General features: G+C 38.9%; 1 protein-coding gene across 3 annotated transcripts; it reads left to right on the top strand.

Annotated features, from left to right (window-relative positions):
* The first annotated feature begins 14,441 nt into the window (after positions 1-14,441).
* LOC148025629 (SH2 domain-containing protein B-like) lies at positions 14,442-59,722 on the top strand. 3 transcript variants are annotated; one of them, XM_087692843.1, is made up of 12 exons: positions 14,443-14,889; positions 15,262-15,450; positions 15,688-15,888; positions 16,042-16,143; positions 26,343-26,420; positions 26,550-26,717; positions 26,795-27,540; positions 47,207-47,369; positions 47,904-48,241; positions 48,375-48,408; positions 54,657-54,714; positions 59,533-59,569. In XM_087692843.1, the coding sequence occupies exons 1-11, from the start codon at positions 14,719-14,721 to the stop codon at positions 54,711-54,713; spliced, it is 2,247 nt and encodes a 748-aa protein (XP_087548969.1). In that variant the 5' UTR covers positions 14,443-14,718; the 3' UTR covers position 54,714; positions 59,533-59,569. The 3 variants fall into 3 exon arrangements, with proteins under 3 accessions (XP_087548968.1, XP_087548969.1, XP_087548970.1); XM_087692842.1 differs by lacking the exon at positions 54,657-54,714 and having other exon boundaries at positions 14,442-14,889; positions 59,533-59,722; XM_087692844.1 differs by lacking the exons at positions 54,657-54,714; positions 59,533-59,569 and having other exon boundaries at positions 14,445-14,889; positions 48,375-49,842.
* The last annotated feature ends 12,367 nt before the right edge of the window (positions 59,723-72,089 follow it).

The raw sequence follows: 72,089 nt of genomic DNA on the forward strand, positions 1-72,089 counted from the left end.
TTTCATAGCATGCAATATTTCTAGCATCTCTTCATCATAAACATATAGTTGGTGCTCCTTGTCATCAAGCTTTTGGCTCTCATAAGCTATGACTCTATGATATTGATATAAGACAGCCCCTACTCCTCTTCCATAAGCATTTGCACATATGATAAACTCCTTATCCGGGCATGCAAGGATAGGTGCCAAAATTAAAATAGATTTTAGCTCATTGAAGCTTTTGTCAGTTGTGGAGTCCCAAAAGAAAGCTTCTTTTTTAAGCCCTATGTCACAATGGAGCCACCACATGAGCATAATTCTTGATGAACCTCCTATAAAAAGAAGATAAATCCAAGTAATCCTCTCAAAGATATCGAATTTGTAGGGGTAGACCATTCTTTGACACATTTCACCTTGTTTGGATCCACTCTAATTCCTTGCTCTCCCACAATATGACACGAGGATTCCACTTCATCTTCCATGAAAGAAAACTTCATCATCTTGGCAAAGAATATGTGTCTTCTTAGGCTATCAAAGACCTCCCATACATACCTCAAATGATGTTCCTTGGACTTGCTATAAATAAGAATATCATCAAAGAATATGAGGATTGTTTTGAATAAGAAAGGTTACAATATTTAGTTCATAAGGGCTTGAAAAGTAGCAGGTGCATTGGAAAGCCCAAATGGTATAAGAAAGAAGTGATATAATCCTCTTTTAGTCGAAAAGGTTGTTTTGAACTCATCTCCTTCCTTCGTTCTAATTTGATGGTAACTAGAATGAAGATATATTTTGGTGAAGACCTTGACATCCTTAAGTTCATTAGATTATGAATGTAGGGAATAGGATACCTACTCTTAACCATTGACTCGTTTGATTCCCTATAATCAATGCACATGCAAAATTATCCATCCTTCTTCTTAACCAAGAGCATGGGAGAGGCAAATAATAATTGACTTGGCTAAATTAAGACCATTTGCAATAACTCCTCGACTTGTCGATCGACCTCTTCCCTCTTAAACCTAGATAAGTGATAGGGAGGTTTGTTGATGGGCTTTGTATTGGGCAACAAGTCAATAGGATGGTCAACCTCTCGTTTAAGAGGCAAAGATGATGGTGGTTGAAACAAATCCTTATATTCCTCCAATAACTCTTTCAATCTTGGGTTCCTTTTCTTTGGAGAAGAAGATGGTTGATTTGGTGGTGGCTGACTTTCATCTACTTTTTCAAGCAAAAGAGTGAAGATGTGTGACTTGGCATTGATTTCCTTCTACAATTTCTTCATGGAGATGAGCTCTATGTGTTTATGGACAATGCCCTTTAATTCTATGTGTTGTCCTTGCCAAGTAAATTTCATTCGCATTTATTCCAAATCCAAAGTAAATTTGCTAAGATGTTTCAACCAAATATAGCCAATAACAATGTCAATTGGCCCTATATCCAAATTGATTAAATCCACTTGTATTGTACAAGTAAGTGACAATTCAATAGACATACATGGACATACTTCTTTACTTGACTCATAGGCACCATTTGCAACTTGTATCCACAAGGACGATTCCATATCAATGGGTAGCAACTTCAGCCCACTCAAGGATTTGGTATTGACGAAGCTGTGAGTACTACCCGTATCCACAAGAATATCTGCAACCTTGTCATTGATGATACCTTTGAGTTTAAGTATATATTCTCCATTGCATCCCATCCATGCAATTCCTGATTGGTGATATGCTCTTCTTCATGCATTTCTTCCACGATCGGATAAGCATCAACATGTAGTAAATTTTTCATAGCTTGAGTAATCACCATGTTGATTTTAGAGTTTTTGGCCTTGCACTTCAACTTGTGATCTTGGGACCACTTTCTGCCACATTTAAATCACAATCCTTTGGCATGCATTTCCCTAAGCTTATAGTGAGAAAGAAAGTTGTTGTTGGAACTATTTTGGGTGAGTTTTGGAGCACTTTTAACCCTTGAAAATTTCACTTTTACCTCAGCCATATTTTCAAAAATTTGTCCCTATTTTGGAGCATAATTTCTAGCTTGTTTTGAGGCATAAATAAAGGAAAAGTTGGCACTTTGCTGTAATTACTATTATGACTAATGAAACCCTTATTTTCTTGCTTGAAACCCTAGCTCAATTGGCTAAAAACTTGTCCACATCTTGAGGCTGATTGGAGGAATTACTTCCCAAACTTCTTTGCTAAGAATTCCCTGTATCTCTCTTATATTTTTGAGAATATCTTTCAACCAACTAAATTTCTTCATACAAAGTTTGGGTTGCTGAGCTCCCATCTATGATGATAAGGCGGGGTCAAGACCAAAGATATACTTGTTTAACTTTGCAAAATTTGAAATGTCCTCAACATTCGTAGAGAGATTCAAATAGGTATTTGAATAATCTCTAACAAACATCCCTCTTTGGGCCCATGCATACTATCTTCTTTTAAGTCTTTCCTTTTCCAAAGGGGAAACAAAAACATCAAGCACGACTTGTTTGAACTCTTTCCATCATGTGGAAAAATGTTAGCTAACCTTGCACATGTATCGCCACTAAGTGTGAGCATAGCCTTCAAGGTGAAGAGCCGCAAAATAAATTTTTGCTTCATCCCTTCAAGGATAGAGAGTGAAATACATCTCAAGTTTTTTTTATCTACTCTCCTACTTTGAAGAAGGTGAAGATTTTTCCCCCTTGAAGTTGGTGATATTTGATCTTTTCTTTATACTCCTCATTGTAAGATGGTTATAAATTGTTATTTGGCTATCCATAAGAGTATTGTCTCCATGAATCCTTATTTCGAGAATGTTGCCTAAAGGAGGGTTGTCCAAAACCAAGTGATGGGGGTTGACCATTTGAGATGTGCTCCTTACTTGAATGATCTTGGGTTGATCTTCTTCCATCAACATGAGCTTGGTTATTGACTGCATTTCCTTTAGCTACACTAGTGGGTTGATGGTAGAAAGATTTATAAAAGGTATCACATGCATGATTATCTTCATCCAACATAATGTCATCTTGTTCATCTACATATCTATGATTATCTATAGGGTTTAAAACTGAGGTCTTGAAGTATAATTGCCATGAGCTTGGGATGAAAAGAAGTTACCCCTCACTTTTGATGGTCCACCTCTTTCAAAGGTAGGTATAATAGGTTGAGTACTTTCCTTGTTAAGATGGGCTAGATTGGCATCATGAGAAACCCTATGAAGGTCACCAATAGGTTGGGATTCTCTTTGTGATTTGTTATCCATGTTTCTTATAATTGAAATAAGCACTTCAAATAGAGATTTATTGATTTACTATAGCTCAATAATCTCCTTATTCATTTGTACCACTCCTTGCATCAACCCTTTATTCATTTGTGTTAGAACTTCATTCAATTTCTTCAAATCCTTGGAAATCCCTTCATTCATGTGGTTTAGCTCTTGGATAATAACAAGTAGTCATTGACTACATGTGGTTCATGAGTATCTTCAATCCTTTTATGCATGCGGTAAGCAACTCCTACACCAATGTCTTCATCTCCTTACTCATGATTTTGAGCCTCATTTAGTGTAATTTGACCCTTGTTAAACTCTCTGACATCATCATTCATTGCTTCTAAAATAAGGTCTTTATTCTTATTTGTGGCCGTTGAAAGAAAAGTGTTGTAATAATGGACTACTTATCACTAAATCCTTTGTTTCTCCCCAAACATAGCTCCAATCCAAGTGCTCTACAACTCAATGGGAATCTTATGAGGTGGGAATATACAAGATTCAATTAGGTTTCAACTTAGAGTGAAGGCTTTAGGTGAGATAATGGCAAACATTGTACGTCTATTATGTTGTCCAGGTGCTGTCCCACTGTACCCAATATCAGTAAAACTGAAATATATTGAGCTTTCGATATCGGATCGATGAGATTTTTGATTCAGAATGGATATCAATATCCCCTTTACATATGAAGCTATCAATCTCCAATTGTGGATCAATGTAGGATTTTCTATAATAATATCTTTACTTTTGTGGATAGAAGTTCCATGCACCCTATCTACTACATGTAAATGCCCTATTTAGACCTGTAGGAGTTCCTTGTGTACAACAAACCCAAAAAACACCTATAGGGACTTGAAAAGGGTTATTGGGCACATGTGGGGATGAAGATAGACCTATAAAATAGTGGGTATTGCCGTAAAAACTTGTAAGACTTGTAGCAACCTATAGGTATCAAGAGGGCAAGAAATACCCTACACATCTTCCATTGTGTGTTCTAATGAAACTTCAAACACTTGTAACTCTCTAAATGGGCTAAGGTATTGTTGTACCACTATTAACCACTACCAAAGAGGATGTACCTACACCTAAACTTAAAATTTACAAGGGTTTCAAGACTTGAGGGGTGTGCCAAGTCCCTCCTCAAGCTAGTTGATGCACCCTTTCAGGGTCATAATAAAAAAGGGAGGGTTACCTCTCTATTGTCTTTCTAACTCACCTAGCCTCCACAATCATGTCTTGCAAAGTGGATCCTTAGTGACACACAAAATGCTTTGCGTATCTATGCACATCACAAGGATAGATCTTCTCCTCACATTATTGGAATGGCACTGTCAAGTTCTAAGATTATAGATGTCCACATCATTGTCTTGTTGTTGCAAATCAATCCTCAACTTCCAATGTGTATGGTAATGGGAAGAATTCTTTTGCTATGCTTACTTCTTGGATGAGTATGTTCTTGCTACCTTGGGAAGTAAGGTCAAAGGGAGGTAGTTTTAGCCTCAAACTACATTTCCTTACCATTCTTCATGAATTTGGCCACATAAAATGTCCATAGTATTTACCGTTGTAGTAAATAGCATGCTATGTAGCAAAATCTATATTTTCAGGAGATTTTTGTGTTGTAAAGCATGTCAGAAAGAAGGGGGGAGAATCATTGACTTTCACGGTTTCAAGTTTTTTTACACCAGTATTCTTGTTAAAACTCAGTCATATGTGTTGTTAATTGTCCATAACAAGTTTGAACTAGTGTTGATGAAGAGTGACATGTCGGGTACTCCTTGCTATTGAGATTACATGTGATGGGAAGGTACTATAACTAGTTGGTATGTATGCTTCTAATGATTTCTCTAGCCATTGCGAATTATGGAAGTAACTGCGATCATGTCTTTCTCTTGGAAGGCCTCATCTTATGATTAAGGACTTTAATATGTGTGTGGATCCATCTTATTCTACCTCCAAACATGGATTGATGGATAGGGTTGAATGCCATGATTGAAATGCTTTTGCATTAGTGGTGTTGTAACAAAATCTATAGTCTTGGTCTTGTCCATGGTTATATACATTTCATTTAGCACAACACTTGGAAACATGGAGTGGTTTGGATAACATGTATGCCATGCATAATGATTCTTTTTTGGTAGAGGCTTTGGAAATTTAGGTTTTGCAATGCTATGCACTCTCTCATCATTGGTGTTTAAGATGCTTATGCACCCTATTCACCCTTTTTAATGCTTTTTGAATTTAAAGCTATCATTGTGCTTTACTTACTTATTCCTCTAGTGCATGAAATATTTGATTGCCATATGAGACATTTATTACATCAATTCTTACTAGATCTTCCATCTAAAGGGGCTAGCTCTCTTGATTTGTTGGTATATAATGTGCAAATAGTTGCTAGACAATATGGAATACATCATGCTACACTTCCTAGACAAAGGTTGTAGGTTGCATATTAGCTTCTAGGCTTAGAACTTTCTGCACAAGCATCTCTTGCTTTTTGCCTCTATGAGACTGTCATATTTCATTGATACAAATGTGATTTTACTAAAGGGAGTGAGCCTGAAGAAGTGGAAGCACAGAGCCGAAGCAAGAGCTATGGTGGAAGGAGCAAGAGGAAGAGAGAGAGACACACAATGTGGGAGCTCCAACAGTCACAATATGTGACCAACCTTCTCTTTATTCAAATGGCAATGAAAGAATAAAGAATAAAGTGACAATGATGGGTGCCTGTCATGTGCAGTGTATAGGTGAGTGGGTATGTGGGTACTCTCACTGTAACTAATGCACGAGTGACTAGGCACATGCGTCTTTACCCCCAATAACCTCCCATCTAAATGTGAATGTGTCCCTAGTGAGGAGAGAACAAGAAAAAAGTGACAAAGTACAAATGTATATAAGTACAACAGGATGAGGAAAGACGTGATCTCATCCAATGCACGTCAACTTCCTAAGGAAGGCAAAACGCTCCACTTAGAGACTTTTAGTGAGTAGATCTACAAGATTTTGGTCAGTTGGGATCTTGACAAGGTCAACTAATCTATCCTCACAATGACCTCTCTGATGAAGTGGTAATGCACCTCAATGGTTCATCATCACATGGAAGCCCAAATTCTTGGCAACTCAATAGCACTCATAGAATCTGAATGCAATCTACGGACCACGTTAGTAATACCAAGGTTTGCCATCAAATAGCCAAACCAGAGAGCCTCCTTGTTGCAAGCCTCAGTGATTGCAACATACTCTACCTCTGAAGTAGATAGAGCCGTTCATTTCTACACCCTAGACATCCAAGAAATAACACCTCTAGCAAAGGTGAAGACATAGCTAGAGGTGGATTTCCTACTATCTGAATGCCTTGCATAATTAGAGTCAGTATATCCCACCATTCCTGTATCATGGCCACCATAACAAATGCACATAGATGTTATGCCCTTCAGGTACCTCATGATACCCTTGATGGCATTCCAATGTCATCTGCCAGGTGCAACCATATAGCATGCCACAACTCCCATTACGAATGCTATGTCACGACGAGTCGCTATCATAGCATACATCAAGCCACCCACTATGGATTCATAAGGGATCTTGGCCATCTCAGCCTTTTGCTCATCAGACTATAGACAATTAGCCCGACTAACCTTCATGTGAGAAGGTAAAGGACAACCAATAGGCTTATCATCCTATAGATGAAATTGCTTAAGGACCTTCTAGATGTACTCCTTCTATGATAAGTAGAAAAGCCCCTTAGAGTGATCATGCACGTAATGTGTATCCCAAGAATATGTGAGGCCTATCCCATGTCCTTCATCCCAATAATATAGGAGACATCCAACTCATCATGAGCACTCCCAACAATTAACATATTATCCACAGAGAGGATCAAAATCATAAGGCTGCCATCATGAGCCTTCTTTGTGTATAAACATGGATCCATATCACTACGAGAATATCCTTGTGATGAATGCATAAAGGCATCAAACTTGTGATGCCATTCCCTAGGTGTTTAACGCCGTAAAGGCTCTTCCTCAATTTGCACACTAGGTGATCCCTACCAGGTTGTGCAAAGCCCTTATGCTGCTCCATATATATCTCATTATGCAAGTCCCCATGAAGAAAAGCCATTTTGACATCCATTTGATAAAGATCTAAGTTAAGTTGAGCAACCAAAACTAGTACCAAGTGGAGGGGAGTTATATTCACAATAAGAGAAAAGACTTCATTAAAGTCCACACTATGTTCTTACTTGAAGCCTTAGCAACCAATGTGGCCTCGTATCTCAACTTGGGGCATCTAGGGGTACTTTTCAACTTGTACACCTACTTGCATGGTAAAGCACGCTTAGGCAAAAGAGCCAAATCCCGAGTATGATTTTTTTTGTAGTGAGTCATAATCTAACTACATGGCCCTCTCCCAAGAGTGGCTATCACCTCTGCATATGGCCTCATCATAAGTAAGAGGCTCATCAGCATATGTCACCATAACATAATCCATAAAGGGCTCAAACTATGCAAGCTGTTGTCTATCTCTAGTAGGCTACCTCAAGGCTCGCTATGGGGCCTATACATGTAGTGGAGCATCAGGGACTTGGGCTACAAGGACATCAGCCTATTGCTGCTATTGCAGGACTATCTAGCTAGTTGTACAATAGCAAGAGGATCCTCCTGAAATATCACCCTGGATACCTCAGCAACAAGCTCAGGTTGCTTATGCATTTTCTCCTCATCATGAGAAAAAACATCATAGCTACGGATAGCTTTCGAGCCCACAGATCCCATAGGCGATACCCCATCTCATTTGCATCTCCATAACTAAGAAAGATGCATTTCCTAGACTTAGGATCCCTCTTATTGCACTTGTCCTTGGAAACACAAAAGAATGCCTCACAACCAAAGACACGTAAATGAACATATAAGGGAGGTTTTCTAGACTATACCTCCTTTGTAACCTGATAGTTAAGAGCAATTAATGAAGACTAATTTATCAAGTGTATGGTAGTAGTAACTTCCTCAATCCAAAAATGCTATGGCAAGCCTGCTTGGCTAAGCATACTATGACACTCTTGAATTATCCTATTTATGTGCTCAGCCATACCATTATGGGGTGGGGAACTCACGCTTAATACCCCTCAGAAAACTGCTCAAAGGTTTTAGAGACATACTCACCCCCATTATCTGACCTTAAGGCATTTCAGCCTATACCTAGACCAGTTCTCAATGTAGCCAACGCTGAAATGTAGCCAAGACATCCAATTTTTGCTTTATGAAAAATGCCTAGGCCTTATGCATATAGTCATCAATGAAAGCAAGGAAATACTTTGTACCACCTAACGACTTGCAAGTCATGGGACCACATACATCCAAACGACTTGCAGGGCATATGACCACATACATCCAAATGAACAAGAGCCAAAGGCTCACCCATGCATGTCATACTAGACTTATTATGCATATTACGTGTCTATTTGCCATATAAACAATGATCACAAGACTAAAAGTACTTACAAAATGAATGAGTTACTAAGCATTTTCATTCCTTTCAAGGACATGCGCCTTGAGGCGAAAATGCCAAAGAGATACATGTGGAATTGCATCCATTGCCAAACTATGGTCAATTGAACCATATACAAGCAAGGGATAGAGAGTGTTGGAATTAGCACCATTGGCAATGATAAGATTCCCACATGTAGTCTTCCACATGAGGAATCACCAAAAGAAGCCACATAGCCTATATCATCCAAAGTGTCAGCAAAGATAAGGCTCTTCGTAAGAGCCACTACATGATGTGCATCATGAAGAGTAAACATGAAACTTGAACCAAACTGCAGCTAGACATCAGTCTCTACACAACATTAATATCTTCAATCTTAATACTAGACTTGCTAGGGACAATGCTGCAATCATTATTTTTGTATTGTACTTTATCCTTGCCCTTTTCTTTGTGCTTGTCCTTGTGCATCTTATAACACTGTGGCCGAATATGCCCTGCTTTCCCACAATAATGACAAGTCAATGAGGACTTACGACCACATGACTTATTGCGAGATTGTTGAGAGTCCCACTGCAATCATTACCACTCCTACCATTATTGCCTCTAACTATCAAAGCATGAGAGGTGCAGGAAGGATCGACATTCTTTTTGTTAACCTCTTCAGTCGAGTGCATCCTCTAAATCCTACAACTGTAAGCCATCAGTAGGTATGTTGGCACACATAGCAATATGAAAGGTATTCCGTGATTTAGGATGTGTAACCAAGATGAACAAGGGGAAAAGAGTACCCTTGAATTCAATCCCCTGTGTAAACAAATGATTGATAATGGAATGAAAATCATTTAAGTGAGCTAACATAGAAGTGCCCTTCTTCATGCCAATGTCCATGAGTTGCTTCAGCCAATAATCTTCTTGGCACCCCCTCATGATTGTGAGAGCAAACAAACTCCTTAAAAGCCAAATCATGATCATAAATTGCTAGTTGTTTTGAAGCTTCTTTTGCGGGAAGGCAAACCACAACACAAGCTAATGTTGAATAGACAGTACGATAAAGCCTGACCACTATTGCTAGTGCGCTCCTACCTACAAGTACTGTGTTGTCAAGTCTTTAAAATCAATTCAACTTTTTTTGCATGTTTGTATAATTTATCATTTATGGGATATCATTTTAGTTTCCTTATGTGCATTGCAATCTTTTCCTCCTTTGAACTAGGACACCCTTGGCAAGATTGGATGATTAATGGTCAACTATGTTTGGGCAATGCATTAGCAAATCAAATATATCACTTGCTTATACTAGCTCTGTGACGGGAAACCACAATTGGGGTCTTCACAAAGGCCACAATTGGTGGAAATTTGTGGTAATGGTGGGTTGGGTTAATAAAACTTTATTTAAATACAAACTCTTTTAAAGCGAATGTTGGTTGGTGCTCCTTCCCTTTCTTTTGTGCTCTTGAGATATCATATCTCGAATGGCTAAATGTTTCCTCATCAGTTTCTTTCTTATCGGTGGGTGGAAACAAGGAGTGTTTGCTCTTGAGTAGTAGGGCTATTGATGCTTCCAAAGGATTGGCTCTTTGGACAACCCAAATTCTTGGATCTTGTGTGTAGCCACATATGAAAGTTCTCTTCCACTTTTTGTGCCTTTGGGATTGTTGGAAAATATGGGCTATGTGGTATGCATTCATTTTGGATGTCACTTTTGTAGCGTAGAGTTATATCGTGTGTTTGAGGGACCTCCATTGGCAACTTCACATAACTGAGCTAACATATATTCTTTCTTGACTAGATTTGCTTCCTTGGCGTGTAGTTTCTTTGGTACCCTTATCGATTATATAGATCATTTGTTTTTGTAGTCATGTTGTACTTCTAAATTTTATGTTTTGGCAATTCATACAATTACCAGAGAGCGAGAGAGAGAGAGAGAGAGAGAGAGAGAGAGAGAGAGAGAGAGAGAGAGAGAGAGAGAGAGAGAGAGAGAGAGAGAGAGAGAGAGAGAGAGAGAGAGAGAGAGAGAGAGAGAGAGAGAGAGAGAGAGAGAGAGAGGTATTTATGTATCCAAAAAGGTAGAATGGCTTATGAGACAAAGAAATGAGAACATTTGACCATGTTGTCTTGACTTAAGAACAAGAATGAAAATGAAAAGTGAAAAACAACTAAATATGCTCATGCTTACAACCCTAAGGACTACAAGTGTGGGCTACCATCAAAATGATATCTTGATGAACCTTTAGGGACTTTTAGTATCCCACTTGGATCAATACGACTATCTAGAAGCAATATACTCTCCTCACAAGAATAATGTTTGTCATGGGTTGGGTCCATGATAGCGAGTCCATTGAGAGGAGGTACTTGTTTCTTTTATGGCAAGTGATGATGGATCAAATCTATTGAAGGGCTCTATTAAGTGTGGTTTCCTAGTCTATTGTGACCTCTCTAACTTGTGGATGGTGTTGCTATAGTGGTCTTGCTTAGTATGCTAGCTCTAGAGCTAGTGTTGAAGAAATTAGTAAGAACCCATTGGCTCATTATCTCTACCTTTGCCTTTGTCTTGCTTCTCAAAAGTTTCTCATTATGTGTTTGGAGCTCCAATAAGAATAGTCCTAGGTGTTTTTTGATCCTCGTACTTCATGAACCTACAGAAAGGCCCAAACCCCTCCTAAAAAAGGCAATTAAAATATTTTTAAAGTGTTTCCCCATTAAGTTGCAAACATCTAGGAGTACTATTGTGTGTCACCATGTGGAATTGGTCCTTGATTTGGGAGATTATAATATAATATAGATTGTGCCCCTTCTTCGAACATAGTCCCCCCTCTCCCATGCAATCTATAATTATATACTATATGAGAGAAAGAGAGAGACAAAAAAAAAAGAGATACCATACCTACATATAGAAGCATATATAATCTATTTTATATATTATTTATAGCTTCATCTTGGGAATCTTGAACTAGTGAGAAGGTTCATGAGCATAAAGAGGGGTTTCTTTTGAAGGGTGATTTGCTTATGAAAAGGGAAAAGGTGAGTCTTTGAAAGTTCTCTCTGTGTGTGTGTGTGTGTGTGTGTGTGTGTGTGTGTGTGATGAATTTCTTTTCTAATTGGACATATGAGATGAAATGGGATGATATATTTTGATGGTTGAATATATACATGCAATGTGTACATACTCTAAAAACACTCACAAATGCACATACAATATAAACATAAAGATTAATTTTCTTTTAGAGAAATTAGATGATATTTTAATGGTTGAATATGTGCATGCGATGTGTACATATTCTTAAAACACCCATAAAAACACACACAGAAAACATATATGCACACATATGTGCAAACACATACACATGTATACAAATATGCACACATGCTCCTACACATGTAAACATATGAGTGAGAGAATGGAGAGAGGGGGGAGGCAGACTAGAAAATTTGGAGAGAGAGAGAGAGAGAGAGAGAGAGAGAGAGAGAGAGAGAGAGAGAGAGAGAGAGAGAGAGAGAGAGAGCTATGAAGGAGAGAAGAGAGCAAATAAAGGAGAGGAGAGAGATGGATACAACATTATAAAACATGCATTTACATACATGTATACATAGACACACAAACACATACACCGACACAAAAACACAAACACATACTTGCATGCATGCACATGCACATACATGTGTACACAACATGCACACATATGAAGTGAAAAAAGATGAGAGACAATAGACTCGGGAGAAAAAAAAAAAAGGACATGAGAGAAAAATGATAAGAGGGAGAGAGAGGACACACACTTAATGAGACTATAAAAGTGGAAACACACGTATTACACACACACACACACACACACACATACACACACACACACACATGTATACACATATATATGCATATGTAGAGGGAGGATAGATAGAGAGAACAAGATGAGGAAAAAAGGAATGTGATGTTTTATTATAACATTCATTATGATGCACAGTTTTATATTAAAAATTTGAATTTATTTAAAACCTAGTACCTAAAGTTGCTTATTAAATCTAATATAATAAATGACATAAATAGTATTAAAGTGTTAATACTAATACTTTATTTTAGAATAATTTTTACTTTCTTTAAACAACACTTCAGAATAAAAGCATTTTAGCATATTTGATAGAAAATAATAAATTTAATTTTCTTACAATATGTATTATTATTAGAAGCTATATAATAAAATTTATTATGTATAACAAATTAAGTATTATATATACATTTAATATAGTATTGATTATTGCATTAATGATACATATTATATAATAAGTATTATTATATTATTAACACATTCTATCATATGATATTTTTATACATACATTTTAAATATATTAATATTATTCTTTTGATCTCACTACATAGTAATTAACTTATTGTTGTAATAATATTATAATATTCAAATATCATATACATATATAATGCGTTTTTATATACATAGTATAAAATAACATTTTATTACATATTGTATGTAATATATTATAATATACATATTAACATATGATACATATATAACATGTATTATCGTATATTATAATGTATAATATAATATATAGTATATATTATTGTATACATATTATAACATTATTGTGATATGTATTACTAATATGTATTATAAACTAAGTGTTATTATATTAGTAAATTACTGCCATATATGTTCTATATTATTTTATATGTATTGCCCACAAGTCATTATAGGTCACACACACATAGTGAGTGAGTGTGTGCATGTGTATAATGTGTGTGTTGCCACATGAAGCATACCTTAAGACTTGAAGTGCCCTAATTTATACTAACACTAGCATCAATGATTCTCTCAAATCTTCACATGTAGAAGGGGGGTGAAAATAAGTGTATATGATTGGAAAAAAGCATAGATGAGAGATCGATTAAGTGCTAACAAATGAGTATCACACACACACACACACAAAATATATGAAACATGTGATATAGTGAAATTATTGTAGAAGTTCTATATTACCTTAGTTTTAACACACACACACACACACACACACACAGAGTATGTATGTATGTATGTATGTATGCATGCATGGATGTACATATGTATGTATGTATATATATATATATATCATATTTATAATATATTTAATCACATGTAGAGAGAAACATAAACACCACATATGCGTGCACACACACACACACACACACACACACACACACATGTGATATATGTGCATGCGCATGTGTAATCATAGGCACACATACATGCACATTATATATATTTGTGTGTTATCTTTTTCTTTTTTCTATTTTAAAATACGTTAACTTCAAAAGGTAATATAAGGGACATATCTTACACACACACACACGCTCAAATCACTTAAACTACAACTGCATTGGTGTTGTTTCATTTTTTTTTTCTCTCTCTCTCTCTCTCACGTACACATACACATTTTACATATGTTTTCAAGAGGCGACAGAGCCTTTGCAAACCTCCTTATATTTCTTCTACTTTAGTCTTCTTACAAAGAATTTGAGCTCTTAGGTGGGCAAACAAAAAGGATAAAGAAGGCGCATGTCAAATAAAGATCCTTTGGGTTTAAAAAAAAAAAAAAAAAAAAAACTGGGGGGAGAGGGGGCGGGGCTGTTAGGACGCGTTTTCCATTTCCAAGTCATGGGAAAATTGGTTAGTCAACCGCCCAAAGCGCCCGCCCAATACATGTAACATCCCTCCCCCCCTCCTCACCATAGAGTATATACCCACACACATACACACACACAAGGGTATTCTGCGCGCCCGCATAAGCATACAACAATAACTAACACACAGCCTCCTTCTAGTCCTTTTCCGCCACACGTTCCCAGAGCGTTTCTGTGTTTCCTGTCCCTCTTCAGAATGAACAGAGCCTCCCCATGTTTCCTGTCACCCGCTAAAAGCGCTGCCTGAGATTGACAGAAGCAGCTCCTCTGCTATTTGTCGCAGAGTGCCGCCATATCTCTGTATAAGAGGTGGACAATTCTAAGGCTAGATGTCAAGCAAAGGGAAAAACAGTACTATCCTCGAAGACGACGATTACCTCACATTGGACAAGCTCTCCCTGCCTCTTTCCGAAGAAGTCATCCAGAAGGATGGTAGCTTCACTCTATGCCTATGGATCTACTTCTTGAAGAGCTGCAAGTCTGGCATTGCTATCCGTCAGGTTCGTGGCATCTGCCATTTACTTCATCACATATTCAAGTGAACGATGCTTATCAAGTCTGGCATGGGTATCTGTCAGGTTTTGCATAATAACCCATAACAAGGTTTGTGTCTGAGTAAGGAAGCCATCAAATGATTTCCACAAATTAAAAATTGCCTGTGGCATTATCAAATCATATCCAAAAGATTGAAAAATACAGAAAACTCATCAAAATGTGTATAATACTCCATCACTGCAACCACACGTATCGCATATTAGCATTTCAGACTGATAGCTGTGCTGCCTTGTCAGGAGTCAAGGTGTTCTTTCTCATTTGTGCTCTTTTTTTGTAAAACAATTAACTGATCTCAGTAGTGATGCATGTACCATCAGGTTAATACCCAAACCAAGGAAGAAAGGCCCTTTTTGACCTTGGATATTGACAAGAAACTGAGCCTTCTTTTCTGGAGTATCCGGACAGAAGAAACAAGTGTGGAAGGTGATGCTATTGAGGAAGCAAATTGCTTGGTCTCAGCAGAACAGCCATGCCTAACAGAGAAATGGGTTCACATTGGCTGTGAGGTTAGTCTTACGTGCATGCTCTATTCCTCTTAACAGCTTGGTTGAACAGTCATGCTCTATTCCTCTTAACAGTCATGCTTGAAAGACATGGTTCTCTTTAATGTGCATAAATGATCTGAAAATATCAAAATTTTGTTTTTTTCAGTAAATTATTTTGAGCTTTCTTATATTAATGGCCACCTCACTGTTGATATGATTAATGAGCAGTCTGCGATTGTCATCTCCCTGGAACTGCAGATTAATGTTGATGTTATTCGACTGCATATGGATGGTGTCGTGATTGGTGAAAAGAATCTAAAAGGGTTTGTAGAGAACAGTGAACGAAAATCAATCATTCTTCTCGGTGGCAGTGGTCGAAGTACTGTGGAGGATGTGCAAGGGTACGTGCATTATGTTCACTTGCTGCCTCAACCAACTGTAACAAATCACTATGTTAAGGTACACTTCACACCAAAAATGATGCTTGTTGACATTAGCTCTCAAGCATTTGTATCAGGCTTGCAAATATGTATATCCTATGTTTTACTCATGCAAACTAGTCATTAGCTGTTAAATTTAAGCCTGTGGTATGTTTGATTGTTCATTCGACAGCACCCACCCTTGGAGCTGTCTCTTGATGGGTCAAGTGGGGCATCCGATGACAATGAGGTTGAAGAAGGTGGAGATGGAATTTGGAGTGTGGTAGGAGGAAAGGTTAGTTCTACTAATTGGTCACTATGGGTGCATTTTAGGGGGTCATTTACTAATGATGCAGACTTTTGTAGTGAAATAACTTGAAATTTTGTATGCATAAGTTTTTTTTTGGCACTGAAAAAGTAGTCTTTCTGCATCAAACCATTAATATTAGTAGCTCAACATGTCTTCAAAGTATTCCTTGACCTTGTGCGTACAATTTGATTTAATAATCTCCTTCCAGCATGGCTCCAAGGCATTCCTTGGTCTTGTTTATACAATATGATTGAAGAATCTCGTGTAGAGTTCTTTGTGATATGGTGTCTTGTGGTGTTTTACCAAGTTCCATTTGCAGCAAAAATCATGCTTGATCCGTGAATAACATAAATTTTTTCTCTCAAAAGACCACACAAATTTTCTATACTTTGTCTTGAATTAATTCAATTGATGATATGAATTTGCAACAAAAATAGGGCAAGTTGTATATTGCAAATAGTTCAAGATTCACATTAGGTAACTTTCCCTAGGGCTAAAAATCCCCTGCATGGCCATAATAGGAAACATAACAAGGGTGACTTGGTGCTCCCAAGCTGGGTGCTTTAATGGTTAACTATCTTATACAATGATGGAAGGTTGGCCTAGTGCAAGGTAGATGGATGGAACAAAGAGCCACAAAGGTAGCAGTCACCTTTTGCAAAGTGAAGGAGAAATCATGGCTCCCAAGCATGATGGAAAGCAGGTTCCATCCTCTCATAATCATATTGTAGCTTTTTCCGATAGTTTCATATGTAATGTTGAGTCACTTGGCTTAAATATGTCAGAAGTGGTGCAGCAATGGAAGCATAAACAACATGCTGAAATAAACTATTGAAACACAAGACGAGAAAAAAATAAACACAAATACAGATGAGAACTCAGATGTATGCCCGGGAAACAGAATCCATATCGAACACGAGATAGCAACATACAACAGTGAGTCATTGGCTGTGTGGGCACCCTGGCACCGGCTCCTCTCTCTCTCCTCAGAAGAATCCACAAATGATGGCTGAAGTACACAAGAGGAGGAGGAGCCCTAGAAATATATATGCATAAAATGGGGGGAGAATTAAATGGATTCGACCAGCATTAAATGCTCCCTAGCCCTAAAAAGGGCACCAAAAAATGCTAGAAAAAAAATATTGTCACAGCCCCTACAGCACAGACTCACCCTGAGTTGACTAATCTGCTAACACCCTCTCTCAGATCAGGGATGAGCTGATACAATACAATAGTACAATGATGGGGAATCAGAAACTATACAACATAGAACCACCAAAAGAACCATGGATATCCAAGCAGTGAGTGGCCAGCCCACCACCAAGATGCCTCAGAGAATATCTGACATCGATGTTGATCATAACAGCACCACCTGGAAATAGAGAAGAATCATAGCAGCTCTCCGTGTTATGTCACCTATGTCACGTAGGACATACAAGACCAATCTGCCAAACATGTCTCTGAACATGTGACCATGGAATCCTTGCCTTCGGCCAAAACTGCCAAAGTGTCCCCTCATGTGAGCTCCAGACAAAAGCCTCCCGCTCTCTGTCAAGTAACCAGCCCATCATGAACATGGATGTCAATCCTAGCTCCAAGATTTGTACCTGCCAAACTTCGGTCGATGCGTCAGGGAAGTCCCTCTCTGGATCCTGTGCATCTGTATAGACATATAGATGAGGCACAGTTGCCCCATCTCGCCACCCTCTCACACTCCCTCTCTGGCATTGGAGAGTCATGAGGGATGTCCGCATCACCACCACTAGAAAGTAGCTGAGGAAGGGGCTGTAGCTGAGGAAGGGGCTGCTAAGCCCTTTTCACGATCCAAAGAAGAGGATCCCTTCCGCGCCTTGGTCTTCGCCTTGGTTGGAGAATCGGAATGGGAATCTGAGGCAAATGATGACTTGTCGGAGGAGTCCGCATCCCGCTTGGTCTTCTGCTCCTTTTTCTTCTTGGAAGCTGCCAACTCTTTGCAGTCCTTCCTTAAATGACATTACTTGCCACAGTGATAACACCGGGCCTTCGACTTCTTCAACTTTGAACCCCTCTCTAAAGCTGCAAGAGCCTCACCTGAAGCTCCATAATGTGATGGAAGCCTCTCCTGTAGTCGCAAAGTAGCCTCATGCTCAAGTAGCATAGAGGACATGTGAATAAAACTGACAGGAGTCGTAAATGTGTGCGCTCGTAAAGCATTCGCCACTCCATCAAATTCTCGAGGAAGCTTGTAGAGTACCGTACCAACAAGATGTGCCTCTGATAGGGCAGACGCAATGGTGCGAAGCTGGTCCTGGAGTTGGGTAACATGAAGTAGGAAGGATTGAATTGTATCTTTGGATTCAAACTTCAGTTGTTGGAGCTGGCCATAGAGAGTAACGGCCCGCATGGTGGAAGAAGCCTCGTACATCAACTGTAACTTCGACCATGTTGAGATATTTGCAGTCACACCTACTTTACTCCCTTTGTGAGAAGCAGTGAAGGCTCAGGACTAGAATCCCATATGCACAGTAGGAGAAAGTACCACCACTCAATTCCTATAAAGCATTGTACTTGCACTCTTTTTCTAAGGGCAATGATAGTACTCTTTTTTTTCTAGTAAAGTGTCAATGTCACTGTCCATACACAAGATTGTGTTTATGAGTCTAAGTCTTAATCTTGGAACCTAATTCACTTGTGTGACAATTTGTCTTTGTTAAGGTCAATGTATTCATGAGTTTCTTCTTTCTCTTTCAACCTCCATAGCTTCTGCATGTGCCATGCTCTAGATCCCGCACATCTTGACATGGTATCAGAGCCCAGTTGGGCATGGCATAACTCCCTTCTCTGCTCTCTCAGTTCCTCTTAACCTCAAGTCAGCTCAAGTCCAGCTCATGGTTCCATTTCTCACCTCCATCTCTACTTAACCTTCTTGGCAGCCATAGCTAGCAGTACCTTGTCAACTTGAAGCTCCTGGATCTCTCTCCACAGGTCATATCTGAACGTGCTCTCTTCTGGACATTTGTTCCTTGACTCCCAAGGCTTCTCCGTATCACTTAAGAGCTTGACATTGGCCACTCCATAGCTCAGCATTGCTCAAATTGTCAGTCACTTCCATAGCCTAAATCTGTGACCTGCAGGATATACCTTGATTGGAGTCCTTGGATCTCCTAACACAAAGCATATTTCCTCTTGCTTCCTTCTAAGGAATCATTCCTCACATCAGGATGCTTCATCCCAGCACCAACCACCATGACATTGGTCACCCTCTGCTTTAGCATTGACGAAATCGCAGAAATCTGTTTGAACTGTGCCTGTTCATGGTATTCTTCTCTGCGTGCGTAGTACGGGCCACGATCTGGATGAGGAGGATAGGGAGTTGGTAGACATCACATAAGCTACATTTCCATAAAAAAAGTTTTGAAAATGATCCATCATAGCTCTTGCAATGTCAGAAAAACCAACCTGTCATGAAACACTAAAATCCACCATAGCCAATTTTTCACTCAAGCTCAAAAATCTCATCATTTTCTCTCTCCTGCCACCTGGAGCAACACACTGCCACTCTGATCTATTGTCCCAGCATCAAATCAAGGAGGGAAAGGACTTGGAAAGATTGAAGAAGGATTGACGATCCCGAACAAAGAAGATTTAAGCTCAACATCAACATAGACATAGTCTCCGCATAGTGTGTTTTCACGCTGTCATTACTTGTGTCTCTTGACACATTGTAATCTGCTCTTCCACTGATAAATCTCAAAATTCTGAAGTTGATTTGCTACTGTTTTCGTAAGTCTAATATGGGCAAAGACTCTCCAACTGCTCGCTTCAAAGGAGTCGGTTTTCACACCTGGCAGACCCGCATCAAACTCATCCTGATGAAGAAGGGCCTCTGGGCCATTACCACTGGAAAAGAAAAGAAGTCTCGTGATGCGGATCTTGCTGTAACTTGGCAAAAGAACGATGATAAGGCCCAGGCTATTATCAAACTGGAGCTAGACGACAGCTATATCCACCATGTGGATAACTGTGAGACCTCACAGGATACATGGAAGAGACTTGATACCTTGTTGGGTGCACAGTCTAAATCATCAAAGTATGGTCTCCTGATTGATTCTTTCAGGCTTGAAATGAAGTCCAGCATATCACTTGCCACACATCTAAATTACATGGAAGGACTTCTAACCCAACTTGCAGGAATCAACATTAAAATGGAAGAAGATGTTTGTATCGGTGTTCTACTTAAGAGTTTGCCCTGTTTTGCCATGCCAGAAAGAGGTCCCAAAAGGCCTATCTAGTTGTAGTCAAAGAAGAAGAAGAAAATGGAGCAAAGGAGGAAGAAGAAGAAGAAGACCACTAGGAGAAGGATAAACCTCATTAGTCCTTCTATTCAGATAGACTTTTTTAGTTTTGTATTTCCTGGCCCTAATGCCTCAAACATAAACTTGTAAACTCCTGAGTTATCCTTGTATTACAGCCTCTGTATACTTTGTGAGGTTCCTGCTACAGCCTCTGGATGTCCATCATGTTTGTGGTACCCACACTTAGTCTTTTCTGCGACAGCCTCTGATGTTTTTGCTATGTTTATGGTGTGCCTACACTTTGCAGGTGTTGCTTTCACTAAAGCCTCTACACACTTTGTACTTTTGGTTGTGATTGAGGAGGGGTGTTGAGATATTTGCAATTACACCTACTTTAGTCCCTTTGTGAGAAGCAGTGAGGGCTCAGGACCAGAATCCCATATACACAGTAGGAGAAAGTACCACCACTCAATTCCTATAAAGCATTGTACTTGCACTCTTTTTCTAAGGGCAATGATAGTACTCTTTTCTTTCTAGTAAAGTGTCAATGTCACTGTCCATACACAATATTGTGTTTATGAGTCCAAGTCTTAATCTTGGAACCTAATTCACTTGTGTGACAATTTGTCTTTGTCAAGGTCAATGTATTCATGAGTTTCTTCTTCCTCTTTCAACCACCATAGCTTCCGCATCTGCCATGCTCTAGATCCCGCACATCTTGACAGACCATACGTTTGAAGCCGTTGTATAGGAGGTGACCGCCGGTAGGACTTCTTTGGAAATACATCGAAGTAATGCTGAATAAGCACGGGCATCATCCGAATCCCATGTAAGCGCACCCTCCTCGTGGTTGTCTTCATCAAAATCAAATGGAATTGGAGAAGGTTGTCGAGGACGTGCCACAGCTCCGTTAACCACGTACCATAACTGCTCCTGAATAAACCAAGCCTTCATCACCGCACTCCACGTGTAATAATCAGGTCCATGGAGCTTGTCATCAATGGATGTGCATGGAGGAGCCATGTGGAGAGGATTTAGAAAAGAAGTAGAGAAAAGAAGGGATTGGGAGAGGGAACACAGCCAAACCACGAGCATAGACTACAAAAAGCAAGAGTTCACATGCAATATAACAAAAAAACTATCAAAATAAGCCAAAATTTGCTGCGTAAAGTCAAAAAATCAGTCAAAAACTGTCAAAAACAGCAAAAACGGCCTGATGATGGAAGCGCTCAGCTAGGAGGAGATGCAGAAATACCAAAACGCAGGCTGAAATGAAGGTGCAGGCTGTACGGATGCTGATTGCAGCAAAAAATGCCAGCAAAACTGGTCGCCTGATTGGAGTAGCAGCTGCCTGATTAGCAAGAGGGAAAACAGTCCTGAAATCAGCAATAAAACACAGCAGAAACACACAAAACCTGAAAACTGATACCATGTCAGAAGTGATGCAGCAATGGAAGCATAAACAACATGCTGAAATAAATTGCTGAAACGCAAGACGAGAAAAAATAAACAAAAATACAGATGAGAACTTTGATGTATGCCCAGGAAACGGAATCCATATTGAACACGAGACAGCAGCATACAACAGTGAGTCATTGGCTGTGTGGGCACCCTGACACCGGCTCCTCTCTCCTCAGAAGAATCCACAAATGATGGCTGAAGTACCAAGAGGAGATGCAGTCGGCCAGCATTTAATGCTGGTCAGCATTAAATGCTCCCTAGCCCTAAAATGGGCACCAAAAAATGCTAGAAAAAAAATACTGCCACAGCCCCTGCAACACAGACTCACCCTGAGCTGACTAATTTGCTAACAAAATATTCTATTGTTTGATCACTTGTCAATATCTTGCTTTCTAGACATACCAAGCTACAATACCACATATATGTAAAAATTACATGGCACAACAAAGAGAAATTGAGCAAAGAGTAGAGAGAGCACAACAAATTTGCGAAGCATTGATTTTTGTATGTGCAAACAAAGTGACACAATGATGACTTTGTCTAATTGCGCACTTTCATTTTGTGAAGCTTAGATGGTGATATAGATAGATTTAGGTGAATAGCTCATGGCTTAAACTGGATGAAGTCTTGACTAAGCAAAGGGATAGATAGATCATGGTTTTGAGGGATCTTCTTTTAATAGCCTACGAAGGTGGTTAGGTTTGCTTGACTGGCATACCATATTGTCAACCTTTGCTAGTTGGTGCGGGAATATTCCCTTCCCCATTGAGTCGGGGATAGTGTTGCCAAACTCTCACAAGGGGTGTTGTTGGCCCCCTTGGGAAACCCTAGCCAAGGAAAGCTTCCACGGTCTCTAGGACCCAAAATAGGCCTTCTTGATAACTCTCATAACCTGCAAGTCAATGTAGTGTGCCTCGAGTTACTACTGTCTTAACTACTCCATCTAACCCATTGGCTAGGGCCACATTGTCACCTTTTAACCATCTGGTCACATAGTCCTCATTTGGCACACAAGTGAGGACTCTAGGCTCACACATGGCTTCTTGTAATGAGGGCCTTATAACTTTGAGGACCATGGTTCATTGGTGGCACCTTATGAGGGTGGGGCATTGGGCATATCTAACATGATAAATTTCCCATTGGGGCCATTTTTTGGATTTAAAGGTAAGCCACTTTTGCAGAACTAAGTAGAGGGCATAGGACAACATAATATACATGCTTGATATACAGATAACACTCTGAACCTTTTATAAAAGCAAACCTCTGTAGAAAACAATTGTGTTTCACTTAGAGATTGTTTTTTTGATAAAAGCATCCCTCTCTAGAAACAACTATGTTTCACTTAGAGATTGTTTAGTTTGTTTTTGAATAGGTCCTTGTTAGAGTGCAGCGAATGCGGAAGTGTATGGACAAGATTGAAAGAAAATGAACATGAGAGAAAGGGAGAGAGAAAAAAGATAGAAGAACGCAGAAATCTGCAGTCAATGAATGCTGAAATGAAGAGTGCAGATACACAAGGGCTATAGACATATCTCCTTGAGCCGTATCTCTCCCACCAGCACTTGAAAATAAGTGTGTTGGGGCAGGCTGCCAACTAGGCCTAAATAGAAGAAAAGAATTCAATAAAATACTGCAGCCGGCTAGCAAAAAACTTGGCCAACCCGATCAAAACCAGTCGACTACTGCACAAAGGAATAATCTAATCAGATGATCAGTCCTCCAACTGCCACGTGGCATCATTGCCTGCTTGACAAACTGCCTTTACATCGTGTTTGCTGAAAATGCTCACGGAGTAATAGGAATAATGAAGCAATGCTCTCTGAGAGTACCTCCGAGAGAATTGATTGCACCAATGGTAACTTGAGAAATGCTAGTTCAAGGGATGAATAATCTTTAACAGTCCTAGGACAGCATAATGGATGTGCTTAATATCAGGAGTAAGAAAATCTCTTCTAGATACATACAATACATTTGGGCAAAGGAAGAAAGATGGAGTGAAAGATACATTGGCAATGATTGAAGAGTCACCCAAAATGTTATGCATTTCTTCTCAAGATAAAATAGTGAGTCCCAAGGCATTAAATATGCACAATGACTAGTTGCTCATACTCCTACTAGTATGTCCCTAGACATGTGGATGGGCATGCTGTGTTTGTAGCATTGGACATGGTGGTTATGAAGTGATTTAGTGCAAATGCACTAAGGACACTTTGGGGTTAGGGCAGTGGAGTCCTATAAATAGGACTCAAGGCCCTATTGTGCACATTCGTTGTGTGATCACCACTCTTGGACTCTTGGCTGGTTGGCTGATGCATCTGTACATCAGGATGGTGTGGTCTGGTGGTATATATGCCAACCCTTGGCTCGGGGAGAAGCTTGCGGGGAGAAGCTTGTTTGGCTCTATGGTTGGGAGGTGAGTCTAATGTCTAGTCCCTTTTATAGTTTGTTTGGCTTGTGTTGTGTCTTGTGTGTAGGTTGGATCCTTGGGGACGTTTCACCTACCATAGTAGCCATGTCCTAAACAACATTGATATTTGAGCACTGTGCAAAATTAAATAATTTTTTACCCATAAAATATTACGCATTACTTCTCAAGATAAAATAGTGAGTCCCAAGTCATCATATATGCAAATGACCAGTTCCTTATACTCGTACCGTAGTAATACGTACTAAACAACATCAAGATTTGAGTGCACTGCAAAATAAAATCATTTTTTACACATAAAAGCAAAGTCACAATCTTGTGCTCACTAGTAGCATCTTCAACCCCTATGTTTGATCATGAATCTGCCTATGAAAGATATATAAGCCCATATTTGTTGAGCCATTTCAAGGGTATGACATATGGGTTGCTTTTGCAGCTTTTTATGCCAGATGACATGAGATGTAAAAAGTTGTTGAACCATCTCCTCACAAACAGTTTGCAATATCTCAAATTGAAACAATGAGACAGGAAATCAATATTGGCTCAAGAGATTCAGGATTCCCTGCAGCTTGAAATCTGAAATACGACTGTTACCTTATGAGCAGCATATCTGTTGCAAAAATTTTTGCATGCAGAATTTATTCAATCTGACACTACCAACAGCTTGAGAATGTCCCAAAACCTTGCAAACCCCTTTTAATTGCTGAATTCCGAGATTGGGAGAGATAAATGAGAAGTTTGTGAGTGTAGATTTCTCCACACACACCACACAGAAAAGACATAAAATAGGACACAGCAAAAAGCAACTAGGGACAGATTTTTGGATGGATTAAAAAATGCTTTTAGCTTTGGGTAGCATCTAATCTAACCTCTTGTCAACTGACCTAATTGTTTCAAGACCCTTAAAATCTGAAACATGGTGTATGTTTGGTTATAGACTTTTCTTCAAATGCAGCAAGCCACGATAGTTCTTTAAAGCATGAGTAGCTTGTTTGCTTTATATCTAAATCTATTTTCTATTAAGTACTTTAATTACTCTAAAATATAAACTTTATCTAGCCTCTATGAGAATCTTACATAGTGATTGTTGGAATATAAGTCTCATACACCATAAGAAAGGCAGGCCTTAGGAAACATCAGCTGGTTCTTTTATGTTAGAGTTGTTATTAATGACAAGATATCATGTGTGATATATTGCCTATTGGTCTTGGTCTTTTGAAGACATCATTGTAAGATTTTGCCTTTCGTTGTTTCTCTTTTTTATGGTATGGTACCATCTTGCTAGATAATAGCCTTTTCTTCACTTTGATTGCAAATCTTCAAGGGGTAAAAAACGAAAAACTATCTAATCTGGTTAAGAAATAAAGGGTACGGTGGGTCCCTTTGATTTATTAGAATATAAACAGGCAGCATTGGATTACACCAAGTCAGACAGGAATATGGTGCATTATGTGCTTATTTTCCTCTCAACATATTGTGCAGGTGTTTCTATAAATCTTATGGATAAGATAAAAGTGACAAAATTATGGATAAGGTTAATATGAAGGTGTTGCTGCATGAGCAGAATGGAGAACAGTAATTTTTATATTATTATGTAACATGTAGGTCTCAAAGGTTTCTTGGTTTGTAACCATCCATATTTGTAAAACTTGCATTCAAGGCACCCAATCTGGTGTTTGCTTTTTTCATTTTTTTTGGGGTTGATTTTAACAGATGTGCAGCTCTGAAAGCACATTATTATACAGTGTTTAGGAACAGTACGCAGTTCAATATACTTGCAGCTCAACTGGTCAAGTTCTTGTTACAGTAATTCATACTGTTCTATGATTCATTATTTGAAGCCAGCAGACAACATTTTTGACACATAAGACTCAAGTTTGGATTGTTATTTTCCTATAAATCAGTGTTTTCTATTTATGTCAGAGTTATGATTTCTCAAGAGCATAATACACTTGTATCCTGTTTGGAAAGATGTATCAGAGATTCATTTTAGGCTAAAACATTTCTGTGTTGATGATGTGTAGGCATCTTGTCGCCGTAACTTTGCACTTGATGTTGTGTTACTTGATGCTCTGGGTCGGTCTGTGCACAAGGATATAGAGGTAACTCTACTTTTGTAAGTTGTTTATGCTGATGCAACAAAATCACAATGTTGGTCATCAGACCACGAGCTGTGTTTGATATGAATTCTGCCATTTGTTCACAGCGATGATATGTATTAATGCTGGCAGATTATTGCAATCCTTGTGTATGCGGATAGTGGTGTTCCCGTGGAGAAACCAAAAGATGATGCTGAAGCTCCATTACTAACTACATTTGATGGTGTGGAATTTCCTTCCACAGAACGGCCAATCAAGCTCGTCCATGGTCGTGCATCTTTCAAGCTAAAAATCTCACAGGTTTTCTCATGTCCAGAAAAAACGGAAAAGTTACATGTTTGTTGTTAGATGTTTCTTACCTCTTATGATTTGTGCAGCTTTCCTCAAAATGTGATAACCGGCTATTTCGTGTTTGCTTTGATTCATCAAATGTGCCAAGTTATCCCTTTCTCCGAGTGTTCTCTCGGCCTATTCGCTGTGTTTCTCGTAACAGAAACAGCAGAGCACCAGCAGCACCCTGGAAGAGGCCGAATGCTTCTATGTTCTCTGTTGAAACTGTTCAGTCACTGGAAGAGGCTGTGATGGAGACTTCACTTATCCATAATGATTATGCAAATCCCTCTTCCGGGCTTTCTTCAAAATTTATCAATGGACATCCTCCTTTGAAGCGAACATGTGCTGGTCCGGTTTCCATGTTTTCAGACCAATCCAATGACTCATGTGGAGTTTCCCATGGTTATTTAACCAATGATGCTAAACTATCTCCCAGTCTTGAGGCATATAAAAATGTAAACCCCAGCAATGATATGGCAAGGCCAGTCAAGGAGCTATGGCATCAATCTCCAAATTCTGCATTACATCCAGAGATTTGCTGTAACCAGGAGAGGTATCAAGAGGAAGGAACCATGACAAAACATTGTGATGCTCTTATGCTACAAAATCAGGGGTCTCATAAAATTGGGTCCAGTGATGGCCTCTCAGACTTCCTTGTGTTCAAGTATTGTTTGGAAAATAACAGTAGTCGTGCAGCTTTTCTGAGAGGAGCAGTGATGTGCTTCAGTGATCAAGAATTATCTGATTTTGCGAATCGTGTGTCACATTACACCTCTTGCCAGCATCATCGGTATGAAACACTTCTTTATAGTTCTGAAAGCAGTGAGAACTTGATTGATCTGATAAAAATTTGGTGAATACAACTGTTTTTCCATTTGTAAGGCATGTAAATCAGTTATTCGGTCCTTGAACAACTAGCAAGGAACTTCTATATAACTATCTCTGTTTTGTTATGAAAATTTGGATTATTTACAAAAGTTCAAAGTTCCTTGCTTGTCCTTTTAAGGACTACGAAATAAATTTTGACTCTCTAAAAGTTTTCCTGTCATGGGTACACTGCTTTCTCTCTACTATGTAGCAAAGACAACTTCCCCTTCCACTCCTTTTTGTGTGTGCATGTGTGTGGGAGCAGGTAAGCAAGAGTGAGAGGAAGCTCTGTTGCATCTATATCAATGGTGGTGACTAGATTATGGTCGATAAGGTTGAAGGAGGTAGTTCATCCTCTGACATTTTTGACAATGCATATAACATTGTTGTTCTTATTATGGCCAATAATGTCTTGCCTTTGCATGATGACTTTGATATCATGCAAGAAAACTAAATTTGGGCACTTTGTACGTAAATAACTTCATCCCTTGCGTATACAATGTTCAAAGCTCCGGTAAAGTGTGCCACTTAGGCTTTTTTGGCACTATGTACTTACTATGCAGCCACACATTGTTTGTTTGTAGGAGCTTAGCATGCTTTGACTGGCTTTTTCTCAAAAAACGGATATGTGAAAGTGTTTTAGATTGGAGACCTATCATATTGATACTTGTCATTTACAAGTTGGTCACCAATATGTTGGTCAATAGAGTCAAAGCTTACCTTAGTGGTTACTTGCACCTTGCAAAATAGGGTTTTGATAGAGAATACAAATTAATGATGTAGGGGAAACACTTAGAAACATAGATAATGTGATACAGATAACACAATCTTATGAATGCCTTATGCAAAGAAATCTTAGGGGAAACACTTAGAAACATAAACAATATGATATGGATAACACAATCTTATGAATGCCTTATGCAAAGAAATGCTAGGGCAAACACTTAGAAATGCAGACAATATGATATGGATAACACAATCTGATCAATGCTTAGTGAAGATGAGGGTGTAACATGTATAGAGATGAAGATGATATGAAGGGGCCTTGAAACTCAGTGCCTCAAAAACTGGGGTAGAGGTGAGCTGAGAGTGGTTTTAGAGATGTCGTGAACAACTCAAAGAGTGTGTTGTATATATACAATTCACTCTAGGCTAAATTGTCTCTCATAAATCTCTATGCATTGATGCAAAACACTTGATGTTGTGTACTCTCAAGCTTCTAATTCTCCAAGTTGTGTGTGTGCATTCCTACAACCCTAGATTCAACCTTTGGTATCAGAGCAGGCTTCAGCGTCTTGGGTAGATTCATCAATACCCTTCACTTCAGCCTCTCTAAGTAGAATTCCCAGGTTGACTAATCCCACAAGAAAGCATGTAGGACTTTGTATCATCAAAGTTTTTCTTTGGGCTCATTATGGTTTCCATTACCTATACTATGCAAGCTATTTCATCCATTTGTGCAAAATTTTTGCAGATAAGCTTTTACAGTCTACTTTGTGTAGTGCTATATAGCACATGTTGGGTTTGTATAACTTTCTCTCTCTACATGCAAATTTTGCATTAAGTGCAGTCAATTGCCATGATTGACAACAATGATATGTTTTTATATTTTGATTTTTGAAACAAGTTGGAGAAAACCAACTATCCATTGTAGGCTTATATGATATGTCATGCATTGATTGCAAAAGGATTGTGGAACATTGTGTAAGGAATTGATGTACATCTTGTTGTGCTATGGAAGTTACAAAATGCAATAGAAATAGGTGTGGTTGAGGATGTTGCAGGTTCCAATTTTGCTACACTAATACTAGAGCACAAATTTGCTAGGATGGCAAAGATGCATAGGCTTATGCCTTGATTGCATTGCACTATGACCCGACACATTTGCTCATGCAAGTTAACTAAAGGTGCTTGAGATATACTTGCACATTTGTATCATGTAAGAAATGAGTCTTATGTTGCTTGCATAAAAGACAATTATAGAGTGAACACAAGGATGAAGGTGTTAGAGCTGGACAGCTAGACATTCCTGGACAGGTAAGCGTAGTAGGAGCAGGTGACAGATGGCAGGCACAGCAGGAGTAGGTGATATGTGGCAGGCGGAAGCTGACGTGGCAGTCAGACTAGCTGCTGACCAGTTGGCTGCATTTAATGCAGCCGACCCTGTATTTTTTACCATTTCTTGCTGGCCTATTTATTGGCCCTGGTTTCTACAGTCCTTCATAGTTGTGCTCCCAATTTTGCAGCCGACCTGGTATTTTTTACCATTTCTTGCTGGCCTATTTATTGGCCCTGATTTCTGCAGTCCTTCATAGTTGTGCTCCCAGTTTTCAGGCTGCAGACTTTGGAGACTGTCCTCGGGCTTGACAGAGATTGAGATCTTTGAGGTGGAGACATACGTAGACATTCTCTTTGCACCCATGTATATTTCTGTATCCTTATACAACAATTTGGCTTCTCAACACTCGTGTTGATCTTTGTTTTGGTATGGGTCTTTTGGCAGGGTTCATGACGGAACCCAAACAGGTACATTAGCAGGCTGCCTTGAGGATTCTTCGGTATTTGAGGGGGGACCTCTGACTTAGGGATTTCTTATCCCGCAAGTACAGATGCTTCCAATCTGGTTCTTGTAGGTTGGAGTGACTTGGAGTGGGCTAGAGATGTGGACCACTGACGGTCTACTATAGGCTACTGTTTTATCTTGGGTACAGGTGTTATCTCTTGGAGTAGCAAGAAGCAGCCCATGGTAGCCCTTTCTTCTACTGAGGTGGAGTATCGGGCTGCGTCTTCCACCACATGTGAGGTTGTGTGGCTTCGGAGATTGTTAGAGGAGCTTGGCTGCCCCCAGACTCGTCCTACTCTTCTGCGGTGCGACAATGAGAGTTGCATTGCCTTGGTACGGAATTTAGTATTCCATGCCCGGACGAAGCACATTGAGATTCAATATCACTTCATTTGGGAGAAGCTTTTGGATGGGACCATTGTGTGGAGTACTACAAGATGGAGGATAATCTTGCAAATTTGTTTACGAAGGCGCTTCCCCAGGCTCTTCTTCAGTAGCATTCCAGATCCCTCAATCTTTTGACCCATCCAGGATCTGAGAGGGGGTGTTAGACAGTCATTTCTTGGACAGTTGGTGGACAGCAGGTTCCACGTCAGCAGTACGGCAAGATACGCTAGCAATATGGTAGGATGCCACGTGGCACTGGTACAGTTGGCCAAATTTACTATACAGTCGGCCAGATTTACTGCACAGTCGGCTAGATTTACTACAGTCGGCTGGATTTAATGCAGCCGGCCTGCTGCAATTATTTCCTATTTTTTGGCTATTTGTAGCCGGTTTTGTGGCACACTTCAGTATTCATTATTCAGATTCTGATCTTGAGATCTATTGGCTGAGACCGCTCGGACTGACGGAGATCGAGGTCATAAAGTCGGAGATATATGCAGATATTTCCTTTGCCCCCTTGTGTATTTTTGCACTCTAATATAGCATATTACACCACAGATTTTCTGCGTTTACACTATCTCTTTTTTTCTCTCTCTCTCTCTTCTCTCTGTGTTCACTCTCTCTTAGTGTTTGTCATTGCCAAGGTCTAAATGGGCCAAAAAAGGGGAAAAAATAGGGGCACGAGCATTTATTAGGGGACCCATTGGCCCCAAAAGAATTTTCATGGGGGGAGAAGGGGGGCATTTTTTCAAAAGACGTGATCAGTCATCGCCTCCCCATGGCATCGATTTGTGAGAAGGGGGAGGTTGGAACTTGAAGACAATCAATCAAACAGAGCAATGCAAGAATCTTCTTCAAATTTTTACTTTACTTTACTGGTGTCTGATCAAAAAATGGCTGAGGTGAAGTGTCTGCTAATGGTGTTTCACCCGAGCCTAGTAGAGTTGAGGCTTTACTTCTTATGGATTCTCCAAAAACTGTAAAAGAACTGATGAGCTTTGTTCAAAAGTTGAGATATCTATCAAGGTCATTCCATATGCTGGCTGAATATGTATATGCTTTACAGAAAGTGACTCAGGGATTCTTTAGTTTGGATGCAAGTTGAAGAGGATGCATTCTTGCAAATTAAAGAAAAGTTAAGCACTTCGCCAATTTTTATGCCTCCAAGCTGGGATGAACCTTTCTTCATTAGTATTAGTGTTGGGAAAAATGCAGTGGGAGTCATTTTAATGCAGAAGGGAAAGGGGATGTCTTATATGGGACCGGTGTTTTATATAAGCAGATCCATTGGAGCGACTGAAAAAGCTTGGATGGAAGAAGAATTGTTGGTATGGGGGTTGGTATATGCAGTTAAAAGATGGAAATCATACTTGATTCAAAAACCATTTGTAGTACTTACTGGTTTCCAGTTACATCCATAGGTTTTGCGATCTGCTGAAAATGCTCAAAGAGTTACTAAGTGGCTGTTGGCTTTGCAAGAATTTGAATTTATATGTTTGAAAGAGGATACTATAAGAGCTAGCTTACTTGATATTTTGACTTATAAAGAACCTGCTGAAAGTGCTGTTGTTATAAGACAGAAACTGATCTTGCATCCACAAATTTATGAGGAGATGAAGGATAAAGATGCTACCTTGTTTTTTGATGGCAGTTACAGAAGAATGCTGAAAGAGGGAGTTTGTGTTTTGTCATTATGGATGCTGAAAATCAAGAAGTCTTTTCTGGAAGTCAAGAAAGTGAAGAGACTGGCCTGAAAAAGTGTATTCAGTTGGGATACAGGAAGATAGTTGCAAAAGGCGATGCTATGTTGGTGGTAAGATAGGTTCAAAATGTTTGGAAAGCCAATAAATATATTTTGAAGAATTTGCTATTTAAGATAAAAGGCCTCATGAGGTAGCTGTAAAAATTTGAAATTTGGCATATTGGTAGGGAAAACAATCGTAGAGCTCATGAATTGGCTGAAAATGCTCTTTCCTAGTATGTTACTGCCATGAGGGTGGATAATCGAAGATATGAGGGCAGGGAAAGCCTTTACTTGATTGAAGAGTTTCTAAAAACGGGGGAGTTAAAGTCATTGACTGATAAATACAAAAGGTATGCCATTGTCAGAAAGGCCAGGGCATATGTGCTTATAAATGATCAGTTGTACATGAAGGAGATTGATAATGTACTAAGGAGGGTACTGGATAGTTCTGAGATTTCTGCTTGTTTATCTTCTTGTCTCGAGAAAGCATGTGGTGGTCATTTTGGTTTTGAGCTTACCAAAAGGAAAATTTTGCTAGCAGGACTTACTTGGCCTAGTTTGAGTATTGATGTTGCTCATTGGTGTAAAAGTTGTTATGCTTGCCAATCATATGCAAAAAGGGTACTAATTCCGGAACTTGCCAAAGCCATTGTTGCCTACGGACCGTTTGAGAAGTGGAGTTTGGATTTTATTGGACCTTTGCCTGGTACAAAAATAGGAAAGTCTTACATCATTACTACAATTGATTATATGACCAAATGGCTTGAAGCTAAGGCTACAAGGAATTACAAGAAAGAGGATGTAACTTGGTTTCTCATGGATGACATATGCTAGAGATTTGGGATACCACTAGAAATAGTGACAGATCAAGGTCCTGGTTTCAGAAATAAGCTATTGAGAGAATTAACAAGGAAACTAGACTTGAAACATAGATTTACTACTCCTTATTACCCTCAGTGCAATGGACTAGTGGAAGCATTCAATGGAACGCTACATAAGATTCTCTTTAAGCTGGTGGAAGATCATTCTAAAGATTTTGGGACAATTATCTACATCAAGCTTTGTGGGCTTGTAGAACAATGCAAAAGACAAGTGCAGGATTCACCCCTTTTCAGTTAGTATATGGTCAAGATACTTTATTACCTATGAATGTCATGTTCCCTACGATGGAGTTTGTAAGAAAGCATCAGTTAGAACAAACAGAATTGGGAATTGATAGAGGACTGAACTTGCATACCCTATAGTTGGATAGGCGACAAGCAATGAATTGTTATGAAAAACAGATTGTGAAGAGAAGGGATTGGTTTAATACATAGGTGAGGAAGAAGAATCTTGCAAAGGGAATGTTGGTTATGAGATATGACAGTAGCTTGGACTCCGCTTTTCAAACCAAGTTTCGAGTTAGATGGGAAAGACCTTTCCTCATCAAAGCAGAAGTTTGAAAATGGCACGCACTTGTTACAAGATTTAGATGGGACTGTTCATAACAGTAGAATCCATGGATTTCGCCTAAAGAAATATATCTGCAGAGTCTTGTAAATAAAGGGGATGTTGGTAATGTACATACTCTACATAAAATAGGTTGCTTCCAATTTACCGTTTGGGGCAGATTCGGTTTTCTAAAATCTGGTGTTGATCAGATGGTTGTAAATGATGGACAGCATATTCAAAGTGTGCTTTGACAGCTACTTAAGGTCTCTGTCAAGTTTGATGTTGATCTGAGTAAGAATGTGAAATATATGGTCTGTGGAAGGTCGCTGTTTGAAGTGGACTGCATGCAGGAATTTAGGACTGCAGACTGTGTAGAGCTGTTTCAGGGAAGCAGATCAAGGAATTTGATTGTGAGTTGTTCTAATGAGTTATAGATTGGAAAGAGAGCTACAACTTTCCTTTTTGAAGCTTGGCGATCTGAGATCTGATTAGAAAGTTATGAGCTGTTTTGTGCAGTGCTCTATGAGGCAGATTTTCAAGAAAAGGAGTTTGTCTTTGTCAGATGTTTTCAAAGCTTTTAATAAAGGTTTGTTTACACTTTGTGTTCCAAACCAGGAGGGTGGCTAATCATGGTGAGTGAATGAGTGACTGATGCTGTGTGAAGTCAAGTGGGGTAACACACATGCAAATATCATTTTCTTGTCTTTCTAATAGTTATCCGTAGCGGGAGTCAGGTTGATAAATGGAAATCCCAAGTGGTACCGTGTATGTTCAACATGTGGTTGTGATATTTCAGTTTTGAGACACGCGCCTCATGCAGGAAGAGAAGAAAGAGTGCCTGAGTGGAATTTTACATGGCAAGGGGCATGCATGTTTGCCATCTAGCAACTAAGGAGAAGCAAAGGGCAGCTTAGTAAAATAAGGGAAAAAGTAAAAACGTGAGGAGTTTTTTGAAAAAAGTGGAAAAGGGCGGTTCTCGACACAAGACAATCAACGAGAGAGAGAGAGAGAGAGAGAGAGAGAGAGAGAGAGAGAGGAATCTTGCAGGCTGAAGAGAAGGGAGAAATCTGAAGAAAGAGGTCATGAAGCTGGGAGCTATTGGAGCCGAGGAGGAGGATGACAGGGCTGCTGAAGTTAATGGGCTGATGCGAGTTCTTAATTTTTAGATGATGGTAATAAGAGTCTTCTTTTTGTCTTGTTTTCATCTACTGCTGCATGGGGCAGAGAGTTTACAGATCAGTTCTGATGTATGGATACGAGTGAAAGATAGCAGAGGGTCATTCTTTATCATGTTGAGAATGATGTTTGTTAGTTATTGTGTGGGGCTTTCCATCAGTAGAGAATAATGGAAGTAAAGGGTCTCTACATTTGAAATTGGGTATATGGCCGGGAATATGTGTTATGGGCAGATGTTGAATGCATGGGTTTGAGTTAGTGGAAATCTGAAAGGATTTGCAGGGAAGGAAATAATGGATCAGAGTTCATAAAGTTCGAAGCTCCTGCAACCCTTCATCAATGCAGGATATGCTGAGATGTATCTGTTGGTATGCTGAAATGACAATCTGAAGTCAAAGAATGTGTCTTCTCGTTTGTAAGTTTGTGCTCTAGAACAGAGTAGTTGTGTTTGCTGTATAGAGTATGCAGGAATTTAAGACTGTAGACTGTGCAGAGCTCTTTCAGGGCAGCAGATCAAGGAATTTGACTCTGAGTTGTTCTGAAGAATTATAGATTGGAAAGAGAGCTATAACTTTTCTTTTTGAAGCTCGGCGATCCGAGATCTGGTTAGAAAGTTATGAATTGTTTTGTGTAATGCTCTATGAGGCAATTTCTGTGCTCTATGAGGAAATATGAGAATTCAGCAGCATCTACGTCACCAACTTGATTTCCCATGGAAGTCATCATGATTATCCATTGCTATATCAGTGTAAACTCTATTTGATGCAGTAAGGGATTGTCTACAACAGTGAAATGCTTATAGCAGCTAAGTTGGCATGAAAATTTGCTATATAAAGGTTTGGTTATATATGTATTTGGTTTGTATTTATGTGTGCTCTAAGAAAAGAAGAACAGAGGGGGTCTACAAGTGATTTTGTATTGCTTGAGGCAACCACGCTTTGTGGGGCAGTTTGCTGCGTGGGGTTGCCATTTCTAAAAAATAGGAGTTGTGTGAATCTGAAAGCTCGTGTTGTTAGAGTCTCAGCCATGGTTGTTCAATGTCAGATTCTCTCTAAAAATGGTAAAATCTGATCCTGAAGGTTTAGGATGCTTTTAAGTGTTGAGTTGAAGTCTCAGTGAAGAGTGAGTGATAAAAAAAATTTGATCATATATTCAGTGGTGCTGTCTTATGGATTTTGTTGAGGTGAGATCCTCGGTCTTTATCCTGTGGTGTTGTCTTGGGGGTGGTTGGAGGCCGACTACCCAATTCACCAACCAACAGTATCAAATAATCACGGTCTCTCGAGGGACGGATTGCAAATCCATAGATCGTGGAAGCCACTATACCTGAAAATAAGTGGGAGAAGACTGCTGCTGGCATTGTGACGATCTCTAGGAGGTCGTAGTGCCAATCGATTCTCCATTTGCTCGAAAGGACTTAGGGCGCATTGGATGTGTCTTATTGCCTTGAGTATAGTACTGTGATAGCCAATGCAGAACGATCTCTGTGGCCCAGAAAGGAGAGGTGGCACAAAGAGTGCCTGGTGGAAGACGCATATACTCCGGGCGGGGGGGGGGGGGTGGGGAGCAAAGGTCAAAGTCGGCAAGCAGTGGTGGTGTGTTCGGTGATGCCACAATAGGAGCACCCAGTGGTATGTCCATCTACCTGTGGAGAAGTCATATCATCAGAGTTGTTGGAAAGCTCAGTTGCAGAGTGATAGAAAATCGAGGAGGAGTGAGTGTGAGAGCATAACGGCTAAAGAGCGAGAGTGAGAGAGTAGAGTCAAGTACGATTCGATAAGAGTGTACCAACAATGTGTTGGTACACAAATAATAAAATGTATTTATACTTAGGGCACGTAAGGGTGTATTCATATGTATAATGTGCGTGTACTTTACACGGGGGTTAAACCGGGCCTTTATCCCAACAACCTCCCACTTAAAGGTCCGATGTGAACCTCTAACTAACCAACTCCCACTAGTCGTATGCAATGTTTGTACTGAGCTTTGCTTAAACTTTTAGTGAGAACATTTGCAGGGTTGTCTTGTGTTTTGATCTTGGTCAATGTGAGTTGACCATCTTCCAGAATCAGTCTGATGAAGTGATATCGCACATCTATATGCTTTGTGTATGAATGTTACATGGCATTCTTAGCCAGATACACAGTACTCTAGCTATCACATCCCAAAACTACAGTACCCATAGACATGCCGAGATCCTCTGCAAGTCTGCTCAACCATATAGCTTCCTTAGAAGCTTCAGTAGCTGATATGTATTCAACTTCAGTGGTATTGAGTGCAACAATGTTCTATAATTTGGAGCACCAAGAAACAGCCCCAGTAACAATTGTGAAAACATACCCATTGGTGGACCTACGAGTGTCCAAGTCACCTGCCATGTTTGCATCACAATAACCGTGCAAACTAAGTGCACCCTGCCCATTGCAAATACACTTTCTTTGTGTACCCTTTAGGTATCGAAGAATACACTTGACAGCCTCCCAATGTGTTTTGCTAGGATTTGACATAAACCTGCTAACAAATCCCACTGCATGAGCAATGTTTGGATGAGTAGCAACCATAGCATACATAAGAGAGCCACAAGCTGATGCATAAGGGACTCCTTTCATACCATTTGCTTCCACGCCATCTTTTGGGCTGTTGGCTTTGCTAAGCTTAAGATAAGGAGGTAAGGGTACCCCTAAAGGCTTAGCTTCAGCCATGTTAAATCTGTCTAGTACCTTTTCAATGTACTTTTCTTGAGATAAAAAAGTTTATGCGTTCTATCTCTATGAATCCTCATGCCCAAAATATACTCTGCATTCCCCAAATATTTTATGGAGAAGGTTGATTTCAGCTGATTTTTGAGAGTATCCAAGCTAGTCTTTCTTTTCTCAGCTAGCAACATATCATCCACATACAAAATAAGTATGATGGGGCTGCCATTTGTATCCTTTTTCATGTACAAGCAATGATCTGCATGGCTGCGTGTAAAATCATGAGATAGCATAAAAGTGTCAAACTTTTTGTACCACTGCCGTGGTGCTTGCTTTAGCCCATACAGGCTGTGTTTTAGATTACACACCATGTGCTCTTTTCCAAGAACTACAAAGCCCTCGGGCTGTTTCATGTAGATTTCCTCATCAATGTCACCATGCAAGAAAGGTGTTTTTACATCCATTTGATACAGCTCTAAGTCCAATACAGTAGTGAGAGCGAAAAGCACACGTAGAGTGGTTATCTTCACAACAGGTGAAAAGGCCTCTTGGAAGTCAATCCCTTTCTTTTGTGCATACCCTTTGGCAACTAGCCTTGCCTTGTACTTGGGTTTCTCGTCAAGTGTCTTTACTTTGTACACCCATTTGTTTGGAAGTGGCTTACTTCCCTTGGGTAGAGACACAATATCCCAAGTATCATTTGTATATAGAGATTTAATCTCTTCCTACATAGCTAGCTCCCACTTACTGCTAAACTCACATGACTTGGCCTCTTTGTATGTAAGAGGCTCATCCTCATCTGTAAGCATCACATAATGCAAAGAGGGGTCAAACGTATGTGGTTGCCTTCTTACGCGTGTAGACCTGCATACCCAATGATCAACATTTTCAGGAATTAGGTCTACATTTGGAGGTATATTATTTTCAACATTTATTGGCTATTGTAAGCCATTTTTAGCATGTTGTTCATACTGTACAACACCTTCATTTTCATTACCAGCACCTGCATTTTCATAATCAGCAAGTCTATCTTGCTGTCCGTGGCCTCCTTGTGCTCCTATTTGTTGTCCATCATCATCTGGCTCAAAAATAACTGGCTGATTATCAGTTTCAGCGTGTGGTACATCACCATGAGGCTCATTTTCTAAAGTAATAGGTGGCTGCAAACCCTGAAATTTCACATTTTTCATATCTTCATTAGAGGCTAAAGTACCTTTCAGCAATTTTGCCTCATTAAACACAACATTACGGCTGCGAATAATTTTCTTGGACTGAGGTAACCACACTATGTAGCCAAATTCACCCTCATCACCATAGCCCATGAAAATGCATTTGGTGGATTTTGGGTCAAGTTTGTTCCTTAGCTCATCCCTAACATGCACAAAAGCATCATAGCCAAATATGCATAAATGGTCATATGAGGCCGATTTGCTTGACCAAACCTCCTCAGGGATGCCATTATTTAAGGACCTGTTTAGAGAGCGGTTGCAAATGTGAACTGCGGTTTTGAGTGCCTCTCCCCAAAATTCATGAGGGAGATTAGCAATGGACAGCATGCACTTGTCAGAGTGCAGCGATGTGGAAGCGTAGGATAAAGACTGAGAGAGAGTGAATAGAGAGAGAGAAAGAGAAAAGGGGACAGTGTAAACGCAGAAAATCTGCGGTGTAGTATGCTGTATAAGAGTGCAGAAATACATGGGGGCAGACAAAATATCTGTGTGTCTTCGACTTGATGACCTCGATCTTCGTCAGCCCGAGCACAGTCTATCTCAGCCAACAGATCTCAAGATTAGAATCTGAAATGAATGATTGCTGGAGTATGCCACAAACTGGCTATAAATAGCCAAAAAGAAAAGGTATAAAAATGACCAAGTCGGCTGCATTAACCGACTGTAATAAAATAATGCCCAAATAATTGTCCGACTACACTTTCTGATGTGGCATCTGCTGACGTGGCACCCTGCGTTGATCTGCTGTCCATCGTCTGTCCAGGAAATGACTGCCTAACACCTCCTCTCAGATCCTGGATGGGTCAAGAGACTAAGGGATCTGGAATGCCCCCGAAGAAGAGCTCGGGGAAGTGCCTTCGTAAACAAATTTGCAAGATTATCCTCCATCTTGCAATACTCCACATTAATGGTTCCATCCAGAAGCTTCTCCCGAATGAAGTGATACTGGATCTCAATGTGCTTCATCTGGGCATGGAATACAAGATTCCGTACCAAGGCAATGCAACTCTCATTGTCGCACCGCAAAAGAGTAGGACAAGTCTGGGGACAGCCAAGCTTCTCCAACAATCTCCGAAGCCACACAACCTCACATGTGGTGGAAGACGCAGCCCGATACTCCACCTCAGTAGAAGAAAGGGCTACCGTGGGCTGGTTCTTGCTACTCTAAGAGATAATACGTGGATCCAAGATAAAACGGTAGCCTATAGAAAACTGTCGGTGGTCCACATCGCCAGCTCAATCCGAGTCACTCCAACTTGCAAGAACCAAATCTGAAGCATCTGTACCTGTGGGATAAGAAATCCCTAAGTTAGAGGTCCCTCTTAAATACCGAAGAATCCTTAGGGCAACTTGCCAATGCACCTGTTTGGGTTCAGTGGCAACTTGCCAATGCATCTGTTTGGGTTCAGTCATGAATCCTACCAAAAGACCCACAACAAAACAAAGATCAACACGAGTGTTGAGAAGCCAAATCAAGGATCCAATCAACTGATGGTAGCGTGAAGCATCCATCACAGGAGAATCTAAGTGTGAAGTGGCCTTCCAATTCGGATCCATAGGAGTAGTAATGGGCCGACAAGTCTCCATCTTAAAAGTCACCAAGAGCTCTTGAATATATCTCTGTTAAGAGATGAAAATCCCCCTCTGAGACTGATAAATTTCGTGACCCAAGAAGAAATGAAGAAGCCCCAAATCCGTCATCTTGAATGCCTGACGTAAAGCTGTCTTGGTCTCTTGAACCTTCGGTGCACGATCCCGTGTCAAAATCAAATCATCCAACATACAACACACACAACACACGACCAATCTCGGAAGTGTGCACATAAAGTTGCGGATTGGCCTTGGAGCACTGACATGCCAACTTTGATTGAAGAAACGAGTCAATCTTCTCGTTCCATGCATGTGGAGCCTGCTTGAGGCCATACAAGGCCTTCTTCAACCTGTAAACTTTCCCATCCAAGGATCCAAAGCTAGGAGGCTGCTCAACATAGATCTCCTTCTGAAAGTCAGCATTTAGAAAGGCCGACTTCACATCCAACTGATAGATAGGCCATCTCATATGGCTAGCCAAGGCAAGAACAGCTCGAATAGTCGCCATACGAGCAATGGGGGCAAAAGTATCATGGAAATCAATGCCTAGGTGCTGAGCAAAACCTTTAGCAATAAGGCGAGCCTTGTGCTTGTCCAAAGAACCATTGCTAAGATGCTTGGTCTTGAAGACCCACTTGACACCAATCACCTTCTTGTGAGAGGGACGAGGCACAAGAGACCAAGTACCATTCCTCTCAATAGCCTCCAACTTGGCTTCCATGGCCTTCCGCCAATGATCAGACTGTAAAGCCTCCTTCACTGAAGTGGGCTTGTGATCCTGCATAACTTGGGTTAGCAAACAATAGTTGGAGCAAACAAGCTCCAAAGAATGTGTCTGGTTCCTCCGTGACCTCCGCGGTCCATCGTGCAGTTCCCACTCCTTAGGGACCCCCTTGATCCCTAAATCTCGAAGTGTGTCACGGGCCCAACGAGGAGGAGGACAAACCTCTCCCTGTCGCTCTCCAGCTGCTGAAGACTTAGGAACATCCACCGGCAGAAGCTCCTCAGGGGTGGCTGGTGGAAGTGAAGACTCGAAATCAGAAGAAGAATCTCCATCAAAAGACTTTGGCTCCAAAGGAATTGTCTCGGGAGCCCAACTCTCCCTTGGATCTCCAAGGACGGGTGCTTCTCACCCCCCTCTGTGGCTGGAACTTCCACGAACCGCACATCTCGGCTCGTGTAGACATCCCGCTTGACGGGATCATACAAACGATAACCTTGGGACTGGGAGCTATAGCCAATAAAAACCTGTCGTTGGGAAGTTGCCTCGAACTTATCACGCTGCGTCTTCGGAATGTGCACATAAGCGACACCCAAAGATCCTGAAATAAGAAACATCAGGCTTGGTCCCGAAGTAAGTCTCAAAAGGTGTCATCCTGTCAATGGCCGAAGTGGGAGATCGATTGAGGATGTGAATTGCGGTAGCCACTGCCTCGGCCCACAGAAACTGAGGTGTCTGTTGGTGCTCCATCATGGTGCACGTCATCTCGATCACACTTCGGTTCTTCTGCTTCAAAATGCTATTCTCTTGGGGAGTCTTGGTGTTAGCAAACTCCTGGTGAATGCCCCTATCTGCACAAAAACAAGCAAACTCATTAGACATGAATTCACCTCCCTTGTCTGAACGCAAGGTCTTCAGTTGCCAGCCAGAACGGTTCTCTTCAAAGAGAAGCCAATCCTTGAAGTGAGAGAAAGTCTTCGACTTCAAAGTCAAGAAATAGACCCAAGTCATCCTGCTATAGTCATCTACGATCAACTTGAAGTACAAGCTTCCTTTCAAGGACTCGGTCCTCATTGGGCCATAAAGATCCGTAGATACAAGCTCCATGGGTAAAGTAGACCGCCTAGAAGCTTTGTTGGGAATCGCATCCTGATGCAATTTCCCACGAATGCAGGAGACAAACAACCCTTGCGACACCTTCCGAAGGTACACGTAGTTCAGGTGGCCACACCGAGCATGCCATAACTCGGACTGTGTCTGAGAAGTAAGAAGAAGAGAAGTAAGAGCTGAAGAAGACTTCAATTTGTAGACACCATTCTCCTCATACCCTGCAAAGAGAATCTTCGTCGATCCACGATCAAGGACTCAAACAGTATTAGTGTCAAACTCCATCAAGAGGCCAATAGCACAAATCTTATGGACCGAAAGTAAATGATACCCCAAACCTGGCACATGCAACACCTCAGAAGTGTGGGTACCACCACGTCCATCTGGAATAAGCTGCATCTCACCCCGCGCAGCAATAAACACAGAAGAGCTGTCTCCAACGAGAACCGGCCCACGCGAAGGTCATAAATGGGCAACACCAACGGGAGGAGGAGTCATGTGTCGGGAGGCACCACTGTCCACGATTCACTCACAAGCCTGGGGAGTTGCCATCATAGCATCAGAAGTCTTCGGTGTAGAGTCCTCAATGACTGCTAAGTGTAGAAAAGCAGCTGATGAGGATGTAGCCACCGCTCCAGAATCCTTCGTGTCCTTCTTCTCGGTGTCCTTCTTGTCTTTGTCGGGGCAATCCTTCTTTCGATGACCGGTCTTACCACAAATATGACAAGTTGATTCCTTCTCCTTGTCCTTCTTGGATTTGTTGTGCTCCTTCCCCTTTTGTTCCTTCCCCTTCTTCTGAGAGGCTTGACCAACCAAAGCCTCCGATTCGGAAGCATTCTATCCCTTCATCTGTTCCTCCTGGTCCAATACCATAGGAACCAACTCTTCCCACCGAAGAGTCGACTCCCACCGTGAAGCAATAAGAGCGGAATAAAAAGTACCGAATCGTGGCGGCAATTGGGATAGTAAAGTGATCGCCATGTCTTCAGAGGAAATAGGCTTCCCTGCATTTTGAACCTGTATTTGAAGCTGTCGAAGCTTGTTGATGTGTTCCCGAAGCGAAGAAGACTTATTCATGGACAAAGTTTGCATCTGCACCTCCAAAGAAACCCTCTTCATTAGGGTCATCCGGTTATACATCTGGTCGAGCTCTAGCCATATCTCACGAGCCACCGTCAAGTGCTCGATGTGAGCTATCACAGCTGTGGTGCAAGATAGAAATAGAAAAGATCAAATCCTAGCATTCAGTTTGTCCCAATGAGACTGGGCCTTGGTCAACTCCGCATGAGCATTGGAAGAGAGTTTGGACTCATCCCTCATCGAGGGCCTGTTAATCTCTTCCATCACCAATTCCGCCATATCATAAGACTCTAAAATGGTCAATTTCATCACCTGCCAGATGTGGTAATTGTCACCATCAAGCTTTTGATCCGTTGGAAGAGCCGGTAGGACAAGCACCTTTCTATCCATGATCACCTAGAACTCCAAATCAGTCGCTATAGACATGTTAACCTGCAATACCTGCACAAACGCAAAAGCAGCCCCCTCTGACTGTGAAAACGCAGCCTTCTAGGATTGATTCCTCCACTGCCCAAACCTTCTTCACCCGCCGGAGGCAATGAAAAGGTAAAATCTGCAATGGAAGGCCTCAAACGCAGCCTTCCTCACCTTCGAACAGCAAGCAACAAATTCACCGATTAGACTCCTTTCCCGCACGCCCACGCTTGCTTCAGCCTTGATCCGATGCGCAGCCCTCCCGCTCGCCCTCAAATCCTCGAAATGCAGCCTTGTGTTGCGCTGAAATCTCCTTTTCAGATAGGTTCAGCCCTCAGTCAGTCCATCTTCACCGCTCTGACACCATGTTAGAGTGCAGCGATGCGGAAGCATAGGACAAAGACTAAGAGAGAGTGAACACAGAGAGAGAGAGAGAGAGAGAAAAGGAGACAGTGTAAACGCAGAAAATCTGCGGTGTAGTATGCTGTATAAGAGTGCAGAAATACACCGGGGCAAAGGAAATATCTGTGTGTGTCTCCGACTTGATGACCTTGATCTCCGTCAGCCCGAGCACAGTCTGTCTCAGCCAACAGATCTGAAGATCAGAATCTGAAATGAATGACTGTTGGAGTGTGCCACAACTGGCTATAAATAGCCAAAAAGAAAAGGCATAAAAATGACCGGTTCGGCTGCATTAAATGCAGCCGACTGTAATAAAATAATGCCCAAATAATTGTCCGACTGCACTTGCTGACATGGCGTCTGCTGATGTGGCACCTTGCTGACATGGCACCTTGCATTGATCTGCTGTCCACCGTGTGTGTCCAGGAAATGACTGTCTAACAACACCACACTCTTTCACATAAAGTCCTATTATATCTTTCAGCCACCCCATTTGAAGAAGGGCTGTAAGGAGCTGTAAGCTCCCTCTTAATACCATGCAAGTCACATAAGGACTTGAATTCAGTTGATGTGCACTCACCCCCATTATCAGTTCTCAAGCATTTCAACTTTTTACTTGTTTGAGTGGTCACAAATGCATGAAAAGTTTTAAAAACAGCAAACACTTCACTTTTATTTTCCAGCAAGTATACCCAAATCTTCTTGGAATAGTCATCAATAAAGGAGACAAAATATGCAGTACCACCCAACGATTTCAAGGGCATACTACATACATCAGAATGCACTAAGTCCAAGACATTGGACTTATGAGAGACACCAGAGTAAAATGAAATTTTTATTTGCTTTCCAAACTGACACTCATTACAAAAGTCAAGTTTAGAGTCTTTTCGATCAACCCTCTTCAGAGAGGTAAGAACATCAAGTCCATTTTGGCTCATATGGCCTAATCTTTTATGCCATAACTCCAAGTGGCTGCCAATTTTAGCAATTGCAAGAAATTTGTCTTTCAAGGCTTTACAGTGCAAACAATACAAAGTGCCCTTCTTGGTTCCTTTTGCAATCAACATGGAATCCTTTTTCACTTTCCACAAACCCCCACCAAACAGTGTGGTGTAGCCATGCAAGTCAAGCTGACCAATAGATAGTAAACTCTTTTTAATGCTAGGCACATATCTGACATCTTTCAACACAAGCTCTTGATCATTGTCTAAAGACAAGTGTATAGTGCCAATTCCATCAATGCTGCAAGCATGGTTATTTCCAAGATACACCTTTCCATAATTGCCTACATTGAACATAGCAAAACACTCCAAGCAAGGAGTTACATGAAAAGAGGCACCAGAGTCTACAATCCAAGTCTTAGTGACACCATCATCAACTGACAAGAGTGTATCAATCACATCAGCCTTGGTAATCTGCATATCCTACATGTGACATACAAGGGCATCATAATCAACTGCACATAATACATCAGCCTTTGTATTTGAAAGCTCCTTTATGACCACACTAGAGGCCACATTGGCCTTTTCTTTGCCTTTGGTTGCCTTAGATGCATCTGTCTTATCTTCCTTCTTCTTTCTCTCTTGTTTCTTCTTGTAATACCTGCAATCAGGTTTCTTGTGGCCCTTCTGACCACAGTGATAGCAAGTAATGTCACTCTTTTCCTTTCCTTTGCTCTTGCTCCTGTTTCTTTGTCCTGCATTTGCATTTTCCTTTTCAGCCTTGCCTCTTACATTATAAGCTGAGTTGCTGCCTTCTCCACTAGACATATGTCTAATTTCTTCATCAAGATAGAACCCCTCACCCATCATATGAGAGATTGGGGTTATTGCTGAGTGAAACCACCAAGGTCTCCCAAGAGTTAGGCAGTGTCATGATAAAAAAGATCGCCCTCAACTTATCATCAAAGTCCAAATTTGCATCTTTGAGCTGATTTAGAATACCTGTAAATGCACTTAAGTGCTCAGCTGTAGGTTTTGACTCATCCAGTCGCATATTTACCAACTTGCGCATTAAATGCACTTGATTAACAGGTGTGGTGATCTCATAGGTAGTTTTCAGCTTCTCCCATATTGCATAAGCTGTATCTAAACCCTTGATGTCTATCAAGATGTCATCAGTGACACCGATCTTAATGTAAGCCACAACTTTTTTATTTACTCTGGCCCAATTTGCATTAGACATTAGTGTGGGTTTATCTTCCTACAAAGCATTCTCACAATTCTTTAGGAACAACATGCCATGCATGCGGCCTTTTCAAAGGTCAAAGCCATGACCATCAAACCGTTTGATTTCCATCAAACTCTTTATGTCTGAACTGGAAGAAGTTGTAGCCATTTTATCACGAACACAAGAGTAAATGCACTAAATTGCAAAAGCACAAGCTGAACCAGCAAATAACAGTGCCGTTCTTTCTCAACCAGAAATAAATCTCTGCTATTTGTACATGAACCAGCCACCACACGGGCAAAAAATTGCAGAAATTTACCAAATTCTGCGCAAATCCCCAAAATTTCAAGTCCAAAATTGCATAAATGTCAGCCAATTTGACCCAGCTGAGCAAAACTTTGCCAATACATGAAAAGTCCCAAATTTTCGGGATCCAATGTCAAGAAATTTTTCTCAAAGGAGCAAAATTTTGACCAATTTGGCAAAATCCCCAAATTAATTGAGGTCACCACACGCAATGTCTGCAATTCCCCCCGACTTCAAAATCATTGACGGGCATAAGCAGAGTCAAATCTGGAAAAAGCCCCAAATTTCTGGCTTAATTTTGCACAGAATTGACAACTGTGCTTTCACACGTGAAGCCCCCGTTAGAGGAAGGAATTAAAAAAAAAGGTTTTGAAGAAAAATAATCAATAATTCTGGTTCTCTGTGATGGTAATTGTTTGACAGTCGTGTGGCAATGCAAATGGTTCGTACGGTTCTCTGTGATGGTAATTGTTTGACAGTGGTGTGGCAATGCAAATGGTTTGTACTGAAACAATGTTGTTGATATCACTTTATAGTAGCCATATGTCTAAAGGAAAAGGGTCCTTTTGGTCAGGTACCAGATTTGCATTTCTAAGCAACTAATTAAAGAAGGAAATGAGGCTTGGAGAAGGATATCAAAAGAAGATAATCCGGTGCCACGGGACCTCATGATAAGTCATGTGGAAGGATACTTCATAAAACTCTCAGGCTCAAAAAGGCGAAGGTTGAATTTAAAGGTGAGATATTGATTGGGTATTGCATCGCTACATTTTGTCAATTACTAGAAGATAATAAATTGAGTTTGATGATGCAATGCCGTATGCTTGTAGCCCCATTTTGCCATCTGATGGTTATTACCAGTACCATCTGTGCTAGAAGGGCCATGTCTATTGTTAACGTTCATCTCTTGCCAACAAAAGGATGTTGCTTTGTGTATTTCACAGACAATTGAGTTTTCCATTTTTGAACACGTTTTCCAATTTCGGAAGGCCTAGTTCTGTGCAAGTTTTGAACTTTTTGGAAAATAAAAATACTTAATGGCCGTGAGCTAAAGACTTAAGATGTTGTGAAGCTGGGCTAGTGCCAATTATCTTTGCATATTTTGACTAGAAATGTGATCACCAGCTATAGATGCAGTACAATGGTTGTGCTTCTCCACTTGTTAGCTGGTGGTATTTGAACAAGAAATTTCGGACTGCAATCTGAGGTCAAGTAGTATAGCCTTGATAATCCCTGTAGCGAAGTGCCTTAATATTTACATGGTGTTTCAGGACAAAGTCTTCCTTCAGCAGCTAATAAAGTTGGGAGAGCTGGTATCACATGAAGACTTCGATAGATTATGGCATTGGTTATATCCAACATGTCTCTTGTTATCAAATCCTCAAGTCCGTTCAACATGGGAGATGGAAGATCCAAAATGGATACAAGGCATGGTTTTTCGGGATGAAGCAGAAACTCTACTAAGTGGGTCCGAACCTGGAACATTCATACTGCGTTTTGTGTCTGCTTGTAGCTGGCCCCACCCAGATGCTGGAGGTTTGGTTGTAAGTTACATAGATCATGACTTGAAACTGCATCACAAATTGCTGTGCCTTGACAAAAGCTCAGGGTAAGTAAGAAGACAGCTGGGTGGCTATGATCCTCTTTATTGTCAGTGCAAAGATGCATTTTGAAAAATTTTCACTTTTTTTCTGATGGTGCCAAACCTTTTCTCTAATGGTGCCAAACTTTTAATAATGCAGGTTCAGTTCAGGAGACAAAAAACCCCTATCTGAGGTACTGTTATCACAAGCTGAGCTATTGCAGCCATACAAGTAGAATTTCTGTAAACGTTTTACCTTTTGTTTTCAACAGAAATGTAAGTCTCCACTTTGATACTCAACATGCAAAATGTCTTGCACCAACCTTAATGATACGGAATGCATGACCAATTTGAGGAATGACAGCCCTTGCACGAACGATTTCATGAATCACAGCTTTGTAATCCTCTGTGCTTCCTGATTTTAGCACTTAGATCATACTCCTGAAGCAAGGAGTATCATTTGTGGAGAGGTCTTGCTTACCAAAGCACATCACAGAAAGATCCAAAAAAATAGACAGCTCTGTTGACCATCAGGAGTTAGTGATGGTCTTGTATTCCTATTGGAAATGGCATTCTTTTTATAGTTCTCTCTATAAAGTATGCTAACAAATATATTTGTTAGCATTGCTTGCAAGGGCTTGCTGTTGTAATTGTTGACACACAGTTTTGAGCAGAGCATCAATTTAACTAGAGTCCATGTAGCACATATCGTTGTTTTCTCTTCCTCTCTTTCTCTCATCCCTTTGTGTTTTTTTTTTTCCACAATCACTTTATGGACTTAAAGGCGGCTGAAGCAATGGAATACATCATTGCTAATTCTTGTTGTTTTCTTTCTTTAAGCTACTCAGATTAACCTGTTCCAGGCAATGGTGCTGTGCACACCAGGCACCCTTGTTGCTATCCATTGCTTTTCCACAGAATTTGGAAATTTTAGTTCTGGGCACTGAAGTCTTTACCTATTTCATGTCTGTTTTAAATCTTCATGTCAACTGGCTTTCTCAGATAGACCTATTCTGTTTTGATGTTTTAGTACTAATTAGATATATTTGTAGTGCGCTTGCTGCTGGAAGGAATCAATTATTCTTTTAGGATGGCTCATGAAACAAACTATGGACCTGACAAAGTTCCAGGTTGTTCTGGACACAGAGAGAAGATTTGGGGCCAGCGTAAGTGAGGGTGACCCTTTCAATCTGGCAGATGAGTATTAGGGTTTACTGATGGTTTAATGGCTAGCACAAGTTAATCTTCTTGCAGACTTCTCCAAATGTGATATATTATACACAAAGACCAAAGAAATGTTGCATAGTGAGTTGCCCCTGAACTTGCATTTTGAGAGCTCTCTTGGGACTAAACCTTGTCACCTGGCTCCGGCTGGCTTTGGGTTGCATGGACTAGCCTATTAACTACCCTGCAGTGTTAACCCCTGAAGTAGCAGCCTAGTTGGTTGGGTATGTGGTGTGTGTGTGTGTGTGCAGGCCAGCGGATTGATTGGGCAGCTGGGGGGGTTTCTTTTGGCATCTTTCACCCTCTGCAGGCAACCTGCTAAGGGTGAAAGGGCCTTGACCCATAAATAAATGCTGCCGTAAGGCAGCTCTCCAGAGTTCCATAGGCAGAGTGACTGGTAAGGCAGTCAGATGTGGGAGATTATTTGGATTTCAACTCAAATTTTCTATGAACTGAGATCTTTGTATACAAAGAGAGACTGCTCTCTACGTCTTGGCCATCTAAGATCTGTCATGATCATCTAACAATCCATGTACATAGTAAAGGTGGTTGGTAGCAGGAAATTTACCAAACTTACTTTAATGAAATAAATACACAAAACCTCAATGACAGGTGACAGAATCCATGCCATAAACCAGAGATACAAAGCATACAAAGAGTGGAGGCACACGGCTTTAGGGGTGGAACTTCTCCAACACCCTCATCTCTCTCTCTCTATCTCTCTCTCTCTCTCTCTCTCTCTCTCTCTCCTTCAGCAATGTGATGAGTGGTACAGACATATAATGTGAGACTGGGACCCCACCTATGAATACCAAGCTTGGGGCCCACTACAACTGCTACTAGGCTGCCCATAAAATGGCCATACACACCAAATACAAGCCAACGAAAGGCCTTATACATTCATGACCAGTGGGAAGTAGTATTTCAAGGGGATAATTCTAGACTGCCCTTCCTCCACCCATTTAATACAAGAGTTGAAGATAGTGCTTTCTCACATACAGTGGTTAAACAGGCTTCCTTCATGAGTGTACCACATCTACTTTGGTATTCCCCAAAAACTCGAACCTTTTTCAGTGGTCTTTCTCGTTGATTGCATCATGTTGATTCCAGCTCGAAGGTTTGGAAAATCTTCTAACAGTTTGGAAGTTTTTCTCAAAGGATCTCTTGTTTGCCTAAGTTATGCCTATGATATATACCCAAGGAATCCTGTCACTCGGCTCATAGCTTTGCTTGTGCAGTTTTGTTTTGTCCACTTAGTTCATCTTGCTTGCATGGTTGGAGGATAATTAAATGCCACGTGGCATGCTATCCAATCTTGTACCTCTTTTATTGGGTCTACAATGCAACAACAAATTCCATTTTATCTCTTACTATTATTAAGAGAAGGTTTTTCAGTTTTTTTTTTGTTTTTTTTTTTGGGGGGGGGGGGGGGCAGAGGGTGTGCACGTGCACACGGAGCCCCCCTTGTGCTTGCATGGAAGACAAGTTTGCAAGAGAGTGCGCTCGCGCTCGGAGAGAGAGAAGAAGAAGAAGAAAAAGAAGAAATTTATAATTACTATTATAAATGATAAATTATTTATAATGATAGTTAATAATTTTAATGTATAACAATAATAATATTTATTTGTTTATTGATAATTGATACTAATAATATTAAAAATAATAACTAATGTATATTAATATATTAACAATATTAATAAATTTACAACAACAGTAGCAACAACAAATATTATCAATGTATATAATTAATCATTTTAATGTACTTAATAAAAGTAATAATGATAAATAGCATCAACGTTTATAAGTAACAAATTAGAGAGAGAGAGAGAGAGAGAGAGAGAGAGAGAGAGAGAGAGAGAGAGAGAGAGAGAGTCCAAGTCATGAATCATCAAGAGCTTCATGCTTACTAGTAACTTAGGTTTGTAGTATTACGTCTATGGAGAGGATATACTATTCAACGAGTAATAATATTCAATGGTGGGTAGTAACCATTAGATTATGAGTGTAATTAATCATGAATGTTGATCTATTATGTGATTGCACAAGGAATATGTAGGATGTGTTGGACTCTTGTCAAATTTTATGAGGGTACCATGTGCATGCACCTCTGACCACTCTAAGTGCTACAACAATACAAATAAATGTTTTATGGTACCAATTAAGGTGTACATGTGAGCATCAGGATATTATAAATAAATCTTCACCTCACACAAAAGCTTTGGGATCTCTCATGATTGGTTTTCTTGTGACTCAAGCACCCATGAACCTGCTTGCCATTTGAAACATGCCTTTGAATCTTAATGTGAAGCACCAAAGAATACCAGTGCTTTGAGAATACCACTGTGAAGCATCGAGAGAATCTAGTTGCAGAGTGCCCAATGCAAATTATGAAAATGACAACCTACTTTTTTGTACTCCATTATAGATTCTGAAATTTCCTAATTATATAGATGGGCTTTCAAAGACTCAAAGCTCAAATGCTTTCTCATTTATGAGGATGCATCTACTCAAGTGATCTACTAGACTATGAAGATATTGTAGTACCTTTTCTAATCCACACCTTTAGTTAGTAGTGTAAGTGTAACTAAGGTTTCTACCTTATACATTCTGAAATATTACTTGCCAAAGGCCTTTGTTGAAATGAGTAGCTCATAAGAGAGACATATCTAGCATAAACCCAAGGTTGCTCTACACTAAGGTATGCCACCTTGTGGTCATCTTTGCAAGATCATAATATCATATCTTGAAAGAATACAATCCATCATGCTTTTCTTGCTAGTTAGCCTTTTGCTTTGATAGTTAATCAACATTAACAAAAAATATTCTGCATAGAATTAGAATAGTCAATGAGAGAACCTAACATAAAACTTCAAGTCTAGAAGGAATTGTTCAAATTCATTCATATCTCATCTAATGGTGTGCCATCCAAAAATATCCATAAAGTTTGAGACAATGAAGAATACTAATGGCACAAAGAATGGCTAGTATGTTACCACGATGGATTGTCTAATACTCTTACATAGAGTCCGATGAGAAATTTTGATTTTGCTCCCCCCCACACCCCCGCACACACCCCCCCAACCCCCCCCCTCCAACACACACACACACACACTGCATATAATGTAGAAGTGTATTATAGGAAGAAGTTCCCTCAATGTGTATGATATACATGCACACATTTGCAATGTGGAAAGACAACTCAACATAACCTCTGATAGGTGGTTCAAATTTAATACATTGTTTAAGTGTGCATGTTAATCTTCGTAATATCACATAGAATGCAAGGACATTTTGGTACATCTTGAGAAAATTATTGATGGCTAAGATCATATGACCTTCAACAAAATGCTATAGAAATATGAATAAGCATCCATTGAGGGCAAGGATATATTATTTTGGGGAGAAGGGATTTTGCATGTCATGCATACAATGCAAAAAGTAAGAATTCTTATTCATAATAGGGACAAGCTCTTCTATTAGTTAACTTTTGCTTCATGATAAACTTCGCTATGCTTTCTCATTCTCAAACCATAGAGTAATGTTCTCTACAAAACCTTCTCAACCTTTACATTACAATTTCATCTTGAGATTGTACATATGGATTGTTGAGGAGTGTTGATTTGGCTATAATGCCTTTTTGGAATGACAATGAGGAAGGATAAGCAGGCTTACTATTTCTCCTTCTTTAACAAGAATCAATGGAGTTACTCAACAAATTTACAAATGAATAATAGTGTATGTGATTGGATGTTAGAAGACAAAAGGAAGGGTATTACAATTTTGTAGGGCATCATCATGCATCATGAAAACTTTGAGCTAAATCAATATTTCCTTGCACTTGATGGATGCCCATTCATATTTTTGTAGCCATAATTTTGAAGGTTCTATCATTTTTGCATCTAATAATTGAAATAATGTACCTTTTTTCATAGTCTTTGCTTTTATGATATCTTTTATTTGTGCTTATTTGTATACATATGCGGCCTTTTCTTCATAGCTAATGGAGGTCTTTATGTGTCATAACAAGTAGAGAGATAGAGAATGATCCTTAAAACCAACACTTACAAAAGTTGACATTTAATGTGTGCATTTCATTTGGACCTTCTAGTTAATGGATTATAGAATAGAGAGTTCATTCTCATTTTCTCTTTTCTTGTTGTCAATAGTGTAGAAAAAGATATAGAATAGAGAGTTATATTAAGACAATTAAAAACTAGAAGAGCTAAAATAGCATTAGGGTAGAGGTTCCAATAAGAAAATAATGGTAGTTAATAATCGAACATAAAGTGCTCTAGTTTTAAATATAATACAAAAAACCATATGCCACTTTATATATGCTTCAATCATTGATTTGTTGTGATTGTGTCATTGTGGCCCTTAATGTAAACTGTGTTCAAAGTGGGATTTGTTTCTCACACATGGATTATTTTAAAAAGAGTTGAATAAAAGACCCATTCAATGCCTTTTTCATCATTGGGTCTCTGTTTATAGTTGTTGCATGATGCTTTTGGGTGTTCTTGAACCACATTCAATGAGATTAAAGGTTGTTACACATATTGGGTGGCCCTACTTTTGGAAGGCTACCACATGGGCATCCACTCTATGCCACACCTCAACCCTAGCCTAGGTGATATTCGGGTTCTTCTCCTTTGCCTTACTCTATGAAGTTCTTCCTTGGGTGTTCTCGAACCACATCCAATGGGATTAAAGGTTGTTACACATATTGGGTGGCCCTACTTTTGAAAGGCTACCACATGGACATCCATTCTATGCCACACCTCCCCCCAGCTCAAGTTGTATCAAGGCTCTTCTTCTTGTCCCTTGCCTTGCTCTTTGAAGTTCTTCATTTCGTATCATCTTTCTCCCCTTAGGTTTCCATGCATTGTGTTTTCATTATCAGTATTTTGAAAAACCTCTTTTATTTGTGTTACATGTGCTCTCGCTTTTGTGCTTTTACCTACTCATTTTGTGATGTGTTTTTAGGGACCAACCCATTTATGTTGTAGAGATTCATTCAATTTTTCATTTTTAATTTGGAAATAACTTAATACTTTGTCTCCAATTTTATATTCTTTATCTATTCTAATTAACATAATATCTTTCTGGCTGTGCTTGTGCCATTTCTAAGTTATCACAAATGACTAATCTTAGTAATGGTTGTTTTTTAAATAAAATTTTTGAAGTACCAATTTGCTTCATCTTTGTATTTCTTATAAAGGTATTGCGTAAGGAAAATGGGACCTTACAGCACCTTATATGGACTTTCCTTTGTTGAAGTTAGTATTGAGCATCTATATGTATATACTACATAAGGAAGAACTTCATTATCGCAAAGTTGTTGAAGAGGGTCTACATAAATGACAATCATTTGTTAAATTCTTTTTGTTTAGACATCCAAAAAGTCTATTTGTTTGAGGGTGATATGGAGATGCAAAAACTTGTTTAAATTTTTATCACTTTAGATTTAAAATGTTATCCTTGATCTAATAGTATAGTTATGGAACATGAATGTCTAATTATTGCATCTTCTAATAGAAATTTTGATATTGAATTTGTTTTTGCATTGGTCAATGCTTTGACTTCACACCAATGTGTTAAATATTTTGTTAGTACTACAATGTATTTATTTCCTTTATTTGTTTCAAATACTTGTCCAATGATGTCTCGTTTCACTACAAATGGTCTTCAAACTATTGTGGTTGTAGTAATCTTGTAGGTTTCCCTATTGGAGCTTTGAAAGTTAGGAATTTTTGACATGATTTGAGATAATGTGCTATGGACCCATAGTTTTGACTAATAACTATTTTTTGTAATGCATTCTAAACATGTATGGAATTTTAAGTGGCTAAAAGGAAGATAGTGGGTGTGCATGAAAATAATTATACGTATAGATGTAGTTTCTTTAGTGACCTAAAAAATAGCTAACAACTTTTTAATAGAGAGTTGAGCAAACAATTTGTTAACTAATCATTGAAATGAACTTGGATCATCACAAAGTTTGAAAGCCACAACTTTAAATTCATATAACCCCTTTGATCCTTAGGAGTTGTATGGTGATAATGTTGTATGTTGTAGAGAGGATAGTGATAGTAGCATGCATCAACACTCAAGGAAGCAAGAAGCTTCATGGCTCGTCTCTCCAATGCATGTGAAATATTGAGAAGCGGGAAAGGGAAAGAACTAGAATTCCCAAGCATCTCTCGATTATGGTCTACCAAATTGAGTCATTAGATCTTTCTTCATAGGGTAGAGCAACCCCAAGAAATTAACACCTTACTTATGATGCATCACTTTTCTTAAATCGATAGTAATTCATCAAAATTTTTGGCTCATTCGTGTCACTAATATCTTGTGGCATTGGAAGAAAAAAAAGTACCACAATGCTAGTCTCATGTGAAGGTGATAGTGAAATCTAAAACAACAATATTTAAAAATTAGCCTTTATAGGTGACAGTGGGGGACTTTTGTGAAAAGATGCATGCAATTTAGTAAGGTGACAAGTTTTCAACCCATTCCTTCCCATAGGGATACTTTATTTCAATCTCATAGATCACTAGTCCAATGACTCGTGTCATGTCATTGGCTCTAGTAAGATCCTCATTATTTTACTAGTTCCTCTATCCTAGTTGTTGTATGAGGCTTTGGGTGTTCTTGAACCACATCCAACAAGCTTGAAGGTTGTTGCACATACTTGACATTCTACTTTTGGGGGGGCATCATGTACGCATCCACTCTATACCAAAACAATATAACTAAAATTATTATCATCTTGACTAATTGTAAGTTTTTTCAAAGTGTCATTACACAAGCATATTTACTCCATGAGAATAAATAAAGAACAAGGTGATGCTATCACAAGATGGATGTTAGGTTGGAAGGGGTGGAAGGATCTCCTTGGCAATTTTTAAAGCTTGCTCAAAATGAGAGCTTTCTTATTGCAAAAATTACCCAACTAGATTTTTATTGCTTGTTACTCACTAAGGTAACAACGCTAAGGTACCAAACCTAGACATGACAATGAAGTTTACTATGGACCATAGAATAAAATTATGAGGATATTCACACACATGCATTCTCTTTTGTTGTAGTAACATATCTCACTATTGCTCAAAGTAGAATGCATTATATTTTACATATATAACTTTCTTGAATCAAAATATATTAGGATGAGTGTATTTTGAGGATGATTGAATTTTATTTCAAATTATTATTTTACTAATGTATGATGATTGTTAATATTAGCTTGCTATGAGTAATTTGATCACATAGAAATATTAGGATACTCTAATGAAGATGCTTGTGATTCATGACTTTTCTAAGCTACATACTCAATGATTTGATTTTGTTGCAACTTTGATGATAAGATTGGTTTTATGTCACACACACACACACACACACACACACACACACACACACACACACACACACACACACACACACACACACACACACACACACACACACACACACACACACACACACACACACACACACACACACACACACACACACACACACACACACACACACACACACACACACACACACACACACACACACACACACACACACACACACACACACACACACACACACACACACACACACACACACACACACACACACACACACACACACACACACACACACACACACACACACACACACACACACACACACACACACACACACACACACACAGAGGTCCTCTAAGATGCCTCAAAGGCACATGGAACAATACAACATAGCTCAAGATTTCATATACAATCCACTTCGAGATACCATGTCACGAATGGAAATAAACTAGTAACCTTATAAGAATCATTATATAATTGATTATGCTAAAGTAGCCTAACATTTAGGATTTTTGAACTTTTCTATGATGGTTTTTTCACCTCAATAAATTGCCTATTTGCTCTATTTTCTAATCTCCTTTATCATGGAAATCTCACTTGGTCATGCTTTTAGTTACATTGGTGTGAGCTCATTTTTGAACTCATTTTTCGGTTCCCTTGAAACGTTTAGATTGCTACAATGTTCGACTCTATCTAATATTATACAAGAATTCTTGTATTGCTCATGTAGATCTTCCATGTGTACTCACTGTAGATGTCCTATCATGCATCGAGTATCTTGCATTTTATAGCTATAGGATGCATACGGTTAGCTTGGAAAGATCTTAAGATGTAATTGTGCATCATTAGGGGAGATTTTGACTCAAGTTTGAGCCTTTTAGTTTTAGAGAGAGAAATCTTGTTAACTAATAGGGGGATAGGTAACATTATGATGAAAATGGGATTTTCCAATTTTGAAGTCTTTTATCTCATTTTAAATATTTTTTAAATAAAGAATTTTTAGGTTTTTTGGAACACATTCATGGAGGCACAAAAAACAAGAGATATTGATATAATTAAGGACACTAGAAGGAGACACTTTTGATCAGCCTTGTATAAACTTGTAGTCCCCTAGTCATTTTCTTGAAATTCTTGAACATACACACAACCGTTTTCCCCCTATTGTAGTATCCCTCTCTTTTTCCCTAAAACCTCAAACAATTCAACAAAGTGTATGCCCTCCCTTTATTTTTACCTAGGATTTTCTATTCTCTCTTTTCACTCAACATCTTCTTCTACTCCATCTTCTATGTCAATAGAAGCTTCACCTTCTTGGCATCCTTCCTTTCCTATCATAACAATCATAATATGCAACAGTTTCGATCTTGACAGCCATAGATGGATTCCTACTACCATCTTCGTAACTTGGTTCTTAGGTTATGTTGTAGACAAAGAAGAGGAGAAGACATGGAAATGAATTCGTTGATAGTTACAAGGGGCAAGTCAAAGATTTCAAGCTCAAAGAACCATGAAATAAAATCAAGGAGGTGTATACACAACATGCATATATGCACTCTAAATTGTGCTTACAGAATTGGTCCATTGACATGCCATGCCATAGACCTATTTCAAGTTTAAAATATTTCAATAGGCTTCAAACTGGGTCTCATGTTTGACTTTCCTGAAGTTTGTCTATGTTTGTAGATATATCCCCATCAAACCTCAAAGATTGGAAATATACCAAAATCATAGTTGGAATCTTTGATATATTTCATGGCTCTATTGGTGAGCAATTATACAAACTCGACCTCAAGCAGGTCATTGGTTGAGGACATAGTTTTCTTTTATAACAAATTTCACAATATACCATCAAGTATGATAAGATATGGATCTCTCAAGCCTCTTCCACTCCCAGTTCTAGATAGCATAGAGTAACTAGTTGCGATATCAAAAATATGTGAATCTTTTAGATTAAATATTTAAGAAGATATTTAAAGATATCTATGACCTAATGTAGTGAGTTGATAGGTGAAGATTACAATCTTCATGCCATTACATGTTCTTGTGGACTTCTTTTACGATGAGGAAGTTTGAAAAACATAATCAATGTTCATATGCAAATTGGAGAAATGCTTAGACTTCCTAGGTAAAAGCTAGGATATAGAAGAAGTGTGTGGGACTACATCCAATGTGCAATGGAAATCCATTGTCTAATAAATATATGATTGCATCCCAAAATTTTATTCTAACTTTTTATTACATGAGATGACATTATGTGGATGGAAAGATTGTTGTAGCAATTAATGAAGACTTATACAATGACACTAATAATCCTATGATGATGTTAGAGGTCTTTTAGAGAATGAGCTCTTAATGATGCTCAATGTAAGAGAAAACGTCTCTTTATGTCGAGTGAGAATGGATCTAGCAAACAAGGACCTGAATATCCCTGCTAATTAGTCATTCAAGTGTAATGATTGCAAGATAAATAGAATATGCAATCCAAGACTGTGTTGTATAGTCTAAGATTCATGTTTTTAAAATTTACTAATAATGTTAATCATGGTGAACCTTATGTGTAGGTGCCCTAGAGAAATGAAAGAAATACTTTATATAGGGACATTCTCATGAAAGAAGTTTTCCTCTTGTCACAACTTATCTGATAGAAATATAGATGCAATAGTTACAAAGGGAACACAATGTAATACAAAAGTAATTTGAATTCCACTCTCAATGACTGCAATTCTTGTACACTTTCAGACTCTAGTGAGATCTACAAGCAAGAAGGGCAACACAATTACAAAAAAAGGAAGAAAAATGCCAAAAAGTTCCTTATCTTTCATTGTATTCCATTGCAAGATATTGTATGAGTTCCAAATTACAATCTTTGTACCACAGGCACACATCCACAAGGGATGTTCTTTCCTAGATCAATACCATGAATAGAAGAGAGTCCATGATGAAAATCTTATCTTGTTGATCAAAAGGAAGGTTTACAAAAATTAAGTTGCAAAAGCAAATAAACAATAAGTTTCAAACCATCTACTTACAAGAAAAGCATGTACAAATTTTGAAGTACTATGATTTAATAATATGCCTTAAGATGGCATTCATTACGCGATTGTTAACCTCCTTGCCAAGGTCCTCAAGGACTAGAATATCCTCCTCACTAAAGTGAAAGGCACTCAACTCTGCTATTGTTGGTGCACAATGGATACAATCCGCTCGCGGCAAAATCTCGTATGGTTTTGATGTAGTTTTTGGCTCGCTAGGCTTCTCACTGGTCGGAATTTCCAGTTATATTGGAAAGGATTCGGTTTCCTTGCTTTCGTCCGAACAAATTGTTTTCATTCCACAAGGTGTTGTGATGTTCTTTTATGGTACTGCGGGTCTTTTTCTCAGGTTTTACTTGTGCTGCACCATGTTATGGGATGTGGGTAGTGGATATAATTCGTTCGACAAACAAGAAGGACTTTTGTTGATTTTTGTGTCCTTTTTAGAGGTAGCACAACATCAAAGTATGTGCCTAGAATCTCTAAGGCCTCATGATTATCCTCATAAATGTTAATGTGCCTTTCATTAATCTTCTCGGCTTTTGTCTCACATATCTTCCTTTCTTCATAGACTACCCTTTAAGAATTTAGCCTTGTTTTGTGACAATGTAAGGGTCCTTTTGTGACATCAATCCCCTTCACCTTCTTGCTCTTTTTGAGGGGATGGATCTCCAAAATTCCCTTTATTTTTCTATCACTGATGCCATCTAGGATCAACAATTTGTTGTACATGAATCTAAGAAGCTCAAGGTATGTGAAGTCCCTTGGCATAAGTTTGACTTTGTGTGCATGAGCTATTGAAATGCATGTGTCTTGGAAGACTTTAATCATAAAGTCTTGTAGCTTCATGTAGAACCTAGTGTCAAGGAATACTAGTGGAAGCCCAAATTGCTCCTTTTGCATATATCTTTCACAACCTTGATGAATGGGAGTTTGATGATAGCAAGCTCATGGTGGTTCATAATCCTCTTTTTCTCCTTTAGGACAGAGTTGTGCTGCTAGTATCACTTCTGTTGAGCTTTGGCTAGTGATGTAGGCATGCTCTTCCCAAAATTGGATCCGTGCTGCACACTCTAACTAGAGGCTGATCCCAGCTGTGCAATGTAAGGGTCTCTCAACAATACTAGTCTCATAGTTTGCTTTATCCTAGCCATCTCTACAGAAAATTACAAAGATAGTATTAGAACTCCAAATGGTAGAAAGGGTAAAAAACCAGATTTGCACAACGGGGATGGGGGGAAAGGTTTTCCAAAATCATGATACCCCCATTGCATTGTTCGGCTCCCACTTTTGGGGGGGGGGGGGGGGGGTAGTGGTGGTACCCCCCACAATGAAAGGACAGAGATGTCCAAAATCTTGACGGCTCCCTCCTGTGCGTTATGCAGATCCATACCAAGGGAAGGGGGGAAACCCACATAATGCAAGGGCAAGAGTCAAAACCTCAACACCCCTCCTTGCATTGTGTGAGTCCCTTGGGGGAAGGAGGGCCCATCTGTACAATAACATGTAGGGGGAGGGGAGTTCAAAATCTCAAGGTTTCTTTCTTCCTCCCCTCCCCCCCTCTTCCCCCTCCACATTGTGTAGATATTCCTCCCTTTTCCCCCTAACAGGGATCCAAAAAATGTGGTGTTGAGATGGCAAGCTCAACATGTGCGGACATTGATGATGAATCACTTGGCTAGATAGGTCAGCATGTCTATACTTAGCACATTGGTGGTCATTATTATGATCCTCACATAGCCACTAACTTATCACTTATTATATTTAGTTTGTTGCACTTGCCTACAATTGGCATAATCATAGCGTCGATCGATTATTATAGTCAATTATGCATTGTTTAACTTAGTAGACCACATTCCTTTATAATGTATATATCTTATCTAAGCTTTGTGTATATTGTATTGTGTGAGGGGTAATAAGAAAAAACCAACAATAAAACATTTTGGCCTCCATCTCTCTTCTTGTATTATTGAGTAAGCTTCCTCTTGTCTGTATGGTGTATGTTTGGCGCAGTAACTTAAGTCCTCCCACTACGCTACTTTTTTGGCCATTTGAGGTTGTTTCGAGCCTCATTTTAGACCCACAAGGTTGCAGACAATAGTTTCAGGGTATACTATGATTTCAATTGTATTGATAAAAAAGGATGCATATGTTATAAATTTCAAATATGTAAGTTCTGAGGTGTTTGTTAAGAAGCGAACACAAGTTTTATATGCTAATAGGTTGTAGATTATATGTCCTATTGAGTAGTCAGTGAAAAAGGCTACTTGGTGTATTATTATGCACTTGTTGTGAAAGATTGCAAAAGACTTGCTTGATGTTTTATATCAGTTTTGTAATAATGGTAGAGAACATTGGAAACCCCATCATTGAGAAGCTGGACAAGAAAACTTATCCATCATGGAAGTTTCATGTGAATAAATTCCTTATTGAAAAAGGCATGTTTGAGTTTGTTTCAGATGAAGAAAAGGAGCTACAATTGAGTGACCTTGTGATTACAAATGAATTAAAGGCGTGGAAAGAAATGAATGCAAAAGACAAAAAGGTGATGTATTGGCTACTTGCAGTCATTGTACCATGCTAGGACATATTAGAAATGCAAAAACTTCACATGCAACTTGGATAATTTTTGAGAATATATTTTTAGTAAATACAAAGATACGAAAGATTCAACTCAAGCAAGAGGAATACTTTGAAGAAGGGGAAAATACATGTCAATGAGTATGTTTTGAAGGCAAGGAGCATTGCAAAAGCTTTGGTAGTGATTGATGCAATGCTTGATGATGATGATTTGGTTTCATCTACTTTGGATGGTCTTAATAATAAGAAGGCCTAAAAATCAATTGTCACTTCTATATATATACGAAAGCCATTTCCAAATTTTCATGAGTTGGTCTCTCTCATGATCACCGAAGAGATCGATATGCAGGGTGAATTATCTAAAAGAAGTTGTAAATAAGTCCAACTATTCTACCCAAGTTCACAAAGAGAACATGGTAGATCTACGGCCTCTCGGTTTGTTATGCAGTATATGAGGAAAGGGGACACATGATTATGTATAGTATATCGATTTAAGTACATATAATCATATGACCAATCATACTAAATGGTTTCTAGAGATGCAAGATTTACAAAATCGAAGCTATGTGCAGATGGATGATGATTCATGCCACCTAATTTCACACATTGAAAAGGTTTCCTTGAACTTGCATGATGGAGACAAAGAGTTTGTTGGATATATTACATGTGCCATCCATCACAAAGAATTTAGTACTTGTTGGTTAAATGGTAGAGTAAGGGTTGCAAATTTGATTTAATACAAAAGGTTGCTCTTTGGAAGATTTTAATAATAAGTGCATGTTGGTTACAAAAGAAAGTGGACTAGGGTGGCCGCATGCTCACTTTAGATGCTGGAATTCTTGCTATGAATGTGCAATTAATGCACATGTTTGGGAGCCTACACAAAATATATCTCTTGCTGGTAGCAAATATTTTGTCATGTTTAGTGACAATTGTTTAAGGAAGTTGTGGGTATATTTCATGAAGAAAAAGAGTGATGTATTTGAGCCCTTCAAAAATTTCAAGGCTGCTATTGAAATATAAATATACTTGAAAGTTAAGTGTCGGAGGGGGAGAGTACCTCTCTAATGAGTTTAATGACTTCTTGAGGTCTCATGGGATAAAGATACAATTTACTTGTAGGTATACCCACATCAAAATGGGGTTGCAAAAAGTAAAAATATGTAGATTGTAAAAGTTGCATAGGCATTGATGGTGGCTAAAAAGAATGTGTCAAAATGTTTTTGATTAGAAGCTATTCATACTATTGCCTATGTTATGGACAAAAATCCCAGAGCTTTCGTTCATGGAATAATCCCCCAAGAATGCTTCACAGACAATAAGCCCAATGTGTCACACTTGAATGTGTTTAGTTGTATTGCATATGTTCATGTGCAAGATGAGTTGTGAAAGAAGCTTGATCCACAAATGCTAAAATTTGTACTTTTATTGGATACTCTTTAAAGCAAAAAGAGCTTCATTTTATAACCCTATCATATGTGAGTTCAGAGTGAGCATGTATGTTATTTTTTATGAGATGAGGAGTTGGTATGCATCTAGTGGTGATGCATTGGGGATGATGATGATGATGATAGTTATGTACAAAAAGAAAAGCATGAGTAATGGCCTTAGTGGACCAAAAATATCATCTGGTATTACATCTACAGTTAAGTCCTTGGTTTGGCATACTAAGGAATAGTCCCATGTCTTTAGGTATATCTATAAGTGTTACAGGTAAAGACAAAGAGAAGAAAGTATTGGATTGGTAATGATGCATCCACTAGTCATTTGGGATTTGATGGAGATTTGAGTAGTTCTCAGATTTTGGATGATGATCTTGGTATTGCTTCAATTAGGACACTAGGTATATAGAGAGCACATGGTAATATAAAGGCTCCACTAAGTGATCTAGTGGTATGCAGGTCTAGCATGGTTAGATACATTGTTAAAATATTTGGTTTTGAAGTTTATGCAACTCACCATTATGTTTATATGGTAAAGGTGGTTGAGGATGTTAAGCTCACTTGTTTTGATGATGTTGTTGGTCATGCTCATTGGGATGCAATAATGGATAAGGAGATGGTTGCATTAGAAGCCAATAAAACTTGGGATCTAGTACCATTGCCTAAGGGAAAGGAAGCTATTGGCTCTGAGTAGATCTACAAAATTAGTCATAATGTAGATGGTTCTATTAGCAGGTATAAGGCTAGGTTGGTTGCAAAAGGCAAACATGTGGCATAGATTATGAAGAGACATTCAGTCCAGTTGCTAGGATGGCAACTGTTAGATGTGTGATTGCTTTGGTAGCATCCAAAGGTTGGAATTTGCAACAAATGGATGTCAAGAATGCCTTCTTGTATGATAAATTGCAAGAATAGGTGTATATGGAACAACCAATAGGCTATGAGGATTTAGAGCATCCCATATATATGTGTAGGTTAAAGAAAGTGCTCTATGGCATGGTCTAACAAGATCGGAGAGTATATTCTCAACATTAGCTTTTATGTTTTTTATGCTGACCACTTACTTTTTGTGAGAAAGGGTGATGTAGGTTTGGTCATCATAGTCATCTATGTGGAAGATTTGTAAGGGATCTCTTATTGTTTGGCCAAAGGATCAAAATCTAGTACTTTATGTCCTTTATATGTTTATGATGTTGAAGACCATATTGTAGTTGTCACTAAATAGTCATGTGTCTCTTTATGGAATCATCATTTGGGGCATATGCCAATTTGGAATAAAAGATTTATGCCATTTAGACTATCTTCCTTGTCTAAATATTTTTTATCTTAGCTTTTGTGAGCATTGTCTCTTTGGAAAGCAAACTAAATTGTCACACAAAAGGGGCAGTAGAAGTAGGAGATCAAAATGTCTTGATATGGATCATAGTGATTTGTGTGGGCCAATGCCCATGGTTTCATTAGGCAAAGGTTTGTACCTTGTCATCTTTATAGATGATGCCACAAGGAAGATTTGAGTTTATCCTCTTCATAAGAAGAGTGATATATTGGATGCATTTCAAAAGTTCTTAACATTTACAGAGAATTAGTGAGGCAAGAAGCTTAAGTACTTGAGGAATGATAATGATGGAGAGTACACCTCACATGCCTTGATGAAGCTTTATACAAGCCATGGTATTAAGAGAGAGTTGACAGCTCTTGAGAATCTTGCTAAAAATGGTGTGGTTGAGAAGATGAACAAGACCATTCAAGAAAGGTTCCATAGTATACTCTCTAGTACTAGTCTCACTAATGGATTTTGTACTAAAGTTGTAAAGTTGGAAATGCATTTGATCAATAGGTCTCCTAACAAGACATTGGATGGAAAGATAGTAGAGGAGTTATGGTCTAGAAGGAGACCTAACTATGATCACTTGTGTGTTTCTAGTTGTGAGGCATTTATGCATGTAAGGACAAGTGAAGTAAGCTTGATCCTAAGTCTAAGAAGTGTGTTTTCCTTACCTATGGAGAATCAAGTGAAATGAGCTATTGCTTATGGGATCTTGAATCCAAGAAAGTGATATCTAGCCGTGATGTCATCTTTAATAAGGACAAGATGTATAAGTAGCCTATCAAAATGGTTGAGATAGGCAAAGTGGAATCTGAGAAAGATGGGGAGTCAACACATGAGCAGATTGTATGACATGTTCCACGCGATGTAGGGCTTGGATAGGTAGTTTATTTTGAGGTGGAAATGGCATGAGATGGTGGATAGCCTTATTTTTTACAAGACAGATAGATGGATAACTCAAGGCTCTAGTTGAACTAGTTTTACACAGGTCAACGAGGGTTTCTAAACCACCAAATAGATAGTATCTAGACTATGTCATGGTCATGGATTGTGGTGATTCTTCTTGTTATGGAGATGCTGTGACTAGGGATGATCTAGTCATAAGTGGAAGAGGGCTATTCAATCAAAGATGAATTCTTTGGAAAAGAATGCTACGTGGGAGTTAGTTATTTTGCCTAAGGGTAAACATGCATGGCCATGTAAGTGTTTGCAAGTTGAAGTTATCTCCATTTGATGCATTGCCTAAGTATAATGCAAGATTGGTGGCCAAAGGATTCAAGCAGGAGAAGGGGGTTGACTTTGATGAGATTTTCTCACTAGTAGTAGTCAAGATGACCACCCTTCATATGGTTCTTACTTTGGTTACTAGAGAGGATATGGAGTTGGTTTAGATGGATGTAAAGACCACTTTATTGAAGGGGGTTGACTTTGATGAGATTTTCTCACTAGTAGTAGTCAAGATGACCACCCTTCACATGGTTCTTACTTTGGTTACTAGAGAGGATATGGAGTTGGTTTAGATGGATGTAAAGACCACTTTATTGAATGGGGATTTACATGCCATAGCCTGAGGGGTTTGTTATGGAAGGAAAGGAGCAATTGGTATGTAAGTTACATAAGAGTTCATATGGTTTGAAATAGGCTCCTAGGGAATGGCATCATAAGTTCAATGCCTTTATGTGACTTAGGGGTACACTAGGAATGAGAGCTACCTATATAAGGAAGGCTAGAGATGGTGCCCTTATGATCTTGATTCTTTATGTGGATGAAATACTAATTGTTGTTGGAAATTCAATTGTGGATATGGATGGTTTAAAGAAAAGGTTGCATGAAACCTTTGACATGAAGGACTGGGGAAATGTTTTGTTACATTCTTGGTTTACGCATTATGTGAGATCAAGACAAAAAGATACTCTATTTGTCTCGCTTTCTTCCCACTTGCATGGGCAAGTTTTATAAAGTGGTAGCCTTCCTAATCCATATTTAGTAATTTTCTATATTCTTAAATCAATTTAAAAAAATTATTTCATTCTTGAAAAATAACATGACTAGCCAACAATTAAATTGGCTAGGCCAATTTATCACTTAATTATTCTTGAGCACTCATTTGCCTCTAGACTAGCATTACTTATTAATTAATGCAAAGTTCCTAGTGTCACCATCGACACTTAGGGCTAATAAAGTGTTCTAGACCAATTTTTTGCATCAATTTGCACTTAGTACCTGTCAAGTATAGCTTGTTATAGTTTTGGCCTTTAGTACTAAAAAATATATTGGGATCCTAAGTCCCACATTATGAAATAATTGACCTTCACCTCAAATGTACAAGTCGTATTTACACATTTGAATAACTTTTGATCAAATGCTAAGCAAAGCATCAAAATTTCACGTCCTCAAGATAGACCACCCCTTTGAAATCCTTGTAATTTGGAGTTTGAGCAACCCATATAATAAAATTCAATCATTCTTTCCAAAAACTAAAGATGAGAAATATGAACCAATTAACATAGTTAAGTACTGAAATTGAGGGTCATGAGAAATATAAACATAGCTTCAATGACTATAGCTTTTGTTTGTAATAGTCTACCTTGTAAATCTTGATTGTGCTACAATACTCACCTTCACATAAGATGCCAAACGATTGAAACTTGGAGTATACCCAAGTTATGATACCACTATTGTCAAGGGGATCACATGACAAATCTAGGATCTTAAATAGAAATAAAAAACCAATCCAACATAAAAGGATTTAAATATGTTAACAAATTCACATGATAGGGTCTAATCTCCCCCATAACAAAAGTCATGGTTTGCTATCCTCTATTATATGAAACATTGATTAGGCAGCTATTACATTCGTATCATATATCTAATATTTAAAAATACAAATATTAATCAAACTATAGAGTTTTATATATTAAGAGATTTCTTATAGCTTGCTACAATTGATTCAAAACATTATGTGTGCAGAATCATATGATGTTTTGATATCACCATAACATTTGGAACATGCAAAAATCCCAAAAAAACTCCGAAAACTCTAAATTCTAACTCTAGATGAGTAAGAAATAACAAAACTAAGTTTTTATCCCACTCTATTTTGGTGTAATCCTGTTGCTCTTATAAAGAAAGATAGACAAGATTTTTACAAAATAAAGCACATAAAGAAAATAGCAAAGCACTTTATTTAAAAAAATTATTTTAATAAAACTATATATAAAATTTATTATTTTAATATTATTTATATTAAAGATATCAAATCAAATAATTTAATAGTAAAAACCAATGATTCATTTAAAAGTACCACTAAAGAAGCTTAAACTTATAATTCACAAATAAACAATAATATTAATGATACACGATATACATTATGCTATTTACTTAAAGATTATATATATAATAATTTACAAGCCACATCATAAAGCACATTAGTATCATTGCATTTATCTATTAGGTAGCATAATGCAACATATGTATACACTCTTATGCAACAAGTCATGATTCATGTGGCAAAAAATACAAAATCCACAATAAAGTAAATAATATCTTAATTTTATAGTGAATTTCACAAAAATACTATGGATATCATAATTCCATATAACACTTGGTGTTATATACTAGAGTGACAACCAAAATTTGAGACTTATGTGACAATACATTAGCCATCACATTCATTTTTCCATCTATTTGTACAATCTGAAAGTAAAACATAGATAAGAAGTCACTCATCTCATGTGCTTCTGAGACAACTTAGTTTGAACCAAAAAGTAGTGCCATGTCTAATGGTATGTTTGCACTTTAAAGTCAACCTCTAAAAGATAGTGTTTCCATGTCAAAAGTGCATGAATTATAACAAGAAATTCTTTCTCATAAACCTACAAATTCATCTTTGGACTATGGAGAACACGACTCTCATATGCCACAACTCGAGTATCCTACATTAAAACAATCCTTATGTTGTTTCCACATACATCACACTGAACAAAAAATGAATTCCTTAGATCGGACAATAGAAGCACAAGAAGTCAAGTCTTTTTTTTTTCAACTTCTCAAATGTTGAAATTTCCATTTCTATCCACCTAAAAGGTACACCCTTCTTCTACAAACCATATAGTGGAGATGTTATTTTAGCAAAGTTATGGACATATTTTGTATAAGAGGAGCATAGACCCATGAAATAGTGGGTCTTGTGTACATTCCTCAAATTGTGGCTATGAGTGCATTGCCTCAATCTTTGCAAGATCCATGCAAATACAATTAGCCCGACACTATGTGCCCCAAAAGGTGGATCATGTGCTTACTACCTCAATGAATGCAATGCCCAAATGCTTTCCCCATACTCTACCTCTTTCTTTCAGAAGAAAATCATGTCATTAAAGAAGGTGCCTACAAATGCCTTTTGTGGCCTAAAGATACACTCCATCATTTGATTGAATGTGGCAAGGACTTTCAGAAGTCCAAAAGGTATGACAAGAAACTTATACAACCCAAAGGATATCCTAAAGGTGTTTTTGGAACATCCTTTAGCCTAATGCAACTCTTATGATATCCATTTTTTAAATTAATGTAGTTGAATATATTAGCCCCCCCTACAATTGATCCAAACTATCATTGATCCAAGGGATTGGAACCCAATTCTTTATTGTGATTTTGTTCAAGGCACATATGGCACGAGCCATCCTTTTTTTGTGCAAAAAGCACTAGAGAACAAAAGGAAAAGGTTGAATCAACCATTTGTCTAATAGCTCATTCAATTGACTCATTATCTCCTCTTACTAAGCTACACTCACCCAATAAGGTGGCTTATTAGGAGAGACACTTCTAGGGATAAGATCTATACCATGATCTTTCAATCTTTTAGGTAGTAGGTGCCTTGGAAGTGATTGAGAAAAGAACTTAGCATACATTTTAAAAAATGGAATGTAATTCTTTTTCAATTTAGATCTATTTCCAATATTTTCATTATTATCCTTGTCCTTAATGAAAACCAAGTATACTAAAAGATGATTTTTCACTACTTTAGAAATGCAGTAACCAATACAACAAGGATGAATTCCTCTTTCAATTTTGCATCCAAAATGTATGGGCCTTGACCTTAGGCCAAATAGTAATCACTTTAGCATGGGAGTCAATCACTACATGCACACAATGGCACACCAATGCATACCAAGTAATACATCACAACCCTCAAAGGGTGCAATGAAAAACTCTTAGTTGTCCACATAACCCTATCTATGCAAGCAAAGCTTTCCAATGAGCAGTGTGACTGGCTTTGCATGGCCTTTGCATGCCATATCAACTTCTCCCATGGATCCCATCTCATCCTCTCTTTGATGCTTGGACAGGCTACCATGTCCATCAAGATAAACTTGGCTCATGTCCCATTATCAAAGAAGATCAATGCATGTTGATCTCTAATTTTCCCCCTTTCCCTACACAACTTAATAGCATCATCATTAGGCTAATTGCTGACTACATTGAGCACCAAAGTAATATATTTTTTAAGGCTTATTTTTCTTGGGATCTCCTTGATTTTTAGATTTTCTAGCTTGCTACCTATTGGGATAGTCCTTTGCCGAGTGAGCCTCCTATTCACAAACAAGCCATTTGTTTATAGCCCTTAATTACCTACATTGTACAACTATTTCCCAAGCCTTTCTTTGATGTTTTGTCTTCTTTCTAGATTGATTTTTAGATCTATCCTTTTTCTTAACCTTTGGAAACTTCTTATTTGGCTTCTCATCCGTGACTTGGAAGCTCGAACCTTTTCCACTTAGCAAAGCATCCGTTGCAATAGACATGCTGGGTATGTTGGATTTAATGAAAAAGCCCATGATTCCTTTTGATAGCCTACAAACATACTTCTCAACTTGCTCATGAAGAGGAACCAGACACTAAGAAGTCATGAGCAACAATGCATCCAAAAACTTCTTATTATACTACTCCAAGTTCTTGCATTGAGTTGGATCTAGCTATCATAATGTCCACCATAAAAGTACTTGTCAACCAATTTAAAGTAAACATTTGCTTCAATTGTACCCATGTTGATGGTGCTGTACCTTGTATATTAAGAGAGTGGACCACCACTACAATGAATTTTCCTTGAAGAAGGTGGTTTGCTTTTGAATCTTTGAGGATTTTGTGAAGTTGCCTCTTGAAAAGGCTACATCAAACTACTAAATGAAAGAAAAACATTTGAGCCTATATTGTGTACCACTAAAGGCCTCAAAATGCACCCCTTTTCCCCCTCCTTTGCTACCCCTTTGGGAGTGAAGTTATCATAAATTGGCTGCTACAAAAAGGGTACACTTGCGATGCTTGTATAACAACCAGTACCATAAGAAGCATTTCCATGGCCAACACTCATTCCTTGAGTTCCATAAGTGCCAAGGAGTGTAGATACATTACCATATACGCCACTTTGTGCTGCATGCATCATACCAATGCTATACTATACATGGGTTTTCACATTCCACCAACCATGCTTGGATACATTGGACTTTGCATTCCATGCATTGATTGTTGTATGCCATAAGGAGTTGTGCCATACATTCCCATATGCATTCCTTGACCCATTATAGCATGACCAATAGTACCACCACCAAAGTACCCTAGCTACCCCATACTTGCATATATGCCTTACTTTCCAAAAACCATTGCATTGTCAATACCAAGATGGCCTTGTATTTGCGCATCTATCCCCATTCGCAATACTTACTTTTGCTCATCACCAACCTTTGGAACATCTTGAGGCTGAAATGGCTACCCTTTGGGAGCTTCTTGCTGTACCAAAGACTTTGAGCATGACATCTTTTTCTTTGTGCTACCCTTCTTTAGAGGATTCAGAAATCTCTTCTTAGTCAATACCCACATTTTCATCTTGTTGTCCATGTCCTTCATTATGTACAATTTTTG

Source organism: Lygodium microphyllum, chromosome 14, assembly GCF_053477565.2.
Source record: "Lygodium microphyllum isolate KBCC chromosome 14, Lygodium_microphyllum_v1.1.10, whole genome shotgun sequence".
Classification (NCBI taxonomy): domain Eukaryota; kingdom Viridiplantae; phylum Streptophyta; class Polypodiopsida; order Schizaeales; family Lygodiaceae; genus Lygodium; species Lygodium microphyllum.

Bases quoted from the DNA above. Each gene is read 5' to 3' on its own strand.
- LOC148025629 (XM_087692842.1), top strand. From the start codon at position 14,719: ATGTCAAGCAAAGGGAAAAACAGTACTATCCTCGAAGACGACGATTAC. The intron at 26,718-26,794 runs GTTTTCTCATGT...TGATTTGTGCAG, and splicing joins TCAAGCTAAAAATCTCACAG to CTTTCCTCAAAATGTGATAA. The intron at 47,370-47,903 runs GTGAGATATTGA...ATGGTGTTTCAG, and splicing joins GGCGAAGGTTGAATTTAAAG to GACAAAGTCTTCCTTCAGCA.